At 51.5% G+C, this 56,776-nt stretch overlaps 1 protein-coding gene and 1 pseudogene across 1 annotated transcript; both read right to left on the bottom strand.

Moving 5' to 3' along the window:
* Positions 1-4,427: 4,427 nt before the first annotated feature.
* LOC118723137 (SPOC domain-containing protein 1) lies at positions 4,428-14,593 on the bottom strand. The gene is made up of 9 exons (XM_045584924.1): positions 14,516-14,593; positions 12,433-12,558; positions 8,317-8,367; positions 7,623-7,683; positions 7,254-7,397; positions 6,842-6,972; positions 6,212-6,301; positions 5,758-5,944; positions 4,428-5,272 (listed from the first exon to the last, which is right to left on the bottom strand). The coding sequence occupies exons 1-9, from the start codon at positions 14,576-14,578 to the stop codon at positions 4,617-4,619; spliced, it is 1,509 nt and encodes a 502-aa protein (XP_045440880.1). The 5' UTR covers positions 14,579-14,593; the 3' UTR covers positions 4,428-4,616.
* A 12,949-nt stretch (positions 14,594-27,542) lies between these two features.
* Positions 27,543-28,818, bottom strand: LOC123652628 (annotated as a pseudogene).
* Between the last annotated feature and the right edge of the window lie 27,958 nt (positions 28,819-56,776).

Here is a 56,776-nt window from a genome sequence, read left to right as displayed (position 1 = left end):
AAGGAGGGCAGCTGGGGGAGCTTCTGCCAGAGCAGGAAGTGCAGTTCGACCAGAAGGACTGCCCAGCTTCTCCAGAGGCCAGCTGGAACCATCCGAGTCCAAATAAGAATAAGAACTTCCAGGAGGAGAGCCACTGCCGGTCCCAGCCACCCCCAAGGGGGCCTCTCAGCCTCTGCTTTCCCAGCCCCGACCTCCCTGTGCACTGCTGCCCGATGCAGCGGCAGGAGGTCTCCCTCCTGAGGGTCCGACCTCTGCCTTCCCCTACCCAAGGCACAGCAGAGGAATCCCAATTGTCCAAAACGGGACACCGAGGCCGACAGGGCAAGGGAGCGACTCCAGGGCCCCCATCCTCTCTGGCCAGGGCTCAGAGAGGTGAGTCTCCAAGCCAAGTTTCTGCCGCCAACATCCTCCTAGACCCTGCTCCATCCCAGACATCTCAGACCTCGATCACCACCTTCTTACTTTTGGTCTTTAAAAAAAAAAAAAAAAAAAAAAAAAAATATATATATATATATATATATATATATATATATATATATATATATATATATGTATATATATATGTATATATTTATTTATTTGTTGAGTTCATATAGAAAGGGAAAGAGAGATAGAAACATCAATGATGAGAGAGAATCCTTGATCAGTTGCTTCCTGCACACCCCACCCTGGGGATCAAGCCTGCAATCCGGGCAACCAAATCGTGACCTCCTGCCTCATAGGTCAATGCGCAACCACTGAGCCATGCCCGCTGGGCTCAGTTTTGGTCTTTAAGCCTCTCACCCTCAGCTGCCGCTGCTGCAGCTGCCTCAAGCTCCAGCACCTTGGAAACAGGAGTGCCAAGTTTCTGGAAACAGTTGACCCCTGAGAGAGACGAGTATGTTAAATGTGTTCACGTGTGGTGGTGGTGGTGGTGGTGGTGGTGGTGGTGGTGGTGGTGGTGAGAAGGGGGGGTGATGGGGGCGGGAGGGTCCATGCTTCACCAACCTGGTATCCAGCCTCCAAGAAGGACAAACAAGCAAATCAACATAGTCCACCTCCTGTGCTTTGGATCCAGTCCGCTCTGACATCGGAACGTTTATCCTGATGTTAGGTGTCAGGTCTTGAGCTGCAAAGGAAGCTGACTTGCTTTGGTTGGGCCCCAAGAGAAGCTGGGCTCTATGGAGGGATGGAGGGAACTTCCATTACGTGCCTACTGCGTGTCAGAAGCAGCAATAAGTGTATGCAGAGGCGGCAGCTCACGGAATCCTCACATAACCTGATGAGTCAGGGATTAGTGTCCCTCTTACCGAGAAGCAAACTGCACGGCGAGAGGGAAACCAAGCTTGCCCAAGGCAAGGCCACACAGCCAGGAGAGGGCAGAATTGGGATTCCAACCATTGTCTGCATGTCTTTGGTCAGCGATATCGCGAGGGGTTCATCCTAATAGTTCCAGAAGGTGACCAGGGCTGGAATCGGTGATCACTATGACCTTTTCCAGGAATCTTCAAACTACGGCCCGCGGGCCACATGCGGCCCGCAGAGGAGTCTGATCCGGCCCGCCAGGTTTTTTGGGCAGTGAGCGCAGCCGAGGTGTTACAGTAGGAATTAGTAGTTCATATAGTCCGGCCCTCCAGCTCTCTGAGGGACCGTGATCTGGCCCCCACTTTAAAAAGTTTGAGGACCCCTTAAATTAAATTTACCCACTTGACCCAAACCTGGGAACATTAGTAAGAAAAATGTACATGGGCCTGGTGGTGTGCTCAGTGGTTAGAGCGTTAGCCTGCGCACTGAAGGGTCGGCGGGTTCGACTCCTTGTTAAGGACACGTACCTCTGTTGCCTGTTAGTTCCTCTCCAGTCGGGGTGCCTGCGGGAGGCAGACAATGTGTGCCTGTCTCCCCATTCCTTTCTCCCTCCCTACCTCCCTTCTACTCTCCAAAAAGCAATGAAAAAAAAAATTATCCTCAGGTGAGGATTAAGAAAATAATAATAACATAAAATGAATTTTTAAAAAAACATAAAAAAATTTTAAAGCCGCTTACGCATGCGCAGCCCTCGAGCCCATCAAGCAGGCTAAAACGAAGGGAACCTGTCCAACGTCCAGGCACAGTTGCCCAAATAAGTCCCGGCCCCGCCTCTATGCTAATGACATGCAGATAGATGTAAATTTGCACAAGCAACTGCTCAAACCTTGGGAAGCAAGAAGATGGCACAGAAGTTTCTATGGAAACCCAAAGGCGCCCCCAACACACACACCTCGTGGCACGAGCAATCTGCACAGACACGTGCACAGAGGCCCAGGGCTCCTCGCTTCCCAGCCCGGAGGATGGAGGAGGCGCGGAGGGCGTGAACCGGAAGGACCCGCGGCGCCGGCGGCGTCCACCCGGTGCCGAAGCCCGAGGAAGCCGCGGGGAGAGCGGCCTGGCGGGGCGCCCTCCACTCACCCCGAGGGGGGCCTGGCAGCCCTTCAAGTCCCTGGCTGCTCCCACTCTGGCCTACCGACGGGAGCCCCGCCCAGCGTTGCTTAGCAACGGCTCACCGAGCCTAGCAACCGCCGGCCTCGCCCCCTAGCAACAGCTCGCCTCGCGCGCCGCCCGGGCCTCCTCTGCAAAGAGCGAGGCTGGGGGCGTGCGGACGGGCCGCGCAGCGGTCGCCAGCCGGTGCCCCGCGGGCCACTGGCGGTCCGTGAGGTTCGAGAGGTGGGCGACCGCCGGTCGAGGGCCAAAAGGAGAGTGGATGACAGGGTGACCAGCCCCCAGCCTCGAAGCAGCTGCCAGACTCGGGGGGTCCGCATACAGCCCTCTCCCCGCCGAGGGGGAAGCTGGACGGGAGCCCCAGCGCAAGGACAGAGCTCGTTCTCCCCGGAGCGCCCCGGGAGGGCGGCGGACGCTCTGCTCTGCACCCGGGGGAGGGGTGCGCAGCCGTCTCCTGCTCCAAACCCTCCTCCTCCCACCGCGTTAGGAAAATGACCCAAATTGCCGGCTCGGAATAGAGCTGTAGGTTGCATAGTAATTGGTGTCATTTGCATATGGCACAGAAGCGGCGGCGCTGGCTCGCCAGCCACTCGGGGCCAGAAAAGTTCCCAAGGGAGCTTCCACTCATCTGCAGGCTCCCCTGTCCCTGCTCCCTGTCCCACCCCGCACCCCACCCGGGTCCCTGCTTTCCAATCCCTTCGGCTGAAACCCCACACTTCGCCCCACCCCCCAGCTCGGCCTCTAGCCCTGCCAGCCCCGACCTCCATCCCAAGGCCGAGGGCCCCCTCTGCTGTCGTCCGCGGGTAGGGCAGCAGCAGAGCTCCTGGGGCAAAGAGACTCCCCCAAACAACCAGTACCCCATCCTTCCAGCACGGTCCAGACAAGCTGGCACATAGATTTCGAGATTTGTTGGTTGAATGAATGAAAAGGAAGGAAGGAAGGAAGAAAGGAAGAAAGGAAGGAAGGAGGGAGGGAGGGAGGGAGGGAGGGAGGGAGGGAAATAGGGAGAGAGAGAGAGAGAGAGAGAGAGAGGGAAATAGGGAGAGAGAGAGAGAGAGAGAGAGAGAGAGAGAGAGAGAGAGAGAGAGAACGAAAGAAAGAAAGAAAGAAAGAAAGAAAGAAAGAAAGAAAGAAAGAAAGAAAGAAAGAAAGAAAGAAAGAAAGGGTGGACAGGGGGTACACCCTTCAGGCCCAGGGGGAAGGGTAGGGTCCTGTCGAAGTTCTCCAAGCCAGGTCCTGCTTCTCGGGTCGGGTTAGGCAGCCAAGAGCAGCGAGTTTGCTGGTCAGTCCCCAGACTCAGTTCTCCGGAGGACACGCCACACTGACATGCTTTACAATTGTAGCTGCTGTCGGATCACTCCAGGCCCCAAAGCAGCAGCGTCCAGCCCTAACGCCAGCCCGAATGTCCACCTGCCAGGCCAAGACCCCTGGCTTTCTCCAGTCCCAGTGTCCGGGAGCTGGCAAGAGATAGAGAGGAGTGGTGCTTGATGGGTCTCCCGACTTCAACAGACACACACATGCTCACAGGCAGGTGCACACACAGACACACACAGTCAGTCCCCAGGCTCAGTTCTCCCAAGGACACGCCACACTGACATCCCAACTATCCAAAGGAAAATAAATTCTTGGCAACAGAAAGTTTTTTAAAAACCATTGCCATCTCTAGGTGCCTGTGCCCCTTCGAAAGCCAAGTTCTCTCTCTCCCCCTCCCTACTCCTGCCATCTCTCCCATTACCTGTTCTCCCCCCTCGTTCAGACAATGCTCCCAGAACCCACCATGGCGACAGCCGTGCCCTGGCACACAGTGATAGTTACGAACCTCAGACAAGCAACTGGCAAAGTTGCCCATCCATCCCAGCACTTTAGCTTTGCTACTATTGTACATCAGTGCACAAAACCTCAGACACACCCACCCCAACCCACCCCTGGCCAGGCCCAGGTCTCTCCTGCCCAGCCAGCAGAGGCATGCAGTCTCAGCTTTATCAAAATCTTTATTGAACAACAACAACAACAAAAAATCAACACTAAAACAGTTTGCAAAACTATGAAAGTCAAAAGGAGCAGGTGGGCTGAGCTGGCCCTCCCCTTCCTCCACCCCCACGTCCCCCTGGACCAGCTCAGGGATCAGCACTGGGGAGGGAGTCAAAGCCCCTCTTCCGGGGTCAGGTCCCTCCAGGGAGAGGACGCTCAGAGCCAGCTCCATCTGTTGGGCCCAAAGAGGAGTCAGGGGCAGGTCTGGGGGGCTCTGGGGCTGCAGGCGGCCGGCAAAGGAGTCCAAGGATCGCACAGGCTGCAGGGGGCTGGGGCGGGAGCTCCAGGCCCGGGGCTCTCAGGGAGGCTTGGAGCTGGTGGCTCATAGTCACCAGGGATTCCAGGTGCTGGAGCAGGGCTTGCTGGGGACAGGACGCCTTGTGGGGGTGCCTGCCCCGGCCAGCTGGGGCCTCGGAATAGGGATGCCAGGACTGGCCCCAGCCTGGTCTCGTGGGCCACTGCCCTGGCCCGGGACCCTGCCAGGTCTCAGGCTCTTCCCACAGCCTCCCTCTGCCTCCGGAGGGCCTCTGCCAGGCACAGCTTCCCCGGGGAGCCAGGCTGCCTTCGCACTGGCTCTGCTGCAGGGCACCCCCTGGGGGAGGGGAGCCCTTCGGGGCCACATCCCGCCTCCTGTCCTTCCTCTGGAAGCATCTCATCTCCACCTTCTTGTTGAAGGAGACCGTCTTGCGAATCTTCTCCAGCAAGGGGCCGGCTTCCGCCGCGTCCGAAAGCCCTGCTGTGGGGAGCAGCACTGCCAGCAGCAGGCTGGGGTGAGTGACTTCCAGGCCTGGGGAGAGGCAGGGAGAGACCACAGGCGGGGTAGGACGGAGGGCACAGCCCTCCGGAAGCTGCGTGCTGGCCGTGGCAGGAGGTCCCGGAGGTCAGACCCCCAAGAAGAACTTCCCAGCAATGCAATGGGGGCCCAGGAGATGCTGGGGAAAGTAACTGGGGATGGTGGACCTTCCTTGGAAGATCTGTTCTCCTGGCTTAGGGTGGACATGGATGGTTTGACCCTACCTCAGTTTCCTCATCTGTGAATGAAGACATTAATAGCACCATTCCAGGGGTTATTTTGAGGATTAATTTAAGTAAGCTTTTAGAACACCATCCGGCATGCAGTAAACAATATACAAGTGTGAGCCACCGTCATTGTTATCACATCTTTCCGTCTCAGGAGTTCCCTCCAGAGAGGTGCCCGTCTCCACAGAGACACGGCGACAGTGCCGCCGAGCAGAGGGAGGCAGGCTCCGGCATGGGCAGCGGCGAGCTCACCTGGGCCTCCGAGAGGGCGCAGCCTGGCGGGCAGGGGCTGGAAGGCGGGCAGGGGCAGCAGGACCACCCTCACGTGTTCCACCGCTGCCAAGCCATGGCACTGCTTGTTGTTGAGGTAGGAGTAGAGCAGGTGGCAGTTCTGGGTGTCCCGAGCCCCCTGGGGGCACAGTCTGACCACGCAGGTGTCCTGTAGTTGCAGGAAGGACAGCAGCTCTTGGACCCGTCATCCTTCGATCCTGCAACCACCCCTGCTGGGAGGAAGTGCGCCCCCACTTTCCAGAGAAGGAAACAGAGGGACTTGCCCAGGGTCACACTGTAAGCCTGCAGGCAAGTGGGAACTCCACCTCCAGCTATTGCACACCACGTCTCCGTTCCAGAGGAGGAGAGAGAGGGAGCGCAGGGCGGGGGGTATGGTGCTAGCAGGAAGAGGTGAGACCCGAGGGTGGGTGGTTACCTTGGCCTTGGCTGGGCAGATGCTAGCCAGAAGGTCCCAGACGATGTGGTGGGGGATGCAGCCTGCTGAGCGGATCACCTCGGGCAGGGTCTGGGGGCAGGTAGCATGGCCAGTCAGCCCCCAGGATTCCCAGCCACTTAGGGCAGACTCCACACCAGCCACCTGAAAGCCACAGCCTGTGGCGAAGAGGATGAGCAACTCGTCTATCGGGACCCCACATGGCTGCCCCGGAGGCCCTTATTGCCCCTGAGGCTTAGGTTCTGCCTGGCCAGTCTCCCACAACTTCTCAGAAGGCCCTTCCTCCCTCCTCTAACCTTCCACCTTCGTCCCACACGTCAGCTGGTCATTAGTCACTCAACAACCACTTCCAAAATCTCCTCTGAGCCAGGGAAGCACAGACCCTCTCCTGGGTCCTTCTTGCTTTATGCCTTGGGTTTCAGGGAATCCCTTTACCCATTCGTGTCTCTGCAGGAGTGAGGCTGGCATCTCATTTATCCCCATGTCTAACACAGGGCCAGGCATAGCCAGGGTCTCAGAATGAGGAAGTGAATGAATGAATGAATGAATGAGGGTGTAACTGACTGGGCGGGTCAGGTATGAGGGAGACCCAGGTGAACAGGGCAGCAGTACCATGAGGAGCTGACAGCTGTGTCCTGAGACCAGCTGGGCCTTGACCCGGAACTGCTTAATGGAGAACATGGCCACAGTGCCCTCCCAGGGGGGCCTTGTGGGCTCCGCAGACATCTGCAGCCTGGAGGGAAGACAGAGAGAGGGGCCCGGGAGACAGGTCATCAGGGCTTCCCCGGCATCTCCTTACTTTTCTAAGAAGGTCGGCCCCGTGTCCGCACTGCGGGTGTAGCACACTGGTCCGAGCGTGGCGTTATGCAGGTGAACCAGTGGGTCGGGATGATTAGTAGTTCCACCACAGAGGTGGGGAAACTGAGACCCACAGAAGAGGTACGTCTTTTCCAAGGCCATACAGAGAGAAAGCCAGGCGTCTGCTGTCCCAGCGGGTGCTCCCGCCACCTCCCTGCCCCAGCCCCACACCTGTCCTGGGGCTCCATGGGCGGTTTCTCCGAGGTTTGGGGCAGCACTGGAGAGGACACGAGGGCTCTCTGGATGGCATCGTCCTCCGCCCTCCTGTTGGCTTCAGAGAGGCCTGGCAGCTCACAGGAGGGCTTCCCATCTGCAAACGGCAGAGGCAGGAGCTGAAACAGGGGCAGGCAGCCAGGCCAGCCAGGGCTTTAGAGCCAGGGATTGAAGCAGTGACCTGGGGTCCAGGCACCCCCACCCGCCACCTTCTCCCCAAGCCACACATCCCTGTTACTGCTGAACCTCACCGCCCCAACACACCCCCCCCCCCGTACTACCCCCTTCCTCCCGCCACCCCCCGTGCCGTGTCTCCCACAACCCTTGCCGATGTGGCAGCTGGAGTCTAAGAAGTGGTGCTCATGCAGCTCCATGGGGTCCTCCTGCTGCTCAGTGGGGGCCCCCCACTGCTCCGTGGGGTCCCGCCGCTGCTCCGTGGGGTCCCGCCGCTGCTCCGTGGGTCCCCCCTGCTGCTCCATGGGGTCCCACTGCTCCGTGGGGTCCCCCTGCTGCTCCGTGGGGCCCCCCTGCTGCTCCGTGGGTCTCCCCTGCTGCTTCATGGGGTCCCACTGCTCCGTGGGGTCCCCCTGCTGCTCCGTGGGGTCCCGCTGCTCCGAGGGGTCCCCCTGCGGCTCTGTGGGGTCCCCCTGCTGCTGTGTGGGGTTCCACTGCTGCTCCGTGGGGTCCCCCTGCTGCTCCATAGGGTCCCGCTGCTCCGTGGGGTCCCCCTGTGGCTCTGTGGGGTCCCCCTGTGGCTCTGTGGGGTCCCCCTGCGGCTCCGTGGGGTCCCCCTGTGGCTCCGTGGGGTCCCCCTGTGGCTCCGTGGGGTCCCCCTGTGGCTCCGTGGGGTCCCCCTGTGGCTCTGTGGGGTCCCCCTGCGGCTCTGTGGGGTCCTCCTGCGGCTCTGTGGGGTCCCACTGCTCCGTGGGGTCCCCCTGTGGCTCTGTGGGGTCCCCCTGCGGCTCTGTGGGGTCCTCCTGCAGCTCTGTGGGGTCCCACTGCTCCGTGGGGTCCGCTGACATGGCAGGCAGGGCCAGGGGGCTGCAGTCTGTGGACACCACGGGTCTCTGGGAGGCACAGGGAGAGGGGTGGCCTGTACAGGCAGCTGGGGTGTCAGGAGCCCTCCATGAGCAGAAAGCCTCAGGGATATGGCTTTATTCTCCCAAGTAATGGGTTCTTTTATTACACAAGTATGTGACTTGTTAAAGAAAATTTGGAAATTTTGAAAAAAAAAAAATCACCCCTGTCCCATCACTTAGAGACAACTATTGATACTCTGGGTATTCCTTTATAATTTTTTATATACCCAGGTTTTAGGGTCTTTTACTAAAATGGCTAGGATCAAATATTCAACCTGGGCCTGGCCAGGTGGCTCAGTGGGTTGAAATGTTGTCCCATACACCAAAAAGGTAGCAGGCTTGATTCCTGGTCAGGGTGCATACCCAGGTTGCAAGTTCCATCCCTGATTGGGCTGTGTATGAGAGGCAATCAATTACGTTTCTCTTTCTCTCCCCCCCCCCCCTTTTCTCCCTCCCTTCCTCCCATTCCCCTCCCTCCCTCCATCTCTCTAAAATCAATTTAAAAACAACAACATATCTTTGATGAGTATTAAAAGTAACACATACAGGGTGTCCCAAAAAGATGTGTACACACTATGAATGATTATAAACTCAGTATTTATTAAAATACACTTCACTTTCAAAATTTAAAAGAATCTACAGAAATCGATAATTCATTTTGTCATTGCCTGTTTTCAAATTGATGACTATTCTGGTCCAGGCACTGCTGATAAGGTGAAGCAATGGAATCGCAAACATCAAGAATCATTTCGTACGGTATTCGTTGACTGTTGCCGGGTTTTGTACCGTAAGCTTTATCTTTTATATGTCCCCATTAAAGAACGTCTAATGGCGCTTTAGGATAAATTTTCTTTGTTCAAAACTTAGTCTGGCTTCACCCATTATTTCAAATCAGTTAAACCTGCAAAGGAGTGAAAATTAAGTGAGTCACCAGCTGTTAGAGTGTGTATACATTTTGGGGGGGACACCTTATATATGTTTAACCTTTAAGAGCATACCTCTGAGATGCTGTGGGTTCTGTTCCAAACCAACACAATAAAGCGAATATTGCAATAGCGTCACATGACTTTTCTGGTTTCCCAGTGCATACATAAGTTATGCTTACACTATTTTGTAGTCTATTAAGTGTTCAATAGTCTTGTGTGTGTGTGTGTGTGTGTGTGTGTGTGTGTGTATATAAAAGTGTATCGCCCTGACCGGTTTGGCTCAGTGGATAGAGCGTCGGCCTGTGGACTCAAGGGTCCCAGGTTCGATTCCAATCAATGGCATGTACCTTGGTTGCAGGCACATCCCCGTGGGGGGGGTGCAAGATGCAACTGATTAATGTTTCTTTCTCATCAACGTTTCTAACTCTCTCTCCCTCTCCCTTTCTCTCTGTAAAAACATCAATTTTTAAAAAAAAATTTTTTAAGTGTATCCCCTGGCTGGGTAGCTCAGTTGGTTAGAGCATCATCTCAGTACACCAAGGTTGAGAGTTCAATCGCCAGTCAGGGCACATACAAGAATCAATTAATGAATGCATAAATAAGTAGAATAACAAATCAATCTCTCTCTCTCTCTCTCTCTCTCTCTCTCTCTCTCTCTCTCTCTTGGGCATATTCAATGGGTTGCAGGCTGATCCCTAGTGGGGGCATGCAGACAGCCAATCAATAATTCTCTCTCATCATTTATGTTTCCATCTCTCTCCCTCTCTCTTCCTCTCTGAAATAAAAATATTTTTTAAAGTGTACTTACCTTAATTAAAAATATTTTATTGTGGTAAACACACAATACAGTATACAAGATGATGTATTATAGAATCATACACTTGAAACCTATGTAATTTTATTACCAATGTCACCCCAATAAAATTTTTATTTATAGAGCAAAGTACAAAATATAGGAAGACAATGTTTCACATATCTTAGTGTCACCAAAATAAAATTTAGGCTCCCCCAAATAAAAAAAAATCATTGTTTAAAAATCCTAATCATCATCTGAACCTGTTGGAAAACTGGTGCCAATAGAATTACTTGATGTAGGGTGGCCACAAACTTTCAATTTGTAAAAAAATAAAATAAAAAAGGGCAGTATCTGCAAAGCACAATAAAGCAGAAGCGCAATAAAACAAGGTCTGCCTGTATCGTCTTGTCCCTGAACGACAGCAGCGGCATTTGCCACGTCCGTAGTCCCTGTCGGTATTACACACATGAGGTGCGTGGCAGAGTCCGAGTCACCTCGGTGGCCAGATGACTGGGTCGGTCCCAGGTTTCCGCTATGACAAATGGCACTGAAGACATCCTTGCGCAAGAAAATATTTGCCTAAACTTTCAACTACTTCCTTAGGACAAGCTCTCATAAGCTGATGACGGAATCAGGGAGAAGGAACCCTTTTAAGACTTGATGCCCATGGCCAAATCACCTTCCTTCATCATAATAGCAACAGCTTTAAACACAAACTAAACATTGTTTTAGGAAGATTTAAGAAGATGTCTAACTTTGCCCTGCTGGCATGGCTCCGTGGTTGAAAGTCGACCTGTGAACCAGGAGATCACGGTTCAATTCCCAGGTTGTGAGCTCCATCCCCAGTGTAGAGCGGGCAGGAGGCAGCCGATCAATGATTCTCTCTCATTGATCTGCTTCCTCCCTCTGTCCCTCCTCTCTCCCCCTTCATCTCTGAAATCAATGAAAATATATTTTTTAAATTATTTTTTAAAAGATTTTTAACCTCTACTTTTGCCCTAAAAACCATCTCCAAAGTAGTGCCAAGGCTCAGGCTCTGCAGTCAGACAGCCTGGCTTCAAAGCTCATCTCCCCGCTGCCAACTCGGTGATCTGGGCACGTGGCTTCGGGCTCCTCATCCAGGAGGAATTTCAGCAAGGAGTAAAGATTGCTGTGTATTGTTTTCCCTCCCCTACTCTGCTACCCCCTACTCTTCCCCTCTCCCCTCTCCAGGCCTTCCTAGCTCCTCCCCTGCACTCACAGTCTGTTCAGGGAGTTCAGAGTGGTTTGGGCTGGAGAGCAGCCACATCCCTGCGGGCTCCTCTCCGCACAGCAGCAACTCTGGCTGTTGGCCCGATGTTGATTGGGAGAAGCAGGGACTTTGTCTGTCACGCTCACTGCCATGTCCCCAGTGAATGTGACTCCGGGGGCCTTCCCTGCCCTCCCCATCCTGCACACACGGCTGATAAGACTGGCGTGAACATCTGACCCACAGACACCCAACAAAAGCCGGAGCCACCTCTGAGAGAGACTGAAGGGGGCCCCGGGGGAGTGCTGACAGCTGCAGGAGGCTGGCGGGCTCACTGACTGGGAGGGAGGGCTGCTGAGCCACCATGTCGGGCCACGTGCAAGACGGAAGGGCCAAGCAGGAGGAAGAAGCAGGATGGACAGGAGGACGAGGCAGATCCCTGCACCGACTGCCCTGCGATCTGGGTAATGCCCTGCCTGAAGCACCCCTAATTCCTTCTGCCGAATAGAGGTCTCTGCTCCTTACGAGCACAAAGACACGGCCTCAGTGTGGCTCTCCTGCTTCCCAACCAGGTATCTGGGAGGGAACTGCGGGGATAGGACCACTCACATGGAGCCCCTTAGGGTTAGGTCAAAAGGAGAGGGACTAGCCGGTTTGGCTCAGTGGATAGAGCGTCGGTCTGTGGACTGAAGGGTCCCAGGTTTGATCCCGGTCAAGGGCATGTGCATTGGTTTCGGGCGCATCCCCGGTAAGGGGTGTGCAGGAGGCAACTGGTTGATGATTCTCTCTCATCGATGTTTCTAGCTATCTATCTATCCCTCTCTTTTCCTCTCTGTGAAAAATAAAAATTTTTAAATAAATAAATAAATAAATAAATAAAAAGGAGAGGGATCCGCACTGAGGAGGCACTGCCAGGGTCTGGGCCGGGGCTGTCTGGCCCCGTGCTCACCTGGACTCTGCGTGGTGGATCATTGCCCAGCTTGACTATGAGGACTGTGGGCCTCACAGTGGTCCAGGGATGTGCCCGAGGCCACACACCGATGAGTTAAGGAGTGGGATCCCGGGCACAGGCCCTGCCCAGCCCCAGGTCAGGTTCCGCTTACCACCAGATCCTCCAGGGTCAGCATCTGGTCCGTGTCACGCAGGATCTCGACTTCGCCCTTGTGGGTCAGTTTGGAGGTCGGAAGGATGCACAGCTCCCTCTGCTGCTGCTCTATGATCTCCAGGCCCTGGGGGGGAGCAGCCCTCGCTCAGCCGATTCAGGGGGCCAAGTGCTCACTGTCCTCCCTCGAGGCCCCTCTCCTGTGGTCCTTTCCTCGCCAGCCTTTTCCCTCCCCACACTTTTGCTTTCGCCATTCCCCTCGCCCGGAAAGCCCTCCTCCCCAGCCCTACCTCTCCGTATGCCACTCATCCACCCTCCAGCACAAGCCCTGCTCCTCCAGGATGCCTTGAACTCCGCCTGCACCAGCGCAGTCAGAGCTGCTCCTGAGTGCACCCTGCCGTCTGTCCTGAAGGCCCACAGGCTCTGGAGGGCCAGCTGGGCTGTTAATCTGAGAGACCCACAAGGCAGTGGCCTTGGGCAAGCACTGTGCTGCTCTAAGCCTCAGGTTTCCTCTTCTCCAGGGATTAAACTGAGAGCGTTAGCTAGAACCGGTTTGGCTCAGTGGATAGAGCGTCGGTCTGCGGACTGAAAGGTCCCAGGTTCGATTCCGATCCAGGGCATGTACCTTGGTTGCGGGCACATCCCTGGTGGGGGTGTGCAAGAGGCAGCTGGTCAATGTTTCTCTCTCATCAATGTTTCTAGCTCTCTCTCCCTCTCCCTTCCTCTCTGCAAAAAATCAATAAAATATATATTTAAATAAATAAACTAAGAGCATTAACCAGCATACGCAGAGTGCTTAGCCAGAGCCTGGGTCGTAGTAAAGGCCAGTTGGGACTCTAATGATTGATCCATGTCTTCCTATCTGAAATGTTTCCTGAAAGCCTGTCCCTCCAGTTCTAACCGCCTCTGGAGGGCCAGGCCCTGTCTGCTCTGGCAGCGCTGGCTTCATGGGCCAGGCTCTGGGGCAGCTGCGCAGGCTCCGCGCTTAGACGGCCCCGTGCTTACTGCCAATGTCATCTGGAAATTCTTCATCGCTGAACAAAGGGCCCTGCATTTCCATTCAGCACCGGCCCCACCAATTCAGCAGCTGGTCCCACTCCCTGATCCCCACAGGGCCTGGACAGAAGTTCGATCTACAGTGGCCAGATTCTCCTAGAGCAGTGGTCGGCAAACTCATTAGTTAGTAACTGAGACAAATATCAGCAGTACAACGATTGAAATGTCTTTTGAGAGCCAAATTTTTTCAACTTAAACTTCTAACACCAAGTCTTCAAAATAGACTCGCCCAGGCTGTGGTATTTTGTGGAAGAGCCACACTCGAGGAGCCGAGAAGCCAAAGAGCTGCATGTGGCTCGTGAGCCGCAGTTTGCCGACTACGGTCTCGTGGCTTCTAGTTATTAATTCTAATCAGTGTCCACCAGAACGGGAGCCTTAGCACCCACCCCCTCCCACGGCCCCACTCCCTAGATCCGTCCTTCCCTCTCACTGGGCCACAGAAATCGCTACACAAACTCCAAAGCCGGTTGTGCCCACCCGTTCCCTGTGCCTGAACAGTCCCCGGGGAGGGGAGACCATGGGCACAGGGTATATGGGGATATAACTGCGGAGTGTGGGCGTAGGGAGGTCTCTCACCCAGGCTGGGGCACCAGGAGGCAGGAACAGGAACAGGAACAGGGACACCCCAGGGGTCTATTCCCCACGGATGGTAGATGTCAATCATGAACTCTCGAGTCTGGACCATCATCCCCAGCCCCTCACTCCCACCCTCCACCCGGCTTCACAGAAAAACACGTGGAAGGTAACACCTCTCGGGGGTGTCATTCCTCTAACCACCTCCCCGTCTCTAATCCCTCTCGTCTCCACCGCTTTTCCTCATTATGTTGGTAGAGTCTCTCTGACTCTCCACGTCTGCCTCCTCTCTCCTTTCTTCTCCTGGTTTCTATGTTTCTCTTTGTCTCATGCTCCCCATGTCTCACCGCCTTCTCCTCCCTCTGCTCCGTCTCTCTCTTCCTGCTCCACACTCGGGTCGCCCCTCCACACCGCCACCCATCCTGCCGCCTATCCCGACTGACCCCAAGCCTCACCCTCTTCTCCTCCTGGTCCCGCCAGCGGGCCAGCCCTTTGGGGGCTAGCTGGCTTGAGTTCATCCGCACCAGGCCGTGGGGGGTGATGTCTCCATGAACCACTTTGAGAAACAGGTCCTGCGGGGCAGGGGCAGGGGCAGGGGCTGCACCACACCGCTCGGAGGCCAGGCTCGGTACCGCGGAGGGGCCAGGCCCAGCCCACAGTCCCGCTCACCGGGTTCCGGGGGTCGCGCAGGTTGAACAGCAGGCTGCGGTACTTGGTCTTGTAGCGGCAGTTGGTGGCCTGGGTCAGGTCGAAGAGGGCGGCCTCAATGCCAACAGCGATGCCCTCCACCTCCTCCTCACTCAGCCCCACATCTGAGAGCTCCTGGAGTCTGGGGGGAGGGGGGGTAGACAGGCCCTGAGTGTGAGGCTATCCGGGCACTCCACTGGCGGGGAGCAAGATGGTGGGAGGCAAGGTCTGGGCCAACTCTGTTTTGACTCTGGGGATTTTCCTATGTTTATTCTCACCCCAACTCTCAGAGGAACAAGTATTATCACCCTCCAGTTACAGAAAGGTAACTGAGGCTCGGTGGAGGCAATGGCTTGCCCGGGGCCACATGGTTAGTGGCAAACACAATCTGACTGCTCAGCTCACGCTCTAGCCCTGGCCGCTGGAACTGAGGAAAGTATAAGGGGAGACAGCCTGGGGGCGGGTAAGGCATCAGCCAAGGCAGAGGACAGAGCCCTGGCCTTGGGTGAAACCCTAAGTCTGCCATTGGTTTGCTGGGTGCCTTTTTATTTATTTATTTATCTTATTGCTATCAGAGAGGAAGGGAGAGGGAGGGAGAAACATCAATGATGACAGAGAATCATTGATTGCCTGCCTCCTGCATGCCCCCTACCGAGGATGGAGCCCACAACCCTTGACCGGAATTGAACCCAGGACCCTCCTGGTAAGTCCACAGGCCGACACTCTATCCACTGAGACAAACCGGCAAGGGCTGCTGGTGGCTTTTGCAAAGTCCCGCCTTCCCTGGGCCTTGTCTCCCCATTGGGGACTGAGCGCTCTGGGCTGATCTCTGAGAGCCCGCCACAGGCTCATTGTATCTGAAAACTCTGCTGTGGGCGACACCCACGAGGACCTGAGCAGACGGGAGCCACAAGGGCTGAATGGGAAAGCGCAGCCTGGAAGCCAGAGACCCAGGGTCAAGTCCACCTCTCTGCACTCTTCGTGGGCTGTGACCTCACAGCCACGAAAGGGATTCCTCATACACCCCTGGAAGACGGTGGGAGACAGCCGCCTCCGGCCGTAGAAAGCCTGCGAAATCATTGGGTCCGGCCCTGCCAAGGCGTTAGGGGTGAGTTAATTAAATGTTTGACTGAATAGCCCTAGCTGGTTTGGCTCAGTGGATAGAGCGTTAGCCTGTGGACTGAAGGGTCCCAGGTTCGATTCCGCTGCCTCAGAGCATGGCATGACCCAGGGAGGCGGAGGTACCCTGAGGGGTCAGGGAAGTGGGGAGCCAGGCCTTACCGACTCCACAGCACCTTCTGCATGACCCGGACCACAGTGTCCCGTACCCTAATGTCCTTCTGGAGCTGGAGCTGAGCTGTGGAGAAAAAGGGTCAAGGGTCCCCAGGGGATGCTCAGGGACAAGGGGAGGACGTGACTCGGGGCTGAGGGGCTTAGGCAGGCCCAGGAGGGGTCCAGGTCTCAGGCCGTGTCCATCCCACCTGTCTGAGAGCTAAGCCCAGGCAGCCATCAGCCCCCGGCTCTTTGGGGAAGGACCACAGGCTGATGGGGGCCGAGGGGACACATCCTGTCTTCCCGGGACTGCTGGCCGCAGGCGGCCCCTCACCTGGGTCCTCTTCCCACTCCTGTTCCTCAGACGACTCCTCTTCAGACTCCACTGGGCTGGGCTGTGGGGGAGGGGGAGGAACTGGGACACAGCTTCCCCAGCCACACCCCTTCCCCACTTTCTCCCCGACCGGTGTTCCAGCGAAGGAGGCCGTGGGACAGGGCAGACGCTCTCACCCCGGCCCTGGGCACCGGCCTCCTGAGCAGGAGGAAGTGTGTGTGGAGGAGCCGCTCCCAGGCGGCAGGAGAGGTCAGTGACGCCACTGGACCCTCTCTGTCCCTCCTGAGGGAGGCGGCCAGGAGAACGTGGGGTGGCCAGGAGCAAAGGGCACGCAGATCCCCTGCGCAGGCTACTGCTCGCTGTGTCTCTCTGGGCTGCGGTGGCCACTCGGAGCAACAGCGTGAGTGCATCTCTCTCAACAAGATTGAGAGACGTCGCCTAAGTCCGTGGTCAGCAAACCTTGGCTCACGAGCCACATGTGGCTCTTTGGCCCCTTGAGTGCGGCTCTTCCACAAAATACCACCGCCTGGCCGAGTCTATGTTGAAGAAGAGGCGTTAGGAGAAGTTGAAGTTTAAAAAAATGTGGCTCTCCAAAGAAATTTCAGTGGTTGTGCTGTTGCTATTTGGCTCTGTTGATGAACAAGTTTGCCGACCACTGTCCTAAGTGAAGAGCCACACTTGATCTATAAGAATAAAAAGCACGTGCTCTGCCGAAACCGGTTTGGCTCAGTGGATAGAGCGTCGGTCTGCGGACTGAAAGGTCCCAGGTTCAATTCCGGTCAAGGGCATGTACATTGGCTGCGGGCACATCCTCAGTGGGGGGTGTTCAGGAGGCAGCTGATCGATGTCTCTCTCTCATCGATGTTTCTGGCTCTCTATCCCTCTCCCTTCCTCTCTGTAAAAAAATCAATAAAATATATTTTAAAAATAAACAAACAAATAAATAAAATAAAAATAAAGATTTCCGAGCCCCTCCTGGTGTTTCTCTGGCAGGTCTGGGCAAAGGCCCAGGAGTCTGATCCTTAAAAAAAAAAAAGCACGTGCTCTGTACCTGGCACCACGTGGGGCTGTGGGCCTGGCGCCGGATCTTCCTCCTGGGCCTCTGGGCGGGCGAGGCCGCGCTCACCTCCATCATGTTCTCCAGGGCCTCCAGCTTCGGGGGCTGCGAGCCCCCCGCGTACCCAGGGCTGAGGGCCCCCAGGAGGTGGATCACGGCCCCGGACTCCAGCTGCAGGGGGAGAAGGGCCCTTCGAACCGGAGCCGGAGCCGTGCGGGCTGCGCTCAGCTCATTGTAGGTGATTTTGCCGCTCCCCCCGCTGCGCTCTGAGCCCGTGAGGAGAGCACTGCGTTCCCAGGCCTGCTGAAGGCCCGGCACACAGTAGGGGTCCAGAACGGCTCACTGACTGTCTGGCCTGTGTCACAGGAGAGCCTGCCTCCCTTCCCTGCCTCCTTTCCGACCTCCCTCCCATCTTCCCCGCTCCCTCCCAGACACATTCAGAGCTAACTGCACCCTTCCTGCCCCCCCTGGTAATAGACACATCTCATGGGGGGCCCTGGAGGTCAGAGTGGGGATCTGGCCTTCCAATGAGCTAAGCATCGGTCCTGCTCTCCCGCTCGCTGTGGCTGCCAGGGAGCTCCATGCAGGCCTGGGGCCTCACAGCTGTACCTTCCCACGATTGGGACGGGGGGGGGGGGGGGGGTTGTGGTGACAAGAGTTCCCCTCCTCGCTTGCTTTAGGCTTGTATCCCGCTTTGAGTATGTTTTGATCATTTGCTTTACTGCAGACTATGAAGAATTGTGTTGAAAGCAAATGGGTCTGAAAAGTAATCCTTGAATAAAGGACCAGGAATGGTCAGGCTCCGAGGGCTGGGAGAAGTGGGGGCACGCGGGGGCGGGCCAGGGGCTGGGGTTGCCGCTGGTGTGGAGGAGGGAGGGAGCGAGAAGGGCCTTAATAAAAAGCAAAGAACCTACGTAGCACACACGCTTCACCCCACGGGGCATTTTCATTTCCTCCTTGAAGAGAAAGAGGATGAGAGATTAGAATGCAGAGGATCGAGGGACCCGCAGAGGTGAAACTTTTTTCTTTTTTTCTTTTTTTACTGAAACACAAGTTCAGAACAATACATTCAGTGTTCACTGCATTGGAATTTATAACAACAAAAAAAACAAGTTGAGTACAATCTAATGTTCATCAAAGAGGAATGGTTAAGCCCAGACTGGTGTGTTCAGTGGTTAGCGCACCAGCCTGTGTACCTGAGGGTCTCAGATTTGATTCCTGGTCAAGGGCACATACCTGGGTTTTGGGTTCATTCCCCAGTCCTGGTCAGACATGTACAAGAGGCAACCAATCGATGTGTCTCTTTCTCAGTGATGTTTCTCTCTCTTTCTCTCCCTCCCCCCCTTTCTTTCTCTCCCCCCTCCCCCATCCCTTCTATTCTCTCTAGAAATCAATTTTTAAAAAAATCCTCAGGTGACGATTTAAAAAAATAATAAATTTTAAAAGGGGGGAATGGGTAATAAAAAGTGACATGTCACACAATGGAGTCTATGTGGCCATTAAAAAGGGTGAGTCATATCCTTAGCTGATTTGGCTCAGTGGAGAGAGCATTGGCCTGCACACTGAAGCGTCCCAGGTTCAATTCCAGTCAAGGGCACATGCCTAGGTTGCAGGCTCAATCCCCAATTGGGTGAAGGAAGCAGCCAAACAATGATTCTCTCATCACTGATGTTTCTATCTCTCTTCCTCTCTGAAATCAATAAATATATCCTAATAAAGATGGAGTATGCAAATTGACCATAACTCTGCGACAAAGATGGCAGCGCCGACGGCCAATAAGGAGGGGATATGCAAATTGATGCAACAAGGTGAGAGATGGAAAGCAGCTGTGGCCGGAAGGAGGCGGAAAGGCAGCTCCAGGCTGGAGTAAAGGCGGGGCCGGCAGCCAGGGGAAGAAGGCCTATTCTTGCACGGATCTTTGTGCATTGGGCCTCTAGAGTGTGTGTGTGTGTGTGTGTGTGTGTGTGTATATATATATATATATTTTTTTTTTTAAAGGTGAGTCATAATATAAATGACTATTCATCAGGTTCTTAGAAGGTAGCTGGCCCTGGAGGAAGCACACATCATACATAATCTTATGAAGGTCTCACAACAACACTGTGAGGTATGTACTATTTCTATCCCCATTTTACAGATTAGGAAACTGAGGCTCAGAGAGATCTGAAAAGTCCCGAAGCTCCTAAGCAGCGGAGCTAGGATCAGAACCTCGTTCTGTCCGACTCGAAGCTCAGGCACTAAACTGCTGAGTTGTGCAGCAGCACTGACTGATCGGAAAGATGTCACGCTGCACTACTAGGAGAATAAGAATAGCTGACAGAATAGTATCTGTTGCATAAGCCCATTTATGTAAATACATGGTTATAGTTGCATAATAAAGGTATCTCTAGGGAATGAAATTGAAGGGGGTGGAGGTTGTTTTCCACATATAGGCACTTGGGTATTTATGTTACTCAAAATGAGCACGTATTTCTTTTATAACCGGAAACATTTTTTTTTTTCTTTTTACTGAAACACAAGTTCAGAACAATGTGTGCCGTGTGCTACCATTGCACAGAAAAAGTCTTTTTAAATTTGTATTTGCTTGACTCTGCATAAAATATCACCGGAAGAATCCACCAGAACCTAATAAAAACGAAGCTGCCTGTAGGAAAGGGATTGGGAGCTGGGAAGGAAACTTTTCACTTTCTTTCTTTTTTTCTTTTTTTTTAAATAATGGGAATGAATCAGCCTTTAAAAAAATAAACTGAGAAAGGAGGTGAGGGACAAAACGGGACATCTGGGAAGGAAAGCAGAAAAGACACTAAGGACAGCCCTTCACAGCTTAAAACCTTTGGCTGGCTGCATCTCAGGGTCTGCACTGCAGCATTGGGAGGCTCCAAACAATGCAGCAATCAGACCAGCAAAGACTTTAGGTGCTGGATTTATCAGACCAAAAATGCAAAATACATATATATGACATGTTTAACAAAATAAAAGGAGTTGAACATAACCCCCCCCCCCAAAAAAAAAAAAGGCGAAAGGCAAAAGAAATATATTTTTTAAACGATCAAGCATGCCGGGACTGGTGTGGTGCAGTTGGTTGGAGTGTCATCCCGTACACTGAAAGGTCGCAGGTTCAATTCCCGGTCAGGGCACATACCTAGGTTATGAGTTCAAATGCCAGTCAGGGTGTGTAACCAATCTATGCTTCTCTCTCCCTAAGACTGATAAATATATCTTTGGGTGAGAAATTTAAAAAAAAAATGATCAAGCAGACTTGGTTGGGAATCAAACAGAATTTTTTGGAATGAAAAATATAGCAATTAAAATGAAAAACTCGCTGAAACCGGTTTGGCTCAGTGAATAGAGCATCGGCCTGTGGACTGAAGGGTCCGGGGTTCGATTCCGGCAAGGGCATGTACCTTGGTTGTGGGCACATCCCCAGTGGGGAGTGTGCAGGAGGCAGCTGATCGATGATGATTCTCTCTCATCAATGTTTCTAACTCTCTATCCCTCTCTTCCTCTCCGTAAAAAATCAATTAAATATATATTTTTTTAAATGAAAAACCCAATATATAGGTTTAATCGCATATTAGACACAACACAAATAAGTTAGTGATCTAGAAGATAGATTTCATACAGCTCCGCCTGACTATTCACGGCACAAAGACGGCGAGGCACTGTCAGAGAGACGCCTGGGATGGCATGAAAAGGACTAACTAGCCTGAAGTCCCAGGAGGAGAGAGGAGGGAGAATGGGGCAGAGGTAGTATCTGAAGAAATATGGCTAAGAATTTTCCTGAATTGATCAAAGACAACAATTCACAGATTCCAAAAGCTCAGTGCATTTCAAACAGGGTAAGTAAAAGGAAATCCTCACCTAGACAAATCATAATGAAACTGTTCAACACCAATGACAAGGAGATCCTAAAAGCATCAAGAGAAAAAAATAACAGCTAACCCTGAACTAGCACTGACAATGCACTCTAACTGCTCCGCATGCTTTCCCTGTCAGTTCAGTCAGTCCTCCCCACACCCCGTGAGCTAAGTCCTGGTACCATTACTGTCCCCATTTTCCACAAGCGGAAAGGGAAGCACAGAGAGGTTGGTTAGTCAGCTTGTTCACTGTCATACAGCTGGCAAACCAAAGAGCTAGGATTTCAGTCCAGAACATCTGATTTCAGAACACCTGATTCCAGAGGCCACACCTTTATTTTTTTATTTTTTTTAATATGTTTTATTGATTTTTTACAGAGAGGAAGGAAGAGAGATAAGAGTTAGGAACATCGATGAGTCATTGATCAGCTGCCTCTTGGGGATGTGCCCGCAATCAAGGTACATGCCTTAGACCAGAATCGAAACCCGGCCCCTTCAGTCTGCAGGCCAATGCTCTATCCACTGAGCCAAATTGGTCCCGGCAAGAGGGCACACCTTTAACCACTACTCCATGATGCCTCTCTCCAGAAGACCTTTTACTTACTACAGAATGACAATTAGACTAACAGCTGACTTCTCAATAGGAATGTGGAAAGCAAAGCACAGCAGAAGGATATTTTCAATGAGCCTAAAGAAAATAACTATCAATTGTGGACGCAGACAAAATCTTTTTCTGAGAATGAGGATAAAATAAAAACACCGTAGAGAAAAGCGAGTTATTGTTTTTCTTGATAATTTAATTTTTTCTTCAATAATCAAAATGTGAAAGGATGAACTTGAGGCAGAAGAAAGGAAAAATGATCCCAGGTAGAAACGCTGAGATGCAAGGAAAATCTTGAGCAAAGAAAATGATAAATACATTGTTAAATCTAAGCCAACGTTGACTTATGATACTGTAATAACTATGTGTAATTTGTGGGATTAAAAAAATAACTTAAGACCAACTCACTGGAAAACAACAGCACATAAATTGGGAAGGTTCCTCCTAACAGGTTTGGCTCAGTGGATAGAGCGTCAGTCTGCGGACCAAAGGGTCCTAGGTTTGATTCCGGTCAAGGGCATGGACCTCGGTTACAGGCTCCTCCCTGGCCCAGGTCTTGGTCAGGGCATGTCCAGGAGGTAACTAATCGATGTGTTTCTCTCACATCGATATTTCTCTGTCTCTCCCTCCTTCTCCCACTGTCTCTCTGAAAATCAATGAAAAAATATCCTTGAGTGAGGATTTTTTTAAAAAATTGGGAAGGTTCATGCTTGGAATTAAAACATCCCAAGATCCTTGTATCATTTCGGAGGAAGATAAAGATGTAACTACCTTTATACTTTGGTAAGTAAGGTATTCATGTTAAAATTTCTAAAATAGCCACCATAAGAATATAAATAGGGTATAGAAAACTCCCAATCTACTAGAGCAGTGGTTCTCAACCTCTCTAATGCCTCGACCCTTTCATACAGCTCGTCATGTCGTGGTGACCCCCAACCATAAAATTGTTTTCATTGCTACTGTAACTTTGCTACTGTTATGAATCATAAATGCGACCCACAGGTTGAGAACCACTAGCAGGGTCACCTAAAACCGCCAGAAAACACAGATCTTTATATTATGATTCATAACAGTAGCAAAATTACAGTTATGAAGTAGCAACGAAAAACATTTAATGGTTGGGGGTCACCACAACATGAGGAACTGTATTAAAGGGTCGTGGCATTAGAAAGATTGAGAACTACTATACTAGAGAGATAGAAAAAGAATAAGAAAAAAACAATCAATCTAAAAGGAGGCAATAAAAGGGGAAAAGTATAGAAAATGCAGGATATACCGTTTCCCCGAAAATAAGACAGTGTCTTATATTAATTTTTTCTCCCAAAGTTGCGCTAGATCTTATTTTCAGGGGATGTCTTATCTTTCCATGCACTAGGTCTTATTTTCAGATGATGTCTTATTTTCGGAGGATGTCTTATTTTCGGGGAAACACAGTATGTAAAGCACAAAATAAGACAGTAGGATTAGATTCAGATAAATGAGTAATTACAAAAACTGTAGATGGATAAATACTTCAGATAAATAAAAATAATTATCACACCTTTAACAAAATAAGTCCAGTTATAAAATGTTCATAAGACCCATTTCTAAAATATAGCAATGCAAAAGATTGAGAGGGGAAAAATGGAAGAATATGTGAACAGGCAATTACCAACCAAAATACAGGTTTGTAGCTATATTAATATCAGATAAAACAGGCAAAAAAAAAAATAATAACTAGAATTGCTCTGGCTGGCTCAGATGGTTGGAGAATTGGGCTGTGTACCGAAAGGTTGCAGGTTCAATTCCAGGTCAGGGCACATACCTCGGTTTCAGGTTTGATCCCCAGTCAAACCCGAAACCATCCATTGATCAGTTGCCTTTGACGGCCTGGCTCCAAGCTGGAGCCTCACGGGCCTGGATTTAAATGCTGGCTGCTCACTTGCTATGTGACCCTGAGTGGGCCACATACCTTCTCTGAATCCCCGACTCCTTGTTTGGCAAAGCCGAGGTATTGACACTGACTTCTAATGCTATGGTGAGGGCTCAGGGTGAGATGATGTATGTGCAGTTCCTTATAAACAATAAGAACTCAACACAAGGAGCTATTCTTGGGCTATCCATCTGTGGGAAAGACTTTGTACCTACCCATGAGCCTGGGAAACTGGGTGGGGCCCGAGCAGCTCTGTGCGCCCCTGGCTGTGACGGGCAGAGCCAAAGGCTCTGGCAGAGCTGCCCTCCCCACATCCCCTGCCTTCCACAGAGCAGCTCCGGACCTCCCGGCCACTGTGGGCTCAGGACAGAGAAGAAAATGGCGTCTCCCCCCGCCTCCCCACTCCTCCAAGAGTCTCTGCTTCGAGCCAGAGGAATGCAACACGACCGACCTCACACCCCAGATTCCCAGCAGTTCTGGGGCCCCGCCGGCTCCCCCATTCTGTAGAGCACATGTGTCAAACACAAGGCCCGCGGGCCAAATCCGTCCTGCCAGGCCTTGCAATGTGGCCCGCACCGCGCTGTCATCACTGCACTCCGCTGCATTTCCATCACAATGACAGTTTATGACTGTTCAGTAAACCATTCGGCCCGCGATTTAGGCTGGATTTTAGATTTTGGCCCCTTCTCTGATTGAGTTCGACACCCCTACTGTAGAGGAAGAAACTAAGGTGAGAGACATCTCTCATCCGAAGTAAGGAACAGAGCCTGACCTTGAACCTATCTGTCTGCCCCTGCCATGAGCCAGGCTGCCTCCCGGAGAAGGTGCCAGGGCCCAAAGAGGGGCCCCAGACCAGCCGGGCACTACGCCCACGCCCCCCTCAGCCCTGTCCTCAACCACCTGCCCGTCCCTGTCATGCCCAGACTCCATTCTGCGGCAGCTGCCACCAGTTGCCATGACGACGGGTTATTTGGGAAGCTGTGGGCTGCCGGGGCAAGAGCAGCCGTGGTGCTTCCAGTCCGGGCAGGTGGGCGCCTGGCTCCGCCACCAACTTCAATCTAGCCCCTCAAACGCTGTGGGTGCCAAAACTGGTTTGGTTCAGTGGATAGAGCATCAGCCTGCAGACTGAAGGGTCCCGGGTTCAATTCCGGTCAAGGGCATGTACCTTGGTTGTGGGCACATCCTCAGTAGGGGGTGTGCAAGAGGTGGCTGATCGATGTTTCTCTTTCATCGATGTTTCTAACCCTCTTTCTCCCTTCCTCTTTGTAAAAAAATCAATAAAATATATATTTTTTAAAAAGCTGTGGGCCCAGGAATCCCCGTGCTGGGCACCTGGCCCCAAAAACTAATGTGAAATGGGGAGGAGCCGGGTGCACAGCGATGTCACTCCAGCGTGACCCGGAGCAGGACGAAACTGTACGTCAACAGCAGGTACCGTTTTTTGCCTACTGTCCTTGCACCAGGCGCCTGGCTAAAGGCCAAGCACTCGTATCACGTGCTCCTCACCTCCGCCATCGGAGGTGATCCCAGAAGATGACGTCGCCTGCCTGGGTCACTCAGGGGCAAAGCCAGGACCCAATGCTGCCCGGTGGCCTCCAGGCCTGGGGCTCGGAACCACACGACAGAGGTAGGAAATGAGAAAAGGAAGTCCCGGCCCATCCTTAGTCCTAGCTGGACCGGTGACCAGTACGTCTGCAGCTGCTACGAGGCAGGCTCAGGGACTCGCCAAACAATAGGCACCAACTTGGAAAAGTCTTCAAACACCACAGTGCGTGAAAAGTACACAAGCACGGGTCCCGGAACAATGAGGCATGGGATGGGCCCACGTACAGATAGGAAGGCGCGATGTGTAGGTGTTCACAGATATACAGAGAGCAGTCAAGGACTGTTAACAGTGGTTATCGCCACTCCAGGCAAGGGGCCCAGAGGCACTCACAGTGATTTCCTCACTCTGTGCTAACAATTGTGTGTGTGTGTTTGGGGGGAAGGGAGGGAGTTAAATACCAAAAATCAAGTTATAAAAAATTTGGCACACGTGATCCCATTTCTAGGCAAAGAAAAGATATATATGCATAAGAAAAAGATAGGGGAAAAGGACATATACCAAAATGTCACCAGGAGATAGCCCTGAATGTTGACATTATGGGGATTTTTATTTTTTCTTTATTTTCTGTGATACACACACATTCGTGTGGTTTGTTTTTGTTTTTTTATTAAAAACTAATATTTTTGAGTGATGCTTACAAAGACAATGTCACCGCATTCTGATGAAATGACGGCGCCAGGCAGCTCACCACTTCCTACACCAGTGCTAGCTACTACCCTGTTTCCCCGAAAATAAGACAGTCTTATATTAATTTTTTTCTCCCAAAGATGCGCTAGGTCTTATTTTCATTGGATGTCTTATCTTTCCATGCGCTTGGTCTTATTTTCGGAGGATGTCTTATTTTCGGGGAAACACGATAGTTTGCTACCTGGCCTGGAGCTAGCCATGTCGCCTTTCTGAGCCTCAGTGTCCACATCAGTGAAATGGGTTGATATCAATGGCATCTACTTCATAGAGTAGTGAGGGAAATCGAAGATAAAGTGCTTAGGACAGCGCTTAGCACACAGTAGGTGGGTCGGGTGCTAATACTGCCCTCCCCGCAGGGAAGACGCACCAGCAGGCCGTGCGGCCAGCTCTCTGGGCAGACTGCCTGTGCTTGTGTCCTGGCTCCGCCATCTACCAGACGTGGAGAACCGGTTAGCTCACCTCTCCAGGTTTCCTGCGAAAACTCAATCAGAAGCGCCAGCACACCATACATACTCACAAGTGGGATAAAAATCAACTATGGGAGAAGCATACACCACACACAGGAAGGGCCGTCTCCTGCCTTTGATATATAAACATGTTCGCTATGGTTATTAATAAATGACAATCATTAGCCAAAACCGGTTTGGCTCAGTGGATAGAGCGTCGGCCTGCGGACTGAAAGGTCCCAGGTTCGATTCCGGTCAAGGGCATGTACCTTGGTTGCAGGCACATCCCCAGTAGGGGGCGTGCAAGAGGCAACTGATTGATGATTCTCTCTCATCGATGTTTCTAACTCTCTATCCCTCTCTCTTCCTCTCTGTAAATAAAATTTAAAAAAAATCAATAAAATATATATTTTTTTAAATGACGATCATTACAAGTAAAATGCAGGGAACCTGGGTAGGCACTGACTCCCTCTCTGTGTGTGAGCTTGGAGAAGTCTGTGAGCCTCCCCGAGCCTCAGTTTCCCCATCTGGAAACATGGAGCCAGTGCCCACTTTTATACGGCAATTGCAGACACCAAAGCAAAAGCCAACCTGACATAAATTAGGTCATTTACCTTCTGCCATCTGCTGTGCTGGGCACATTATTTTATAACGTCATCTCATTTAGTCCTCGGAGAAACCCATTAAATTGGAATTAGTATTTCCTTTTATGCAGATGAAGACACGGAGAGGTTAAAAAACAAATATTCGCCGAAACTGGTTTGGCTCAGTGGTAGAGCGTCAGTCTGCGGACTGAAAGGTCCCGGGTTCGATTCCGGTCAAGGGCATGTACATTGGTTGCGGGCACATCCCCGGTAGGGGGTGTGCAAGAGGCAGCTGGTTGATGTTTCTCTTTCATCGATGTTTCTAGCTCTCTATCTCTCTCCCTTCCTCTCTGTAAAATATCAATAAAATATTTTTTTTTTTAAATATTCCAATGTCACTCAGCTAGGAGGCGGGCAGAGGTAAAATCCGAACCCAGGACTTACCACCTCCAAAAGCTACTGACCCCTGACAAGATGTCAGCAAAGGCGGCTTCCTGTGAGTCTCCCGACGTGGTGGGCCTTCGGTTGGTCAGGTGTAAGATGGGCATGTGGGACAAAGGTCACTAAGAGTCCATCCAGCTCAGCTCTATTGCATTCCACCACCACGCATGGCACTGGCAGACTGGCCCGGCTCTTCCGATCCCAACCTCTCAGGCTCAGCTTACCGGTTTGGGGAGGCCTCGAGGGCGGGCTGCGGCCGGCGGGTCCCGGTTGAAGTTGCAAGAGCTTCTGTCTGAGCCCTGGTCCTCCGCGGGGGACACGGGGCCCCTCCCCAGCTTGGCACACTTGAATCTTCTCCGCCCCATGAATGCACCTGAGCGAGCCTTGCTGGCTGCAGACTCTGGGGGTCGGCAGGGGTGTCAGGGAGAGCACGGAATCCTTGCCCGGGCCTCCCCGTGGCCAACCCTTGACCTCCAGCTCCTCCCGGCTGTGAGAGGCAGCAGGGCCATCCTCACCACCAGCCCCCACGACGGCCTGCTCGGCGGCCCGCTGCTCTGTGGACGCCTTCCCAGGCCCTGCCAGGCACAGTGCGGGCTCTGGGGAGGACCCCGGGCAGCCGGCCTGAGGGACAGCCCTCCACGGGGCAGTGGGAACACCACAGGGTCACAGGGGCTGCCCTGTTGGGCCTCATCCTCCGCGTCCGGCAAATAGCGGAGCTTAGTCCCTGAGGCACATCCCACACAGCTTCCATCGGGATCTCCTGGCCCCGACCCAGAGTCCTTGGGAGGGAGAGGACTGCAAAGGCCTCCCAAGGACTCCAATCAGCTCCTTGTGGGGGGTCTCCCACCCACTGGGGGTCGTCCCCACCAGGGCTCCGACCAGACCAACGGCCTCCCCATCCTCTGAGCAGGTCTCACACTTCCTGCTTTTTGTTTTTCTCGCCCCCACAGCGGCCCGTTTGGGGGGTTCCTCTTTCCTGAGGGCGGGGCTTCTCCATCACACCCTGGAAATCTCCCACCTTCTCCCGCCTCCGCGGGCCGGGGCCAGCTCTCCTGCACCTCTGCCAGCCTCCCCCTGCCACCCAGAGCTCTTCCTGGGAGGCCCACGGACATGCTGCAGAGATTGCTGGCCCGATCTGCATCGAAGACCCCGAGTAGAGAAATCTGGAGCCTCTCGGAGGCCGGAGGCCTCCCCTGAGCAGGCGGTGTGTGGGGCCTGGGACCAGGCACCCAGCCCCGGCTCTGTCCCGCGACTGGCAGCTCCAGGACCGCCATGTTGGCCTTGGCCTTCACGCGGGCCGGGCCCCAGGAGCGCCCTCAGCCGGGAGCTGGCACCTCGATGGGCCTCCTCCCCGAGCGCCCTCTTCCTAATGCCCGCTGACCCGTGTGGTGCCAGGCCCCCACGGAGCTGGCTTCCTCCCGGTCCTTCTGGAAAGGTCCACGGCCGCACCGGACCGAGAGCAGGCCCCTCCGTGCCCCCCTGGCAGCCCCTCCTGAGACACGCCTGCCCCCTGGAGGGCCATGGCGGCGTGTGGGCTGTGAGGAGAGAGGGGAGGTTTCACGGGGGAGGCCTGACGCCCCGGCCCAGGCCGGACCCCGGGACCCCGGGACACGGGAAAAGGGGGGAGACCCTCGGCCTCCCTTCCAGGTGCCCCCAGGCCCGGCCCGGCCCTGAGGCCTGCAGGCCGGTGAGGACAGCCCCGGGGGCGGGCGGGAGGCCGGCCACCCAGCAGGGTTGAGCTACAGCCACCTGAAGGCCGGAGGGCTCACCCTTTTGCTCAGATGGGGTGAGGTATTCACAGTGGCCCGTTCCTCATGTCTCGTTTTGTGAGCATCATTTCATTTCACTCTGGCAGCCCCAGGTGGGGAAACCGAGACAGGGAGGCGTTCGGTGCCTCGCCCACGGACGGCACGCAGGAGGGGAGAGCCGGCATCGCTCTCCATCTTAACGCCCCGCTCCAGACCCCTCCGCACACACCGAGGGGGCTCACGCCCGCCCCCGGCCCGGCCCCCACACCGGGCTGTCCCGGGAGACACCCGGCCAGGTGCCCAGCCTGGCAAGGACGGTCTCCTACCGCTCAGGGAACTCCGCTCCAAACCGTCCAGAAGCTCCCGCTCGGAGTCCCCCGGCGCCCCCATCCCGGTTCCGCCCCCGCCTGCGAAGGGGCCGGGGTCACGTGACGCAGGGGGTTCTGGGTGAGGGATGGGGCGCAGCCTCCAATGAGACGCCGGGACGGCGCCCTCCGCGTGCTGACGTCACGGCACCAGCAGAGGGCGCGCTCTCCCTCCAGTCCGGAGGGCGCCCAGTTAGGCAGGTGGGTGTCTGAGGCCAAAGGTCACCCCAGGGCCTAGCCGGGCTGAGAGTGTGAACTCGCACCCAGGGTGATGGGAGTTCCTGGAAGTGTCTGAAGCCCTAGGGAAATGTCAGAATCGAACTATGGTGTTGCCTAATTATTATTTTCATTATTGTCTCAACTATAAAAATATACAGACTGGTGCAACCACTGTGGAGAACAGTATGGAGTTTCCTCAAAAAACTGAAAATGGAACTCCCATTTGGCCCAGTAATCCCACTCCTAGGAATATATCCCAAGAAACTAGAAACACCAATCAGAAAGGATATATGCACCCCTATGTTCATAGCAGCACAATCTACAATAGCTAGGATTTGGAAACAGCCTAGGTGCCCGTCAGCAGATGATTGGATCAAAAAACTATGGTACATCTACACAATGGAATACTATGCTGCCATAAAAAAGAAGGAATTCTCATCATTTGCAGCAACCTGGATAGAATTAGAGAACATCATGCTGAGTGAAATAAGCCAGTCAATGAAAGAGAAATGCCACATGACCTCACTCATTTATGGATATTAAAGAACATTATAAACTGATGAACCAAAAGACAGATATAAAGATAGTAAAGCAAAAAGCAGACTGTCAAGTTACAGCGGGGAGGGTAGGGAGATCTGGGGGAGATAAAAGATCAACCGAAGGACTTGTATAATGCATATAAGTACAACCAATGGACACAAAACTCTAGGGAGGGAGGGTATGTATGGGGGGGGGGGGCAATGTTAAAATATGTACACAAATAATAATAAAAAAGAGGAATTATAAAAAATAAAAAATAAATTTTAAAAAAATAAAATGTACTCTCCCTTCTCAATTCAGGGGCAACCTTGCTTTTTTCTTTCTTTCTTCTTCTTCTTCTTTGTTAATTAGGTTATTTTCGTTTTTTGCGTATGTCACTTCCATAGCTGTGTATAATGTGCTCGACACTCTGGTGCTTGATGTGCTAGTATTCACATGTCTACTGCTTCCTTCCCGCTGTGGCGATTTCCTTAGCCAATCTTTCCCCCTTTCTCCTCCCAAATTTTTTACGTTCGTGTTTTTAGTTTTTCCATTGGTTACAATGATAATTTTGAATAATAGTCTTAGCTGTCTGTTTCTTCCTTAGATAGTATCTTTCGATTTTCCTCCATGTGAAATAACTGTCTGTTTTCCTGCACCCACTTCTGCCTTCCTCCATCGACTCAGTTTTCACTTTGCCTTTGTGAAGGTTTGGAGTACGTACATCCTGTGTCGTAAAAGGTGGTTCCGTTTGCCTGCAGAATGATTCTTAACATTGAAAAACCAGATGGCATTCTATAACATTACTACCCTGTTATAAATATTTTCCCTGCTGAACCCTCACAGAGGAAGATGGAATTCTGGGCACTACAGCCTGGGCCTGGGACATCACGCAAAGCTCCAGGTTTATGGAATGCTATGCTGCAGTGAGGATGAATAAGTTAGATCCACATATCAACATGGATGCATCTCAAAGACATCGTGTTGAATTTAAAAGGCAAGGTAATGTTAATAACAGGCAACTGAATGCCAGGTATTTGGGAACTCTCGGTACTGCTCTTCAATTCTTTTTGCTATAAACCTAAATCTTTTCTTAAAAATAAGGTTTACTACACACACACAGGAAGCTGTTGTGTAATCCATCCATATTGAAAGCTATCATGATCGGCTGTCAGGGTCCCAAATGAGATGAGAGTTGAGATTGATGTCACCAGTGACATCCAACCAACGCTCTCAAGCAATAACTTTTTTTTGCGTGAAAAGTCCTCCCACTATGGAATGTCCTGGTGATACTGGGCACAACGGGTCCGTCACTGCCTTCGCCACGAAGCCAGAGAGCAGGGACAAGGTCGAATCTTTTATGAGTGTTTATGAATCAGATAGCAGGCACCCTGAGAGAGCAGCAGGATAGCACCTTGAAAAACCGTGCCCGGCATTTCGTTTCAAGCTCCTGTGTAGGGTGAGTGGGTGGGAAAGAATCTGCAGTCGCTGAGTTCCCAGGGTCTGCCCTCTTCCGCTGTCCTGGCGAAGGTCAGCCCTGGAATGCCTGCCGTCTCCCTGCAGAGCTGTTCTGTCCTTCATCAGGGCTCCAGGCTGCCTTATCACCGGGGCCTGTGCTCCTTCTGTGACACGTCCTTCAGTTTCCCAGGGTCTGGAAGAGAATCTCTTCGTTACAGTGAGCGGCTCTTAAACAGCTGGGATTCTATTTCTATGATGTGCCCCTCCTCTATTGCCTCCCCCTTCCCCCGTTAGTTTTAAATCTTGTATCTATGAGATTCGTTTCATATGGAAAGGATCTTGCTGCTGAATGGGGAGGGGGGGGAGATTGAAAACATCCTCTAGGCGCAGGCCAGCGAAGTCCATGCCGATAAGGACCTGGAAACCGGTCAGGCGATGGTCTGATGTGCATCCTCCTGGTCTTTGTCATCTGCCTCCACGTCACCCCGGCTTTAGGTTTAAAGGTCAGCTATTTACCCCTCAGCCAATTCCTCCCACTGTTAGCATCTCCCAGAATTGGGATGACTGAAGGTCAGAGTCTGTATCTTCGGAAGTGAGTTCCTGAAATTCCTATACAAGTATGCTGTTTATCTACTCAGTCAGCATTTATGGAAACAGTGTCAAATGAGTGGCCGGCTGGGTTACCATTGCCACTGTTTTTCTGGTTGTTGTGGTAGAGGCTTGACCAGGTCCCCTAAGACCAAGCGAACTGGTCCATTCGGATCAGGAAATCTCCCACCATGGGGTAAGGTGCTGTTAGCATCACGTGGCATTGGGGGCAAATGGGCAGCGACAGATAACACTTGCTGAGCCTTACCTATCTTAATCCTATATTTACCTATTTTGATTTTCTATATTAATCCTTACAGCAAGTCTAAGAGGTAAGTACTGTTATCGCCCCTACTTGACAGATGAGGAAATAAGCAGAGAGATTAGGTTAGTAAGGGGTAGAGTTGGTTTAGGAAGCCAGCCAGTCTCTCTCGCTCCTGATATTCTAAAGTGTCTCATTGTCATAAAAAATAATCACAGTTGGATTTTAGCACAGTTACTACTTTATGAGTTTTAAGATGGCTCTAGCCGGTCTGGCTCAGTGGATAGAGCATCGGCCTGTGGACCGAAGAGTCCCGGGGTTCAATTCCGGTCAAGGGCACATGCCTGGGTTTCGGACTCAACCCCTAGTGGGGCGCATGCAGGAGGCAGCCAATCAGTGATTCTCTCTCATCATTAATGTTTCTGTCTCTCACTCGCCCTTCCTCTCTGAAATCAATAACAAAACTTCAACTTAAAACTTCAAAAGAGTTTTAAGACAGAAAGAGGTAATGTTTTCAAAGAATATTTCATGAGATGGACAAAGTGTCATATATGGTGCTAAGCACGGGCTTAACACTGGACCCATCATGGATTTGACAAGGGGAAGCCCTCAGTCTTGCCTCCCTGAGATGGGCTGGTTTTTGTAAGTTGGCTTCTCCCGCTGATGGGGAGGGGAAAGAGGACAAACGTTAGTTTTGCACAGATGCTTCTGAGCACATTTTCCATCCCAGCTTTGCAGTCAAGGGAAAGAGGGGGCTGATCTGGACCATGCCGAGCAGCCAGGGGCCCCCTGGGGGGAGGACGGAAAGTCACTGGGAACCTGCCTTCCCAGAAGCACCCCCTGCACGGCTGGTCAGCAGCAGGCTGCTCGGCCAGAGGTCACCGGGACGAGCGTGGACCTGACTGACGGGCGTTCTCTGGTTTGCTGAAGGATGTGTTTGAGATTGTTGAACTGGGAACACAGAAGCAGACCCTCTGGGCCCGAGGCCAGAGGTTTCAGGACATGCTGCCAGCAGCTCCGAGGCCCAGTCTCTGCCTGAAGATGCACACTGCTCACCCCAGGGCCACCTCCGGACTGCTGGCGCCTCTGGGTGCCGCTGTCCCGCTGACCCTGCTGCTGGGCCTGCCCTGGACGCTGCTGCTGCTGCTGCTCTTCGCTGTCTCCAGACAAGGCTAACTCTGTCACAGCTGGCTCTGAATTCCTCCAGAAAACTCAGGGGGCGCTGCGGGCCTCTGACAGCGCCCTCCTTGATGCCGCTGACTGCGGCTCCCCTCCCGGTCCCGGGCCTCAGTGACCGGACGTCCTGTGCCCTGAGCTCTCAGGGGCTGAGGCCACAGCAGGTGCTCCCGGCTCCGGGTCCCCAGCCCACAGGCCGTGGACAGACACGGCCAGGAGTCCACGGGAGCTGTGGACGTGCTCGTGTGTATGAAAAACGGGCCCTGACCAAGGCTGTGATGGACACGGCATATCCACCTGCCTCGCCGGGCGATGTGGAAATGCCCACGGAGGAGGTCCCTCCGCCCCGCCTGGCCACGCCGTTCTCTCCAGAAGGAAGTCCCCATGAGCAGCCCATGCGTGAGCAATGGGGGGGATGCCCCGCCTCTCTGAGGGCAGAACATCTGCACCCATTATCTGGAATGTTCTGTGGGAGCTCTGATTCTTCCCGATCGTGTGTCTTTATCTGTATGGACTCGTGGGTATCTATTTTATGCTTTGGGTGGGAACACAATGCTATTTCCCTCACTCTGCTGCTCAAACTCTCCAGCCTTGGCAGCAGAGAGCTCTGTCCTGGCTCCCGTGTCTCTGACATTTTGGCATTATTGTTTGGGGGCGGGGTCCCATTTCCTTCCTCCTCCGAGGCTTTTGACCTCACCGATGTCAGGTGTCGATGCCGCCGAGCTCAGAGGGACTCCTCCTTCACTCACCCTTGCCCCTTGCCGCTGGGCCTCTGAACCCCACGCCCTGGCCGGGCCTCCCGGGGGCCTCGGAGCTGCTGGACACACTGAACTTCAGACCTGCCCTTTCCCCCTCCCGCGGCCTCTGTCCCGCAGGCACGGTGCCCTTCTCCCGGCGGAGTCCGCCCAGCCCCGGCTCCAGAGAAGTTCGGTAACCTTAGGAACGGAACCGTATCCTCCGTATGTGTGAATACACTTCCAAAAGGGTGAAGCAAAACAAAAACAAAACCTGCCTCTCGATTATCTCTGAGACCAGCCTTATCTTCTCCCTCCTGGACTTCGGGTCCCTGTCCTCTGGCTGGAGGCTGTTTTCATTGCACACAGTCCCGCCTGGCCGGCCTAGCGTCCGGGGCTTTGGGGTCAACCAGCCTCGGATTCCAGTCCTAGCGGCCCTGGGCTGTCACTGATCTCTCAGAGCCTCCTTTTCCGCACCCATAGCAGAGGGACAGGAACCACCTCCAAGCTCCCGCTGACGGAGCGCCCACTATGTGTATTAAGTGGTAACTTGGGAAAAGCACCTACTATGATGCTCACATACCAGTAGGTGCTCAAGAAAAGGAAGCTGATATCACTATTCGTAGTAAGAATACTGTAGTCAGGGTGGGTGGGTGGGTAACCAGCCAAAGACCTTCTGTGTGTACATGTGTAGCCTGTGGGTATAGACACTGGGGTGGTAGGGCCCAGGGCAGGGGGGAGAGGGGGCTGGAGGAGGTTGATGGGGGAAAGGGGAACGTATGTAATACTTTCAATAATAAAGATTTATTTATTTTTAAATAAACTCTGTCCAATCTCTACTCCAAAGCTCAGCCGTAAGGATGTCACTCTTCCACTCCAATCCTTTGAGAAGCTAGAAACTCCTGGAATTCCAGATCCTTTGGAATCCGGCTGCCCCCTGTGCCTCGCCTCATCTTCCTTCCCTCCCCAATCCCACCAGACCATTCCCTGTGCCCCACGCAGCCTCATGACACCTCCTTGCTTGTTCTGTCCCCTCTGCCCACAAGGATCTTCCAGCCTTTCTCCATCCAGGACATCAGCTCCAGGTTTCTATTCTCAGTGACAGAGTCAGCCAACCAGCTGGAGCGGTGGCTGCTTCCTGCCCACAGCTCCTCCCTACATGTCGATGTGTCTGCCTCGCTCCCGACCCCGCACTGACCAGGTCCCTCACTGACCACCCCCCTCACTGACCAGGCCCCTCACTGACCATCCCCCTCACTGACCACCCCCCTCACTGACCAGGGCCCTCACTGATCATCCCCCTCACTGACCACCCCCCTCACTGACCAGGCCCCTCACTGACCATCCCCCTCACTGACCAGGCCCCTCACTGACCAGGCCCCTTACTGACCAGGCCCCTCACTGACCACCCCCTCACTGACCAGTCCCCTCACTGACCAGCCCCCGCACTGACCAGGCCCCTCACTGACCAGGCCCCTAACTGACCACTCCCTCACTGACCACCCCCCTCACTGACCAGGCCCCTCACTGACCAGGCCCCTAACTGACCACTCCCTCACTGACCACCCCCTTCACTGATCACCCCCCTCACTAACCAGCCCCTCACTGACCAGGCCCCTCACTGACCACCCCCCTCACTGACCATCCCCCTCACTGACCAGCCCCTCACTGACCACCCTCCTCACTGACCACCCCCCTTACTGACCAGCCCCTCACTGACCACCCTCCTCACTGACCACCCCCCTTACTGACCAGCCCCTCACTGACCAGGCCCCTCACTGACCACCCCCCTCACTGACCATCCCCCTCACTGACCAGCCTCTCACTGACCAGCCCCTCACTGACCAGCCCCTCACTGACCAGCCCCCGCACTGACCAGGCCCCTCACTGACCACCCCCCTTACTGACCAGCCCCTCACTGACCAGGCCCCTCACTGACCACCCCCCTCACTGACCATCCCCCTCACTGACCAGCCCCCGCACTGACCAGGCCGCCCAAAGGTCAGGGCCATGTTTTATTGCCCCGCGTGGTGAGGAGGAAGGGCATGGACCTGAGTCCGCAGACGGGGTGTGTCTGCATCTGGAGCTTATCGCTGGGCGGCTCTGGTGGGAATGCTGTAAAGATATAAGAGATAACCATGTAAACTCCCTCCCATAATGCCCCGCACCAGGAAACCTTAACAAATGGCCACTTTCTCCCGCTTATTAATGCCGGGCAGCTCCGGTTATTGATGGATCCGAGGCTAAAAATAGAGCGGCAGCCTGGAGAGCAGGTCCTGCCGGAGCCGGAGCTGACGCCCTTGGTGCCGGGTGGGAAGGAGCCTGCCTCTCCCCACAGGGGCCTCTGGGGAAATAAATCCTGATGCCTCTGGCCTTTCTCCCATTGGTGTCCAGCGGGGGCCGGGGGTGGGGGGCGTGCAGAGGCCCCGCCCACACCAGGCTGACGACAAGCCTAGCAGAGGGCGTTGTAAGCGGACACGCTGGCCTTTAGCTCCCGCCGCCACTCATGGGCTCGGTGACCTTGGGCGAGCAGCTCCCCCTCTCTGAGGGTCATTATTGTCCTCCAGCCCGGGAAGCTGACAACGGCAATAACACAGTTTGGAATAACAAGCAGTTTACACACAGAGAGAGTGGCCTCAGGGCCAATGGCAAGCTCGGGGATTCTGAATGATGACACCTCCTCCTCGAGCCTCGGTTTGCAGATCTCTAAAACCGGCACAGTTGCCGAAACCGGTTTGGCTCAGTGGATAGAGCTTCGGCCTGCAGACTGAAAGGTCCCAGGTTCAATTCCGGTCAAGGGCATGTACCTTGGTTGCGGGCACATCCCCAGTGGGGGGGTGGGGGGAGTGCAAGAGGCAGCTGGTTGGTGTTTCTTTCTCATCGACGTTTCTAGCTCTCAATTCCTCTCCGTGTAAAATCAATAAAATATATTAAAAAATAAATAAATAGAAATAAATAAATGAATAAAATGGGTGCGGTCGCTCTGACCTTACCCGGCTGTGGAGGGCTGGAGAGGTCGTGGCAGCTATCGCTGACAGCAGCATCGCCCGATGGGAACCTGAGTCATCTAATGGCCCGCCTCCTATGTGAGAGCTGAAACCAATTTATTGGAGCTGCTTGTAAGCCATCGATCCGCCGGGCTTGGGAAATGCAAAAAAAAAAAAAAAAAAAAAAAAAAAAAAAAAGCATCCAACAAGAAAAGCACCTCTCGTCTCGAGCGGCTGGCAGGCTGGCCCTGCCAGCGGACAGACCGCCTCTGGGTGACCGGCAGTCCCTGGCGTTCGGTGCTCTGGCAGCGTTGTCTCACCCCCCAGGACAGGATTCTGGTTTGATTGAAGAAGGTCCTCAGTGGCGGACGGGAGGCCCCGTTTTCCTCCCGCAGCTTCTCTTCACGGGGCCGCCACAGGGCCTAGCCTGGCCTCCGGGGGCCCCGGCCCAGCTCCTCCACGTGGACTGCGGAGCTCCGACAGCTCACAGCCTCACGGCCACACTCACTGATGGGGGCTCCCCTTCTTCCCTTCCCGGCCCCCAGCTCACCTCAGGGTGCCAGCAAGCCTCTGGGCTGCCCCCGCTGGGCGGGGTGTCCGTCCAGCAGCACCGAGCGTGAGAGTCTGGCCTCTGGGCTCTCAGCCTCCCGCCTGTGGCTCTCAGATCCACCCTGGGAGACCCTGACTTCCCTCGGTGTGTATTTGTTTGTTTGTTTGTTTGTTTGCATATTCATCAGCATTCCTGCTTGCAGACACCAGAGTCCTGTCTGGCCAGGTTCCGGAGAAGAGGAATTCACATAAGTGGTGAGAATTCTTGGCTGGTGGAGAAGCAGCCTGTAGATGCAGCTTTCGGGAGTATTTCTAAGAAGCAGCTGCAGATGTCTTGGCTGGTTTGGCTCAGTGGATAGAGCGCCGGCCTGCGGACTGAAGGGTGCCGGGTTCGATTCCAGCCAGGGGCACATGCCTGGGTTGCAGGCTCCATCCCCAGTGGGGAACATGTAAGAGATGGCCGACCAACGATTCTCTTCTCACTGATGTTTCTCTCTCTCTCCCTTTTTCTCTAAAATCAATAAAGAAATATATTTAGAAGAAGAAGAAGAAGAAGAAGAAGAAGAAGAAGAAGCAGCAGCTGCAGAATCGCAACCACCCAGGCCAGCGAAGCCAGCGAGAGGGCCGCCCCTCTGCAGCCATCGCCACAGAGAGCTCACCTGCTCGGTCGGCGGGCAGGTGCGTGTGATCGGAGGAAACGGGGTCACACACCTGCACGCTCGCCACCAGGGAGGCTGGCTCCTGTTTGGAGAAGGAGGAGCTCAAGCTACAAGGAATATTCAAGACGTAGTCAGGGTTTCTGAAGCTGTTGGACAGCCATGGGTGACAAGCATCCAACACATCTCCTTTCTCGCCTATTTCCCCGACCAGGAGTGCAAGTTCCATGGGGCAGGCCTCTCAAATGTCTTGCTCACCTCTGTATTCCCAGCACCTCACATGGAGCCTGGGTGAATAAACAGATAAATCAAATGTGGGGGGATATAAGAGCCACCTATACTTTGAGGCCACTGGCCTACTGACCGTCTCAGGAGACTGTAGCTCCACGCTGCTCCCTGTGGAATGCATTCCTCCACAGCCATTTGCCTAAAGAAGTCACCTTCACCTTTCCGTTCCTGCTTTCATTCACCGCCTCCTGGAGGCCCTCCTTGACGCACAACTGTATCCCTTTCAGCGTCACAGTCACCACGGCAAACTCCCTGAGCTAGCTGACGGGTGGTATGGTGGTTAAAAAGGCGAGCTCTGCATTCTCATGGGCTGATGTCAAACCCCGGCCTCAGCCCTTACTAGCTGTTGGAGCTTGGTTAAGTTGTGTAATTAGCCTTAGGACCATCCTCTTCATCAGTAAAAGGGGAATGCTATGGTATCTTAAGTTACAGCAACTCTGTGACTTAATGTGTGTGCAAATTCTCAGAACGGGGTCTGAGAGAGGGCGAGACCTGGCACAGAGAGAGAACTCCATCGGCTGCTGCTCCTGTTGCAAGCCTTGCCGTTCAGGTGCTTCTCTGGGCAATAGTATGATTGTTTTCATGTCTATATCCCCAACTTAACCAAGAGCTCTGGAAATTAGGAACTAGGGTGTCCTGTATGCCCCCCACCACCACCACCTCTCCATGTATCTGTTATACAAATTGGCTGCTCACACACTTTGTTGGGTAAATGATTAACTCAACCAGAGAAATCGCAAATGCCAAGACTCATAGGTAAAACATTTAGAGTCTGCATCTTAGAAAAATAACTAAAATCTAAAATGAAAATGTCACCCGGAAGTGGGGAGGATGGCAAGTGGCTAATGTCCGCGTTAGGTAAAGATTTCGCGCACACCGATATAAAATACCTGAGCTGCTGAGAGATAGATATCGGGACAAAGTTCATGAGCAGGCAATTCAAACGCGGAAACAGAAGTAGTAAGCAAACACGAAAGACTGTTCAACCTTCAGCAGGAGAAGTAAAAATGAGACACAAACGAAGCCAACAAGAAACAGAATTCAATACCGAACTATTTATAACACTACAAAAAGGCCCAGTAGCCGAAGAATGGTACATAATTAATGATTCATTGATTCAGTGGCCTGGTGTCTCGCCATTAAATAATTATGAAAATGTTGAAACAAGTGCTTATGCTGTCGTCGGTTTACAGGCAGACTGTGAAATTAAATTTAAAGCATGATCACCAAGTGTGCAGAGTGGATTTGATAAAAGCTTGGCAGAAAAATGCAAGAAGATGCAAACAGTTACCTTGATAAAGAAGAGAAATTTTTAGGGAGACTCTATGCCAAGACTCTATGCCAAGGGCTTCTACATTCATAATCTCCCTTAATTCCCCCATCTCCCCAAACCCCTGCCAGGCTGTAGTTGTTCCCCTTTCTAAGTAAGACAACGAAGGCACAGGAAGGGGCCATCGCCTGCCGAGGGGCACAGTCAGGAGCTGGGAGAGAAGGATGCCAGCCCTGGAGGGTGGGACTCCAAGCCCAGTCATCCTTCCGAGGCACTGGCTGTGTAAAATGGACAGGACCCAGCGGTTTTTCTTTCTCTTTAAATATTGCTTTTAGTGCTGCTTAAATGTCACTTGTGCAATCAAAACACAATCAAAAGAACAGCCCACGCTGTCTCAGGAAGGCAGTTCAGCTCCTGTCCCTCCAGAGAGTCCACGAATCAGAGCCCCACCCTGCCACAGGCCGACACCCATGGCTTTGCCCAAACAATACCAGGAAACAACCCGGCTGAATCTTCTGTGCCTCTTCGTTGCGTTAAAAACCCTTGGGAAGGCACCTGCCCTTTCCCCCCATCTTCTTCACTATGACCCTTATTTCTCCCCAGGGACACTGGGTGCCTTGGCAACAGTGACCTCAGGACCTTTGCACATTCTGCCCCTTTGCCTAGAACACTCTCCTCTGCTCTTCAGACGTGCCTGGCTCCTCCTCACGCCCTTCCTCAGAGAGCCTCCCCAGTTACTCTTTACCTAGCCTTATCTCTGCCTCCCGGATTGCTCACGATTCTATGGCCAGTCAGGCTCTCTCCACCCCAAGGGCGGATGCCTCTTGGAAGGCCCCTAGGTCCATGAGACAAACCCTGGTGTGTCTACCCAAACCAGATCAGCAGATTGCCATTCCTGTAAGCGCTGCAACCTGGGTGATACTAGCCATCCCCTTCAGAAATGCAAGAGATAAAGCCCTTGGAAAACTCCAAGTTATTCTGTACTGGAAGCAGAGGACTTTTTTTTCTTTTTTTTCTTTTCTTTTTTTTAGCACAAATGAGAACCCCTCGGGGCTTCCCAGAAATCTCCTCTCCCCTCACCTTCTTCTCTCTAACCCCCACATCTAATCACCTGTTTATTCAGTACATTTCCCGCGCACCACCCTGTGCTCGGCCTCTGGGTGCTCAGCACTCGTGTACATACCAGGCAGGGCCCTCACTGCACAAGGGCACCCAGTGGAGGGCCCAGTGGGCCCAGGATCCAGCCCATGGGCCCATCACCAAACGGTGGGCTCCCAGAGCCGTGTCTGCTCAAAAGGATGCCACGTTCTAACGTCCCTCAGGAGCACCGCATGGGCTGGCAGCAGCCCTGCACATTCATGAACTAAGCCATGTGGTCCCTGACCGTGTGGCGTTCCAGTCCAGTGAGAGACAGGCCAATAATCAAACAACTAAACATATCATTAGAATGTACCCTTATTTCACCGGTGCGGACGCAGGGTTTCTGAGAAGCTACGGGATGGGCCCAAGGCCACACAGCTGGTGAGTGACAGGGTCAGGGTTCAGATTGGGGTCTCCTGGCCTCTATGCCACCATCTGCTCTGCAGAAGGACAGAGGCGTGTTAGCCACCTTCGTGTTTGCGTTGAGCTTCAGTCCAGCCCCAGCATCTCCGCTTCTCCCTCTCCCTGCCCTTGTGAGGATAAGCTCAGGCTTCTCTGATTCTGGAGGTTCCCTCCCTGGGACCTTGTGGCCCTGCGGCCCTGCTGCTCAGCCCAGCTCAGCCCAGCCCAGCTCAGCCCAGCCCAGCCCAGCTCAGCCCAGCCCAGCCCAGCCCAGCCCAGCCCAGCTCAGCCCGGCCCAGCCCAGCCCAGCCCTGCCCAGCCCAGCCCTGCCCAGCCCTGCCCAGCCCTGCCCAGCCCTGCCCAGCCCAGCCCAGCCCAGCCCCGCTCAGCTCAGCCCAGCCCAGCCCTGCTCAGCCCAGCCCAGCCCAGCCCAGCTCAGCCCAGCCCAGCCCAGCCCAGCCCAGCTCAGCCCAGCCCAGCCCAGCCCAGCCCAGCCCTGCTCAGCTTCGCTCAGCCCAGCCCAGCCCAGCTCAGCCCAGCCCAGCCCAGCCCTGCTCAGCTCCGCTCAGCCCAGCCCAGCTCAGCTCAGCCCAGCTCAGCCCAGCCCAGCCCAGCTCAGCCCAGCTCGCTTGGATCATCCACCGGCTGCCTCACGCAGAGGCTCTCAGAGAAATGACTCACACGATTTACTTCCTGTCCTGTGTCTCCTGCACCCAGTCCTTCATCCCAGGGCTGGGCTGGCGACAGGCCGGTGTGACCCCTCCTGGGCTCGACTCGCTATTCCATCCACAGAGGCAAGTAAAGCCATCCTACGTCTAGGAATAAACTGATATGAATAAGATTATAGACCTTGGCTGAAGGACATAAAAGTAGATCTGAAGAAGTGGAGAGGCACCTGAGCTCCTGGGTGGGAAGACTCAGTGTTGTCAAGATGTCCGTTCTCCCCGGAGTAATGGAGACAGTCAATGTGCTTTCCATCAGAACAGCAAAGGCATTTTCATAGAATTCGACAAGCTGATTTTCTCAAGTTAAACTGGAAGGAAATATACAAAAGAATAGAATATCGACATAATAAAAAGCACATAATTTACCACTTTCATTGGTTTTAAGGGTACAGTTCAAGACATAAGTGTATTTAAATGGTTGTGCAACCATCAGGACCATCCATCTCCTGGACTTTTTTGTTATCCCAAACTTAAACTCTGCAGCCATTACACAATAACTCCCCATTCTTCTCTCTCCCACAAGAAAAATAAATTAATGAATAAAAATGAGAAGGAACCATCAAGCCATAAATAAAAATGCTTGTAAAACAAGAGGAATTCCATATGCTTATGTAAGTGTCTGTTATCATAAGTATAGCATATTTGCTTCTATGAGGAAAATATAGGCTATTTAATCAACGGCATTAGGTCAAATGGCTCCCCAATGTGAAAAATATAAAATTTGACCTTTTCCCCACACCAGACACACATACAAAGTGCCTTTGATTTAAAGAATAAAAAGTAAGAAATACAACCCTGTCCTGGCCAGTGTGCTCAGTGGTTAGAGTGCCGGCCTGAAAACCCAAAGGGTCAAGGATTTGATTCCCAGTCAAGGGCAGGCACGTGTCTGGGTTGCAGGTTTGATCCCCAGCCCTGGTCAGGGTGGGTATGGGAGGCAACCAATCTCTTACATCAATGTTTCTCTCTCTCTCTCTCTCTCTCTCTCTCTCTCTCTCTCTCTCTCACCTTCCCTCCCTTCCACTCTACCTAAAAGCAATGGAAAAATACCCTCAGGAGAAGATTAACAAAAAATAAAGAAGAAGGAAACACAGCCTGGCCTGTGGGGAGCGGCTACAGCGTTTAGACAAGTTCAAGTCTCGGACTAATGAGCAGACATGGTCCTATCGTGGCAAAGCCAAGTGCAGGTCCCAGCTCGGAGGGCAAAGCCCTCCCAGCATAATCATAGCCAAAAGCTATAGTTGTAAGCTTGGCCTTATGGTCCGAACCTGTGGTCCCAAGTGGCTAAGTGATACCGGCCGAGGGAGGTGCAGCAAGTGCTGCCAAAACAAAGCTTAATAAAGTTCGGGTGCATGTAATTGAGTAGATTCGAAGCCTGCAAGAACATTGTAAACATCTTGACCATGCCCTAGCTTTGCCTCCTGGAATCTGCTATAATAAAGACTCAGCTTGCAGGCTGGGCTGCTGTCTCTCCATCCGAGAGCAGTGTCCTACCTAGCCCCAGCTTTATTCCCTCGTCTGTCTTCTTTAATCCTTCACCACCATGCTCCCCGCCCTCCCCTCAGGTTCACTCCTGGATGTGCTGAGTGCGGCACACTGGGCCTGGATGGTTAGAGCATCGTCCCCAGTACACCAAGGTTGCAGGTTCGATCCCTGTCAGGGCAAAAACAAGAATCAACCAATGATTGCATAAATAATCGGAACAATGGATTGATATTTCCCTTTCTCTCTATCTCTCTCTCTTTCTCTCTAAAAAGCAATAAATAAAAAATTTAAAACCATAAAAGCATTAAAAGAATAAAAAAGGTAGTTAGGTCTGATGACATAAAAATATCTAACTTCTGCCCTAGCCAGTTTGGTTCAGTGGATAGAGCGTCAGCTTGCAGACTAAGGGGTTCCAGGTTCAATGCTGGCCAAGGGCACATGCTCGGGCACCATTCCTCCCAGTGGGGGGCATGCAGGAGGCAGCCAATCAATGATTATCCTGCATCATTGATGTTTCTGTCTCTCTTTCTCTCTGAAACAAATATATATATATATATATATGTATTTTTTTAAAAAACACACACATTTAACTTCTGCCTGGCTGGCATGGCTCAGTGATTGAGCTTTGACCTATGAACCAGGAGGTCAAGGTTTGATTCCCTGTCAGGACACATGCCTGTTTGTGGGCTCTATTCCCAGTGGGGGGCGTGCAGGAGGCAGCCAATCAATGATTCTCTCTCATCATTGATGTTTCCACCTCTCTTTCCCTCTCTCTTCCTCTCTGAAATCAATAAAAATATATTTTTTAAAAGTCATTTAACTTCTGAATGACAGAAGACTATGTGAGCAAAGTTAATATAGCCTGGGAGAGCAAATCTGCCACAGACATACAGGAATGCAGCAAGAGCATACCTCAAAATAAACCGCCGCTTTTATTTCTCCCACTTCCGCACATCAATCGGAGGTTGCATTTACCTCCAGGAGAATTCGTGCCTTTGTAGCAGGAATATAAAGTGAGAGAAACAGCCAGCATTCAGATGTCGTTGTTTTTAAAATTCCCAGATAGTCAGCTGAAGCCCACATCAGAAGCCACGCTTTTGAAAGGCAGAGCCTTTGATTTGCAAGAGGCTGTTTTTGCTGAGAGGAGAAAATCCTCTTGAAAATTAAGGGGAAGGAGCAGAATAAAGCTGGAGATAGAGTTTACGCCTTAATTATCTTATGAAAAGAGAACAGAGCCAGCCCAGACCAAGTGCCACCGGGAAAGGGGAATGGTGTTCCTGGGCCGGGATCAAAAGCCAGTGGGGTGCAGCATGACCTTGGAAGAGGTCAGGGGCATGGGATAAGGAACTGACCTGCAGGACCACACGGAGAGGAAGAGAGTCAGTGCCCAGAGGCTGCCAAACCCCCGTCATCACCACAACCAGCAGCTTCCCGGGGACGGGCTGTCACCAGCAGATCCCGGGACCTTTTGTCTAACAGCAACATTAGCCATTCAGGTCTTCACTGACATCTTTACACCGTAGAGAAGGTGGTAGTATGGAAGGAAAGACACACACATACACACACACACACACACACACACACACACACACGGCCCCCTGCAACTTGTATTTGATTAGAACTAGATAATGGTAAAATCTACCCTGCCTAAACAGATCCACAATACAGTATATTTTTAAAAAGCTCCTATAAATCAGCAAAAATAGACCAATAATCTAACAGAAATGAGGGCATGGGATATGAAAAATGAAATTCACAGAGGAAATACAAACATCTAATAAATATGTGAAAAGATGTTCAATGTCAGTTCTAATTAGGGAATGCAAATTAAAATAATATGATACTTTTGGCTTAGCAAATCTGCAAAAATTAAAAAGGCAGATAAGCATTGTAAAGCACTGTCTTATGCCATTGGCAAACCCTTGGTAAAGGGCCATTGGGCAATTCCATAGAAATTTTTTTAATTTTATTGATTTTTTTATAGGCAGGAAGGGAGGGTTAGAAACATCGATCAGTTGCCTCCTGCACACCTCTTACTGGGGTTTTGCTCGAAACCAAGGTACACATGCCCTTGACCGGAATTGAGCCTGGGACCTTTCAGTCTGCAAGCCGACGCTCTATCCACTGAGCCAAACCGGTTATGGCTCCATAGAAATGTTAAATGTACACCTTTAAATGCTCACCTTTAAAACAGCAATTCCACTCAACCAAAATGCCACACTCGGGGATGGCTGAGAAAATCCCGAGTAAAGGGGCCTGTCGAACATGTGTGCGGTAGGGCTGTTTGAAACATTGCTTTAGTGAAAAGCTGGGTCACGGTTGGGAGTGCAGCTGGGGGTGCTGCCACTGGGTGGGACAGTTGTCTCTTGTTTGACTGAGAGAGAGCCTTCAGGATACCCCTAACGGTGTTGAGAAGTAATCCACGCAAACTTTTGGGACAAGACATTGCAGGCAGTGGGAACAGCCACTGTGGAGGCCCTGAGGATGGAGCATGCCCAGTGTGTTCAGGAAAGCGAGGAAGTCATGTTCTGGAGCAGAGTCCTGGGGACAGGGAAGAGGGGTCTAGAAGGGGAACACCAGGGTTCTGGGTAGGAGGTGGAGTGGGCAGGCAGACCATGTAGGCCAAGCATGTCAAACTCGTGGCCCACGAGCCACAATCGGCCCACAACAAATATCTTTGCCCAGCCAATATAATGGTATGTAAGAAACATTTTAATAAAAATTTCATAGCTTGCTTTTTTAAAAAATATATACTTTATTGACTTCTTTTTACAGAGAGGAAGGGAGAGGGATAGAGAGCTAGAAACATTGATCAGAGAGAAACATCAATTCAGCTGCCTCCTGCACACCCCCGACTGGAGATGTGCTCACAACCAAGGCACATGCCCTTGACCAGAATCGAACTCAGGACCTTTCAGTCCTCGGGCCGACGCTCTATCCACTGAGCCAAACCGGCTCCAGCAATAAAAAGCACACTGTGGCCACTGCGGCTCTGTTGGTTGGAGCATCATCCCGTACACCAAAAGGGGATGGTTCAATCCCGGTCATGGAGCAGGCAGGAGGCAACGGATCAATATTTTTCTCTCTCATCAATGTTTCTCTCTTTTCCACTCTCCCTTCCAGAAAAAAAAAGAAAAAGAAAAAGAAAAAAAGATTAAAAAGCAGAATATAAAATCCAAGAATAGGATGAGATATTAAAAAACTCATTTTAAAAAGACTGAAAGGAAATAACCAAAATTGACCACAGCTCCTGAGTTAGAATGAAGGAATTATTAATTCTTTCCTCTATCCAGCTTTCAATGTCTCTTTATAGTACGTTTGTGATTAAAATCTTTTCATATGGTTTTTTAACTGGATCCTTATGAGAAGGCAGAAAGCTGTTCTGAAGGAAGAGGAGGGATACAAAGAACACTGGCGTTAGAGGGAGAGGTGAGAGGCAGAAGCAGAAAGAGGGCCCCTGGTAGAAAGACCAGCACTGAGGTGGGCGAGACACAGGGATGGACAGGAGAGAGGGAGAGACAGAGTGGGGAGGGGAGAGTGAGACAGAAGAGACAGTGACCATGACAGGGGCCAGGACAGAGGCCAGGCACTGCCGACGCCTGTGGAGGGCCCCAGCCTTTGCCCCCCTTTCCCCCCATCACACCCCCATCAGGCCCTCAGTACCTCTGTCAGCCCATCCTCCAGCCCCATCCCAGCATCTCGGGAACCCTCAGTGGCTGCTTCTCACGTAAGCAAGGAAGTGACAGGGTTGAGCTTGAGTGTCCGCAGAGCCCCCATCTGTGAGGAGGAAATGGGCTGCCCCCAGCACAGACGCTCTGAGAAACACCTGCTACTCCTGAGAGCAAGGCTGGGGGGACAAACCGCGGTCACACCCCACGGAGGGCGCGCACATCGGCTACGGCCCGCAGAGACATCCTGGTGCCCGCTGGAGGCGGGGGCATCTGCTGGAGGCCCCTGGCAGGTGAGAAACTTGTTTTGAGCCCAGGTCAGACCCACTAAGACACGTACAGACGCTGGCGGTGCCCCTCCCAGCATCCCCTGTACCCAGTGATGTGGCAGCTAGTTGCATGCAGCTTGTTCCCACCCCCTTCCCAAAGGGCCTCTGGCTTCCGTCGCCTCTTCTGCCCGGGGATCTCTCTTTCGCTTCCGAAGCCCACTGGGCCCCGAGGAGGCACCATTTGGAAATGCTGGAAGCCGATGTCCCCAGGGCAACCCTCCACAGTGGGGGCCAGGGTCTGGATAGATGCCTCCACTTTCTGGCCTGAAATGGAACAATTCAGAGGCCCATCCTTCATGGTTCCTAAAGGGACCCCAGGGAGCTGAGCCCAGTGGTTGCATCACCAGCTCAGAGAACACCCATGGACAAAAAAAATCATCGTCCTATAGAATGTGCCCCTTCTGGGTTCCTCTGCTTGTTTCTTTGTGGTATCGCCCACCTTGTTCCTCTCTCTCTCTCCTGTGTTTTCTGTAGAGAAAAGTCGGCCCCAAGTTCAACTCTTCTAGCGAGGCACCATCCCGGGTGGTGTGGCGCCCAGCTAACGCTCTCGGCCAGTCCTGGAGGGCACTTGTCGACGTGCTGGACCAACGTTCTTCTGAGTCTTGCAACCTGAGAGCATGTCCTGGTGCCGAGAGGAGCCGGATATTCATACCCCCGGAGTGGCCTCGGATCGGGGCAGGATAGGAGTTGGTGACTCAATACCCCAGCTTCCTTGCCTATCAGAGGAGTTTCTGGCACATTCTTCACAGTCTCAGGGGGTCCCCAGAGGAAGTGGCCCCTGTTACCTGAGTGGTGACCCCCACATTAATTCACTTTTTATTGGCTTTCTTACTTCCCTGCCTCACCTCCCCACTCCCTTAGAGAAACTCCTTGGGATCATCTCCCCCATAAACTTACTGGCACCCAAATCCTCTCCTTGGGGTCTGTGTTGGGGGAGAATCCAAACTAAGGCAGATCCTTCATAGGAGGGGCTGTGCACATCCTACAGCATCACATCCGTGGGGTGACTGATCAGCGGGCCCAGGCAGGGTAAAAGCCTGATGCTTCCATTATAAACCTTTCATATAATCATTTCATCCACTGGTGATTATTGCCCGGACCCATTATTGTATTAAGGGTTGCAAATATATATATTCTTTCACATTTATTAGTTGGAATTTTCTTTAGTAAGGAACTTTCCCTCATAAACTAGAACTTTTAAGTTGAGATGAAATAGAAGAACGACAGGAGAAAGCTTTAATTCCTTCCTTTTCATTGCTAATTCTCAGGATGAGGAACTATGCCATAGTTACGGCCAATGGTATTTGTTTACTTTGAGGTTCTCTCTCTCTCTCTCTCTCTCTTTCTTAGAATCAATATGAACAAATGAATATTTCTATATTCAATGTGTTTCAATCATTATCAGTCATTATTCTTTCTGATGCTCCAATTATTCCATCTTTAAGCAGTGGGCGTCCCTTCTTGCTGGCTCCTCCATGTCTTTTGGATGTGATCTCCTTACCCTTTGACAATGTCCTTGATTTCTGACTCAATAAGATGTCCCAGGCCACACTGTCTATTTCTGGCTCCAGACCGGAATCAACCATTCCTCCGAAGAGCCCTTGATCTTGGAAATTCGCGGACACGACCTTGACACTAGCCGTACTCATTGGTGGCAGGTTATCATTGCTTCTAAATTTTTCAGTGAACAGAGCTGGAAAAGACATATTTTTAACAGAAAAAAACAAAAGAATGAGTTTTAGCAAATATTTCAAATGTAAGATTTCAGAATTTTTACTTAACTTTTTATCTTATCCTCACTTCTCTTTTCTCAGACACTGAAAATCCTGGATTCTACCATTAACATAATTATTTGTTTACATAATCTTGATGTTTATATAAAATAGTTTATGTCTTCCAAATGAATTTTTGAGATTTCTTTGCAGCTCTTTTAGTCCAGAACATATTTATTTTTAAAAAGACAAAAATATTGCCCTAACTGGTTTGGCTCAGTGGATAGAGCGTTGGCCTGCGGATTGAAGGGTCCCAGGTTTGATTCCATCAAGTGCATGTACCTTGGTTGCAGGTACATCCCCAGTAGGAAGTGTGCAGGAGGCAGCTGAGGGATGTTTTTCTCTCACTGATCTTTCTAACTCTCTCCCTTCCTCTCTGTAAAACATCAATAAAATGTATTTTTTTTAAAAGAAAAAATATTTATTAAAGTATGTTCAGTCAATATATTGTAAAGACACTTGAGATTATTATTTTTCCTGAGTGGTTATATTGCCCACTTGATACACATTCAAGTCCTTCATTTCAGACTGTTTTCAAATCTTAGAGATGCGTCTTCTTCTTTCTTTTTTATTCGATGCCGTTTTCTAAATGTGTAAAATAATTATCTGATTCTAAAGTCACATCATGTGATTTAGAAAATTTGGCTCCTGTCACTGTCCCTCCGCCCCGTCCTTTCCCCACAATCATTTTTATTATTCGGCTGTTTCTGTGGGAGCTCTTCTGCTTATTCCTCCCGTGTTCTTTCTGCGACGGTAAACAATTCGTATACGTATTCATGCCGCCTCCCACCCCACGCCTACACAAAAGGCAGCGCCCCTGTGTTTCCCACTGAACAGTCTCCCTGGGAGACCATTTCCCTGCACCTGCCGGCTCTCCTTACAGCCAGAGAGCATCTTGCTGTGCCTACGGACCACGGCTTGCTCAGCCAGTCTCCTCATGATAGCCGTTTGGATGATTTCCAACTTTTTCTTATCTCAAACAATGCCACAATGAATAACCTTGTGCATAAATCATTCTAACGTTTTTCCCCAGCATGTTTTTGGATTAGGAAGCTGGAAATGGGACCGAAGGTAAATATATAAGTCATCATGGATTTTTATTTTTTTTAAGTATTGCCAAGGTCCCTCTCAAAGAGCGGCCCTATTTTGCATTCTCCCTACTAATCATTTCTCCGTCATCCATTTAATAAACACATATCGAAACAGTGAAGAAGATAAACACAGCCCCTGCCCTCAGGAACTTATATTCTGGTGAGGAAGTGAGAGTGATGGCTCGGGATGCACATTAAGGAGCAAGTGTCCATCTTACAAGAAGAAGCCTTCATCTGATTTGGGGGCGGTCAGGAATACTTTCCTGAGGAACAATGTCTAAGCTGACATCCGATGAACAAGTAAGAATTAGCCAGATAAAGGGGGTAGAGGAAAATAGCTGGATAAAGAAATAAAAACAGAAACTACAATCATCAAATTAAGGAAAAGAAAAACCCTTTATAGCAAAACTTATTGGGTACAGTCATCTTTATTTAGAAGATAATTTATAACTTCAAGTTATTTTATTTGTTTAAAAATGCTGAAAACAGCCGAGACCGGTTTGGCTCAATGGATAGAGCGTCGGCTTGCGGACTGAAGGGTCCCGGGTTCAATTCCTTGGTTGCAGGCATATCCCCAGTAGGGGGTGTGCAAGAGGCAGCTGATTGATGACTCTCTCTCATCGATGTTTCTAACTATCTCTCTCCCTTCCTCTCTGTACAAAATCAATAAAATATATATTTTTTAAATCAATAAAATGTATTTAAAAATAAAAATAAAAATAAATAAAAAAATAAAAATGCTGAAAACACATGAACTAAAACATGCAACCTGAGACCTAGAAAGAGAAAAAAAGTAGAAGAAAATTAATAAAAGTAATGAAGCAGAAAGAAAAGAAATAAAAAGCAGTTAAAGGCGTAAATTAAAACTGGTTCTTTGAAAAAATTTTTTAAATCACTAGCAGGGAGGAAGCAAGAGAAAGAAAAAAGGAGATATAACTATGGATATAGAGAGGCTTAAAGAAGTTAAAAATGAAATTATGACAACAATCATGTAAGTGCACAGGATGATAACAATCCACCAACATACAAATTACCAAGATTGCCTCAAGAAGGAGAAAGCTGAACAGACCGATAATCAAACAAAAGGTTTAAAGGACCATTAAAGCACAGCAGGGTTCTCCCCCATCGCTCTCTCTCCCTCTCCATCTCTCTTCCTTTACTCATATGTTGGCTTCATGCCCCCATGTTACACAGCCTCTGTGTGACCTCAGAGCTGACCCCCACGGACAGCCTTCACCTCTGATGGGGGTAAGGGGGAGAGATCAACCAAAGGACTTGTATGCATGCGTATAAGCCTAACCAATGGACGCAGACAACAGGGGGGGATGGGAGAGTAATGGGGGGGATAAGGATACATATGTAATATCTTAATCAATAAAGACATTAAAAAAAACACAAGGAAGAGTGCACCTGCCCTGTTAATTATAATGTAACAACGACAACAAAGCCTCCTGACTGCTTACCCAGCCCGAGTCGCAGGCTCAGCCAGTGGCAGGCCGGGCTGCCGGGCCACGTGCTCCGCTCCGTGGCTGTGCTGCCCGTGAGGAACCCACGTTGTGCTGCCCGTGAGGAACCCACGTTCTGCCGCCCGCCGCCACGGAAACCAGCTCACTCAGCAGATGCTGGTGGAGAAGGAAAGAGGTTTATTCAAGTGCCGGTCACCTGAGGAGAAGGGGGACTCTCGCCACAAAGCCCGTCTCCACATCTCAGCCCAGGCAGAGGTGTATAGGAGGGAGAGGCAGAGCAGAACGAAGAAATCAAGGGAGGGGGTGAGAGCTCTCTGCCTGCAGACCAGCACTGTCCACGCCGATAGGGATCTCAAGACCGGTCAAGTGGTGGTCTGGTGTGGTCCGCCTGCTCTCCCTCATCCTGTTCTACGTTTGAAGGTCAGCAAATCTCCAGGAACTGGGATAGCTGAAGGCCAGAGCCTGTATCTCCTGAAGTTAGTTCCTAGGATTCTTATGCAAACACTAGAGGCTCAATGCACAAAATTCATGGTGGGAAGGGGGTCCCCTCAGCCCAGCCTGCACCCTCTCCAATGTTGGACATCCCTCTCACAACCACTGGCTCCTAATTACTTACCTGCCTGCCGGCCTGGTCGCCCCCATCTGCCCTCCCCTGCTGTCCTGCTCGTCTCTGCCTCTTTGCCAGCCTGGATGCCCCCAACTGACCCCATGCTGGCCTGGTTGCCCCTCACTGCCCTCTCTGCCAGCCTGGTTGCCCCACGCATCCTGCTGTTCAATCATTTGGTCATCCCTCACTAACCCCCCTGCTGGCCTGGTTGCCCCATGCAGCCTGCTTATTACCCTTTTATTAGTATAGATGCTGTTGATCAATAAGCTACATATTAGTCAGAGTCAGCATTTGCAGAAACAATGTCAAATGAATGGTAGGGTGGGTTACAATTCCCACTGTCATAGCTGGGAACCTGTGATTGACAGGGCCCCTCCCCCGCCCCCAGATCACAAGGAGTCAGGAGGAAACCCCAGAGGAAGAATGTCCTGGGAGCCGAGTCTCCGAGAAGAAAGAGTGGTTAGCTGTGTCCAGTGCTGCGGATGGGCCAGGTAAGGTGAATGGAGGTGATCAGGTGAGCGGTTTAGCAGAGACCGGGGTGGAGCTGGGGGGGTGGGGGGAGCAGATGGGGAGCAAGGACAAAAAACACTCTGGGGGAGCTAGCTGCAGAGGTGAGTTTGTTTACAACGGGATGATCGCTGGCCGAGAAAACCCAGCTTAAAGTGTTTATTGTGTTTTATCTTAGAAGATGGGAGAAATCACAATGTTTGTTTGCTGATGGGAATAATCCAATGAATCATTGTGAGACAGGTCACTGCTGAGAGTGAAATGGGAAGGAAGTGTTACTACTCATGTTTGGTATTCTCTCTTATTTGGTCTATCAGAATGACGGCCATGTAACTCCAGTGTATATGTGCAATTGAGTAATTGATTAAGACGTATGATTACAAGTTGAAATCTTAGCAAAGATTGAAATACCTCATTGAGTTTTAGGCTCACCATATTTATAGTTTAATTTACTAGATTGATAAGAATTATTTTGTGCTTAGAGAGGTTTTGTTTGTTAAGTGAGAAAATTGAAATGCTTAAAAAGAAATAAAACATATTTAAATTTATCAGTGCAGTTTTACCATGGTGATGGTGTTTAATTAGCTGAGTTCGTACATGGAGCCTAACATTATTCAAAGTCAAAGAATAATTAAAAATTATTCTTAAAATGAATTAGGCTCCTAAATATTAGATAGAATAATAAATAAGGCTTGTAAGCAGAACCTAAAAGGCTGCAGAAGAACCAATGTTCCTGAAGATGTATTTTTAATAAATTGACTCCGTTTTTAAAACCCAAAATAAACCTTCTTAATGGTCTCTGATGCAGACAAAAATCATCCTCAAGGGCATCAAAGACCAACAACAACACATTCCGAGGAGATGGCTGCCTCCTTTGGGGGAAGCGATCAGAGTCCCAGACAAACCACCTGGCAGTGGAGGGTCGTGTTGAGGGCTGAGCCAGGAGGGGGCACAGTGTGGAGAAGGAGGGGAATGGGGGTGGGAGGAGGGGAAGGAGAGAGAGAGCCGGTCACCCTGCTGGGGTGGGAGCTGAAAGTGAAGGACTGAGCTTTCAAGGCAGCTGGAAGGTTTGTGAGTGAGACCGATTCCAGAGGGGAAGGAGTCAACTTCTGGGATGAATACTCTTTTTTTTAATAAATATATTTTATTGATTTTTTTACAGAGAGGAAGGGAGAGGGACAGAGAGTCAGAAACATCGATGAGAGAGAAACATCAATCAGCTGCCCCCTACCCCCCCACCGCGCACACACACACACACACACACACACACACACACACACACACACACCCCGGGTATGCGCTCGCAACCAAGGTATCGGGTCTAGTAATAATTAATGTCGTTTTTAGACATTCACTTAAAATCTTGCTTGGCATTGACTTGTATTGACATAACCTTCAAACACGTGGTATCTACAGAACGTGTGAAGTGCAATTAATAAGTTTTGCTTAAAAAAGTTTGTGTTTGGTTTGGTTTTTGTTGCAAAACTAGGGCTAAGAAGATGGCGGATGAAGAGCATATTCGGCACTGCATGCTTTACGAGTTCCAATTAGAAAGAAAAGCAAGTGAGGCTGCAAAAAACATCTGTAGTGCTCTTGGTCAAGATGCAGTTAGCGCCAGAAAATGCCAGCGTTGGTTTGAGAAATTTCGCGAGGGAAATTTTTCGTTAGATGACAAGAGTGGTCGAGGCCGTGTGTCCAATTTTGATCAAGAAGCACTTCAAGCTCTTTTGGTGCAAAATCCTCAAATTACCCAACAAGAGCTTGTGACAACTTTAAATTGTTCACAAAAAACAATTTCCAATCAATTGTGTGCACTTGGCAAAGTCCAAAAGTTTGGAAAATGGGTTCCTCATGAGTTGACCGACAACAACCGTAATCAAAGAGTCACAATTTGCAGTTCGCTCCTCTCTTCAAAACCGTTTGCCGTTTTTAGAGCAAATTGTTATCGGAGATGAAGAATGGGTGCTGTATGTTAATTTGAAAAGGCGGCCTCAATGGTTGGACAAAAATGAGGCTCCGCAGCCCATGCCAAAACCTGACTTGCATGCGAAAAAAGTGATGTTGTGTGTTTGGTGGAATTTTAAAGGAATTCTTCATTATGAACTTTTACCATCTAACCAAACCATTACAAGTGCAGTGTATAGTGCCCAATTGGAAAGGTTAGCCCAAGCTTTAAGAGAAAAAGAACCCGCGCTGATTAATCGGAAGGGCGTAATTCTTCACCACGATAACGCACGACCGCATACTGCAAGAATCACTGCTGAAAAACTGCGCCAGTTGGAATGGGAAGTTCTCCCTCAAGCTGCATATTCTCCTGATATTGCCCCTTCCGATTACCATTTGTTTCGTTCTTTGAAAAACTTTCTTCTTGGAAAAAAATTTAATAATGAAGAATGCCTCAAAAATGCATTGACCGAATTTTTTGCATCAAAATCACAAGAATTTTACAACAGAGGGATTAAAATGCTTCCTGAGCGTTGGGCACAAGTAGTAGAAAACAACGGCAACTATATTGTTGATTAAATTTTGTTGTATTGTTTAAATAAATTCGATTTAAAAAAGTATTAGAAAACGACATTAATTATTACTAGACCTAATACATGCCCCTGACCAGAATAGAACCCAGCACCCCTCAGTCCACAGTAAAAATGATAGAGCGTCCAGTGAGCCAAATTGGTTTCGGCTGAATACTCTTTATTGACGCCCCTTCTGCGTTAGTCAGGACATGCCGGTGGAAGGTGGATCACTCCTACTTTGGTGGCCAAACGGTGTTTGTTCTGACGCAGCCCGGGCCAGGAAGGGCCATGCAGAGCCCTGGTGTAGGAGACTCTGGAGTCTCCAGGCAGGAAGCTTCCTGTTGAGAGGACCCTGCAGCTGTCTCCTGGCGAAGGGGGTTTGAGTCCAGAAGGCGACCGGAAGTGGGTCCTCAGAGGGCGTGTGCGGTGGGCGGGGACCTTCTGAGCTTCTCCTCCGCTGGAAGAAGATACCCTTGGACTGTCCCTCCTGGGCCTCACTCCGTTCCTCAGTGACCTTCTGGGTCTTGTTCTGTTCTGTTCCGTCTGCTTAGTGCTTAGTGTGTGGCAGGCATTGTTAGCTAGACGCAATCATCTTGTTAAATTCTCATAAGGATTCTGGGGGTAGGGGACTCTGCCCAAGGTCACGGGCCAGTTAACCTAGCCCCGTGGTCAGCAAACTACGGCTCACGAGCCACATGCGGCTCTTTG

The sequence above is a fragment of the Pipistrellus kuhlii genome, unplaced genomic scaffold (assembly GCF_014108245.1).
Source record: "Pipistrellus kuhlii isolate mPipKuh1 unplaced genomic scaffold, mPipKuh1.p scaffold_m20_p_2, whole genome shotgun sequence".
Lineage (NCBI taxonomy): Eukaryota > Metazoa > Chordata > Mammalia > Chiroptera > Vespertilionidae > Pipistrellus > Pipistrellus kuhlii.
Note: the sequence above shows the minus strand (reverse complement) of the source record. Positions and strands in the feature narration are given on the sequence as shown.

Excerpts from the sequence above, each read along its gene's own strand:
- LOC118723137 (XM_045584924.1), bottom strand. The coding sequence starts at position 14,578 with ATGAACTCAAGCCAGCTAGCCCCCAAAGGGCTGGCCCGCTGGCGGGAC. Across the intron at positions 12,559-14,515 it reads GGGACCAGGAGGAGAAGAGG|GGCCTGGAGATCATAGAGCA; the intron begins GTGAGGCTTGGG and ends GCTCCCCCCCAG. Across the intron at positions 5,945-6,211 it reads TCTGCCCAGCCAAGGCCAAG|GACACCTGCGTGGTCAGACT; the intron begins GTAACCACCCAC and ends CTGCAACTACAG.